Source organism: Leptinotarsa decemlineata, unplaced genomic scaffold, assembly GCF_025532065.1.
Source record: "Leptinotarsa decemlineata unplaced genomic scaffold, Ldec_3_MD MMD2_tig00026361_RagTag_RagTag, whole genome shotgun sequence".
Classification (NCBI taxonomy): Eukaryota; Metazoa; Arthropoda; class Insecta; order Coleoptera; family Chrysomelidae; genus Leptinotarsa; species Leptinotarsa decemlineata.
In genome coordinates this window covers 3798149-3860814 of record NW_027412704.1, presented here as the reverse complement: position 1 = coordinate 3860814, position 62666 = coordinate 3798149, and the positions used below count along the sequence as shown (strand labels likewise).

At 35.8% G+C, this 62666-nt stretch overlaps 1 protein-coding gene across 2 annotated transcripts; it reads left to right on the top strand.

Moving 5' to 3' along the window:
* Window positions 1-5522: 5522 nt before the first annotated feature.
* kairos lies at window positions 5523-62339 on the top strand. 2 transcript variants are annotated; one of them, XM_023157047.2, is made up of 2 exons: window positions 5523-5732; window positions 58854-62339. In XM_023157047.2, the coding sequence occupies exon 2, from the start codon at window positions 58870-58872 to the stop codon at window positions 60199-60201; it is 1332 nt and encodes a 443-aa protein (XP_023012815.2). In that variant the 5' UTR covers window positions 5523-5732; window positions 58854-58869; the 3' UTR covers window positions 60202-62339. The 2 variants fall into 2 exon arrangements, with proteins under 2 accessions (XP_023012815.2, XP_074041091.1); XM_074184990.1 differs by lacking the exon at window positions 5523-5732 and adding an exon at window positions 35207-35265.
* Window positions 62340-62666: the final 327 nt, after the last annotated feature.

Here is a 62666-nt window from a genome sequence, read left to right as displayed (position 1 = left end):
AGGAATTCTGTTGTAGAGTTTAGGCGCAAAGTAAATAAATGATCTTTGTGTAACGACCCTGACCATTAGGGGTGTAGTATACTGATCACTTTGGCGGGTGTGATACTGATGTGAAGGAAGCGATGCCGTATGTCTATTCGTATGATATTTAGTGCTAGAGCACAAAAAATACAATTGTCGTATGTCTAACAGACGAGTTTCGATGTATAATTTATCAGAGGGATACCTACCATTTTTAGAGAATATTAATTCAATTTGAGAAATATGACTATTTAATGCTCCTCCCCAGACTACTATTCCATAGCGGATATGCCTTTCCACAAGCGAGTAGTATAAAGTTTTGAGATATTTTAGAGGTAGGAGTTCTTGAAGTTTCCTGAATTTGAATAGAATGGTCCTCAATTTATTGACGGTATATTTAATATGGAGGTCCCATTTCAAATTGGTGTCTAGAATTATTCCCAGGTATTTTATTTTCTTTTCAGGAAAGATGTGGAAAGAAGTATCAGTTTTTATTGTTAATTGGTCGAACGGGAGTGCTACAGCTGCATTACAACAGAATGGTAGGTAATGCGTTTTGTCAATATTCACCGTCAGTAGTTTCTTATGCAGCCAATATTTTATGTGGGGGAATTCTGATTCAACTTTTATTTTCAAAGAATTCTAGTTATCTGCTTTGTAAAGATAGCGGTGTCATCTGCGAATCCAACTATGTTTCCGTTGCCTAATGCGAAAATTACGTTAATGTATATTTTAAATAGTATTGGTCCCAGCACGGAACCTTGAGGTACTCCACAGTCGATCACCTTTTCACTGCTCAGTATATCATCGATTCTTTCTGCTTGGCTCCTTCCTGTTAAATGACTTTCAAATAATTTCAATGAGTTACCCCGTATTCCGATATCTTCTAAAGACTGAAGGAGTAGATGGTGACTGACGGTGTCAAATGCTTTCGAAAGGTCAATGAAGGCACACAGACTGGTTTTGCTTTCATTCAAGGCCTCAGTTACCTTTGAGGTTAGAGTGAGTATAGCATCTTGGGTTGACATTTCTTCTTTGAATCCGAATTGATTGTTGGAAATTAGATTGTATTTATCAAGGAAAGATATGAGCCTTTTTTGATAATCTTTTCAAAAATTTTCGAGAGATAAGTGACTAATGAGATAGGACGATAATTTGTGATAATAGATGTGCCCCCTTCCTTAAACAGTGAAGGGGTAAACACCTTCCTCCACACATCGGTTGAGAATATAAGTAAGGAGATATAGAATGTAATCTGATATTGATTTTATATTTTCTGCTTTCAAATCATCACAACGCACTGCCTTATTATTTTTAAGCTCGAAAATTGTGTTTTTAAGTTCCGTCGGGCCAATTAGTTCAAAGAAGAAAGAATTTAAGATCGATATTCGTTTGATTTCGAAATTTGTGTTGCTCGGAATCTTGCTAGCAAGAACTCTACCCTTTTCTACAAATGCTGCATTGAATGTATTTGCAATTAGCGTTTTATCGGTTAAGATTTCATTGTTGTCTCGTCATTTCATTTGGATTCCAGGACATCGGCTACGGAGGCACAAATTAACCGGCTCCAGGAGGTTGCATATCTCAATGAGGATCTAGAAATGATTTCTAATTGGGGTGCAAGTAATCAGGTTCAATTCAATGCCACAAAAACCCAGGCACCGGTTTTCTCCAAGAATATAAATGTCTCCGGATCGGATATCATAATGTCAAGTATGACAGTTCCGCTTTCTGCTTCGATAAGTTTGTTGGGGGTTGAAATGGACACCGTTATGTCTTGGCACAATCACGTCGCTGGAATTACAATTGTGTACACACCTGAGCAACTTTTGGTGCTTCATGAAGCTCAGATTGGACTTTCTTTGGAGTAGTATTGTTCTCATGCTATGGAGCTCCGCCCCTAAGCATGTGAAGTGTGAATCTTCACTTTCGCACACCGCTCTAAGAGCGCCTTAAGATTTCTTATGTAGTGCTTGTGCTTTGTCTTTAAAAAAAATTAAAAACTTCTGAAACAACCTTGTATTTTTTCCGGTATTTTCACTTTCCGCCATAAGTATCTGTATAAATTCTCAGCTCTTGTTTTGATGGGGAAAATTATCAAATACGACAAATTGCTGATGAATTGATTTTTTTTGTGAAAAATAACTGTAATATACGTAGTAACTTATCCATATTTTCTCAGAAATAACTCTCAATGAATATTTTATTATTATCAGAGTTTGATGAGAGCGTTGAATCAGTTTCTCACCTAGCCAATATATTCCAAGCACTGTCTCAAACTGAATAACTTCCTTGGATAAACTTCTAACTCCCTCACAACTTTATCCTGGCGTAGGTATGGTACAAGCACATTCCATTACTGCGGCCACTTCTCACAGGATAAATTCTTCAGATAAGATTACACTTGAAATATGACGATCATATTGTCAGAAGTTATCCTCAAGATTTATATGAACGATACAAGAGCTGTAAGAATTCTTGTGGAAATCTTATTTGAGCCCAGAAGTTTTCAAAGACAAATAGGGGTTGGGGCAGCAGAGACATCGCCGTAAACAAAAGCCACGAGGGGTGGTAAAGATCTGTAACGGAATTATCTCAAATGGGAATTTCAGAGAGGAACAGCAATTGAATTTTATTTTCGTAGCAGTATTTGTTCATCGTATAATTTTTGAACAAAAGGTAATTGATAATTTTCTATTCATCAAAAATGAGAATTGAAATTTCTATGTTTTATATCACTTTTATTTGTAACTCGCGTTACTGCAGTTTCGTCCTACAAAGACATATTCAGACGTTTATTGTCCATATGTTCATCTTACAAGGACATATTCGAAGGAATATGTCCTTGTAAGATGAAACTGCAATAACGTTAGTTACAAATAAAAGTGGTATAAAAACATGGGGGTTTTGATTCTCATTTTTCATGATATAGTAGCGGCTGCATCCATCAATTTAATTTTATATTCATTAAAAATATTTTTAACGACACTATATATATATATATATATATATATATATATATATATATATATATATATATATATATATATATATATATATATTGAAGACAAAATGAGAAAAAACCAAGAAGTACTTGATAAAAATAGCTGCGTAAACGCAAGCGAAACATAAGTGGAACCACCTATTGGTGTGACACCCAAGTCAAATTATGTCAGTGTTGGTGGTTTGACCAATCAACCGACAACTGCGGTAGCAGAAATTTGGGAAGCTAACCTGAAATGCCATCGGAAAACGAATCCACATGTTTCTAGAAATGACATGAAATCTAGAAAGGTTAATGCAGTCAAGCTGTTGAAAAATAATTCCATGAAAATCAAAAAATTAATAGATAAGTACTTTTTGATCATTTCCATATTGATTTCAATTTGAGAGCCACCGCTAGACAGCTGTTTGAAACATTTTGTCTTCAATCGAGGACCGCCTGCCCAGTACCGACGATGCCCAATAGGCTGAAACAGCTATCTACCGGTGGCTCTTGAATTGAAATCAATATGGGAATTAACAAAGAGTACTTATCTATCTATTTTTTGATTTTCATGGAATTATTTTCCATGACTGCATTAGCCTTTCTAGATTTCATATCATTTCTAGAAACATGTGGATTCGTTTTCCGATGGCATTTCAGGTTAGTTTCCCAAATTTCTGCTTCTGCTTCTGGAATGCTTGGAAAACATCGGCATAAGGGGAGTGGCCTTGAAATTATTCGAAAGTTATCTTTCCAACAGATTTCAATGTGGTGAACTGAAAATAGTTAGGAGCAATTTTCAAAGAATAGAATATAGTGTACCCCAAGGAACTGTTTTGGGACCACTTCTGTTCAATATATATATTTGAATGATCTATTCAGAATAAACACAAGTGGTTCAATTATTACTTATGCGGATGATACTGCAATTTTCTACAGTCATGAAGACTGGCTATCACTTAAAATTCAAGCAGAAAGCGATATCCGTAATATTCAAGTCTTTTTCATCTATAGACTTTTAACAATTAACTTTAAAAAAACATTTTTTCTACCCATACATATTGATAAGAGAAGTGCTTCTTCTTATGATAGCCTGCAAATCACTGAAGACATCTCAATATGCAGCGACCGACACCGAAGTTTTGGTTTTAATAAATTTTCTTAGATTATTATTCGTTCTGTAAGCTACGTTTACGCCTTCTTTCTTTAAAAAACGGGCAATATTCTTGGTTGGTTCGCCCAAATATGCCAATGTCCTATAACTGACGTTATCGCATCTTGAATATGGGTAGACCAGGTCCATGGCTTGCTTTTGTAGTTTTTCGGAAAGTATGGAGTCTATAATATCTACCTTATACCCGTTATTAATCGCGATTTGTTCGATCAAACTCAGCTCTCTCTGGAAATCACTATCAGACAGTGGAATATTAAATAATGAAGTGAAATAGTGAAGCATACTATTGAATGCAGCAACTTTATGCTGATAAGGGTGTGTGAAGGAATTATGTATGATAATGCCGTGTACGATGGTTTGTGGAAAATTGCAAATTCATGTTTATTGTTATTTTTCGTAACGGTTAAGTTAAGGATCACTAGGAAGTCCTTCAATTTGTTTTTGAAACAATAGAGTGTTCCACACTTTTTTATTTCGTCGGATAATGAATTGTGATTCCGGGGAGCCATTGCTCCAGTAAAATTATAATGAATTTCTGTACAACTGAAAGGAATATAAAAATGGTCTTGTTGGCGTGTTCTGTATTCGTATCTGGAGTTGTTCGGTGTGAAGCTACAACAATTTTTTTACGTACATGCAGAATTCGAAAATCAACAGTGATGGAAGCGTAAGGATTTTTAGATTCTTGAAGTGATCTTTATAGGATGAGCGTTTTGAAACTCCAACTATAGCTTCTGCGCAATGAAAATATCTGATGATGAGGTGGATAGGCCCCAGAAGCGCACCCCGTATCTTAATCTGGAATCAATTTGAGCATAATATAATTTTAGGAGTTGTTCCTCATTAAGGACGAGTTTGAGATTTCTGAATTGATATGTGTAGGAGTTTAATTATAATTGATAATTATAGTTGATATTTCAGGTATTCATTCTAATTTTATTTGATCTTTCATATATTTCGAACCATATTAGAATCAGACAATGGCAGTCCAAAATAGTAAAGTAAACCATGAAGCAATGTCAGCCACTTTCAAATAATTAACAAGGACGTTTCTGTTGATATCTCTGATTGAAAGTCCTTCTTATTATGAGCGGCTGAACCTTCAGTATTGAACACCACACTTTCATCATATTTCTATTCATTTGTTGCAAACGGCATCTTCTTCAATCGTCCCTATGACGTCCTCTCCAGTAAATACATCTTCAGATTCCATCCAAACATCCAATTTTCCAGACGAGTTCAGATTATTGTAGTGTCAGCATCTCGACGCAATTGACATCAGACCAGTCCTCGACCGAGAATAGCATCAGCCACAAACCCAACCCTATTGCCTCTGGGACTATTCTCGTCCTCCGGTCCGGCGGGGAGGATCCTGCCATACTCCTGCTTTGATCCTGGCCAGTATTTTCCCGTCTTTCGTTCGGATCGGCGCGTGTTTCGTTCCTGCAGCGGAAATCTGCGATCGGTTTCGTCAGAATTTCTGAGGAACTCCTGGTGCTTGGATATCGAAACCGTTGCTTGTTTTTGGTTTTCTCGAAATGAAGTAGATCGGTGAGTGAGGGAGGGTTTATTGATTGGTGGTAACCTTCTAGGGGCTGGCCTATTTCGGTAGGAAAAGTGGAAGATTCGATATACAGGTGTATCAGTATATACAGGGTGAATTAAATATACTTGTCGATTTCAAATTGACCTGGAGTAAAACTTTTGAAGAATAATATTTTTTCACGAAAACTTATTACTCACAGGCTGTACGTTGAATGTTATGCTTTGTATGTCCCATATATCTCTATAGTTGGAACTAAGATTAGGATCAACTTTGGAGAGTGCTACTAAAAACTACTGGTTCTGCATTAGTGCCAAAATCCATTTCCTGTTAACAGTCTGTTAACATCAGTGGTCAATAAAAATTACAATAGATTCCATATTTAGATTTGGTATTGGTGAAAAGTCTTTAGTATAAAATACAATCGAAAAATTGTTGAAACCAATTATGAAGGAAAGTGTTAAAAATGGTGCTTTCACGTATGAAAATTCACTTGTTTGAAACTTTTTTGCAGAAGTTCATTTCTCAGTTTCGTTTTCAAATCGCCTCTTTTCATGTGGTATACGAGGTGTTGCCTATTACTGGACTTTATTGTTTCTGAAGAATAGAGAGCAGTTTGTTAGCTTGAAATATCAAAGTGAGTGTACCACTACTACCTTTGATTCTGTGCTAGGTCCGATATTATTCCTTCTTTATACAGTGCGACTGGGCGCCATCTGGAAAGTTTCATCTGTCAATTTCACTTCAAAATAACGTTGTACGCTGATGGCACATCCTTGTCCAATAAAGTGGATCATCTTCTGTTCGAGAAGTGTGAAAGTACTTTGAAGTCAGTTATGAATTGGTGCGGAAACAATTTATTGTACCTCAATGCTGAAAAAACTCAGTTGGTGAGATTCCACAACCGTCAAAGACAGTGCAAAAAGTTCAAATTCAATTTAATGATCAAACACTTAACAGTTCAGACGATACAGCATTGCTGGAAATAACCATGGATGCATGTCTGACTTGCATCCATGGTTGCAACATCCATGGTGATGAACAAATCAAATTCCTTTTTAGAAACCTCAGAAGCATTTTGACAGAACAAAAACTATTGTAATAATAATAAGTATTATTATTATTATCTAGTGGTGAAAAATGATGAGTTTTTCAGAAGCACACAAATATAACTAATCAGAAATAGTAACAATAATAACAGAGGCGTTGATGACAGATAGTAGACCGTGATCGAATGGAACTTGAAGTAGCAAACGTTTCGTCTGTAAGTATCATACGTACAAAAATGAATTACAACTTGTGAATAGAATACAATATAGTGCTATAATATAATAAAAATGAATCTTCGATGAGTTTTAAGGTGATTGACAATGTTACATGATGAATTTCACTAGACTTCCATTGTCTACTATATAAAATGATTTGAAATCCCTGAAACAACTAAAAAAGAAGAAATAACAATTATATTAAGCAAAATAAACCTGAAATGAAATAATAGTGAAATAAACTACAAGTAAAAATATAACAATTGAATAAATAATAATATTTGGCTGAAATGAAATAATAGTGAAATAAACTACGAATAAAAATATAACAATTGAATAAATATTATTATTCATTCAAGAAATGAAATAATAGTGAAATAAACTACAAATAAAAATATAACAATTGAATAAATATTATTATTATAGAAAAATTGGTGAAAAAACGAGTAATATCCTTACTCGAGAAAAACAATATAATAAATTTATTCCAGTTTGGCTTTCAGTCTTCAAAAGGTACACAAGACATCATATTTTCACTCCTGGAAAACCTGTACACCAATCTTAATGAAAGAAAATCTGCGGCGGCCATGTTTTGTTACCTAACCAAGATCTTCGATTGTGTAGGCCACATACTTCTTTTTCGCAAGCTAGAAGTTTACGGATTTAGAGGATCTGCATTACTTTATCATCGGCGGCAGAATGTTCTATTAGATGAAATTTCATCAGAGGAACGTTTCATTTGCAGTGGGGTCCCACAAGGTTCCGTTTTGGGACCGGTGTTGTTTCCATTTATGTCAATGACTTAATCCATGTTGACATAAGTGGTGAATTTACATGTTCTGCTGACCACACCACTATCCTTTGGCATAGCAATACCACCTTGGGAAATGTAAAAATAGAAAATTTGTAGAAAAACAAATTTTTAGGGCTCTTCATTGATGAAAATCTAAAATTTGAATTCCATTTCGACTACTTATGTAAAAAACTAGCAGCAGGATGTCATGCAGTGGTAGTTTTTGCAAGAGAGATAGACACTACTATTACAAGATCAGTTTATTTTGCACAAATTGAGTTCTATTTACGTTATGGAATTTGTTTCTGAGGAAAGTGTGCACAATTTCGTTTCAATATGGTATTATCTCTACAAAAAAGATCCATCAGATATTTATGCAAGGCTAGCTACAGAGATTCATGCCGCCCATTATTTGTGAAGCAAAAAATTCTGACCTTGGTAGGTCTTTTCATTTTGGAAACAGTGTGCCTTATCCACAAAAAATATAAAAATCAGTTTAATATCACTTCAACTTATAGTACACCTCAGTCTTACTTCATTTCCCTTCCAACACCTACTCTAGGTCTTACACAAAATTCTATTATTTTCAATAGCAAGAAGTTATTTAATCACCTTTCGGTGAATATATGATGAAAAGAAATTCAGAAAAAAAGTAAAAGAATTCCTTGTTGGGAGGCCCTATTGTAGTGTGGACAAATTCTACCAAGGTTTTATCGAGTAACTGGTATGAAGCTTTGTGTGAACAAGTTATTGAAATCAACACGAAATATCAATGTTCATTACGTAGCATTATATATTTACATCTACTCAATGTTCATATATTCATGTACTTATATTTGTATCTGTTCAGTTGGGCTCAATATTCTTTATTTTTGTCAATTCAATGTCCCATATACACGTTTTACTTTACTAGACTTTACCAATAAGATGTTCAAGTTTTAGGTAATAAAGCATATTTTGATTTGATAACCTTATACTCATCATTTGTCACCAGATATGACATTCAACAATTCCTGAGCGATGCTCATGCATCGGATTTTTTTATCAAAATTCAGAAATTGTGGATCGAACTTCGATGCCACACAACTTCATGCCCAAAACTGATCAAATCCAAATAATGAAATAAAGAGTCGATTCACTATTTGAAATTTATTTTTCAAAATTGTCCAAGTATTATTTTTATATAAAAGGCAGTATAAACTGCTGATCACACTTCATTCAGTTTTTACAGAACAAGTTGTTTAGGTACATATCAAACAACCAGGGGTCTATCACTGTTCCTAGTAGTACACCATTCCTTAAATTATCTAAAAGAACAATTCGTTCAGGCCAATCGCGAATTACCTACACTGTAGGTTAATGGACTGACACCTATCAGAAAACAACTACTCCCCTGGCTAATACCTTGCAGGGCGTTGGATTATATCCAACTGAGGGGGATTTTGAGACTTATATGCTGTACACTGTCCTGAAATCACCAGCTATATCTGTAGGTGAATTCTGAACTATGGATCTGGATTGAAACATGCTACTTGATCTATTCAACGAGTGCCATTTGAAATAGTTCTCAAATAATTCATAACCATCAAAGTCTGTTGAATTCACCGAGTAGTAATTCAAGTGCATGAGGAATATTCTGTTTGGGTTGTCAAATCTGGAGTAATTGAAAGACGTTCACTTACATTTCGTCAAAGATATAAGACATTTTGCTTCCCTCTGAAATTCTTGAATTCAGCTTTCGAGAAAATATTAAAGCTTCTCTCGAGTTTCTATCTCTTTGACGGCTCGAATTCGTTGATAGATGAAAATCCCTCAAGATGGAGAAAACGTACGTATAGACATAGGATTCGATGTAGCTTCTTTTTCGAAACTTGATTTTTCGAGGAACACATTGCGCTCTGTTTTATCTAATACGACACGTTATTACTGAAATTTGTGGTTGGCCAACTGTCCAACTGGTAATTATTTCTGTTTGGAGGTTGAAAGAGAATAACGAGAATCAATTTCGGGAATGGACGTTTATGGATAGTTTGTTTGGATGTCTTTGTTGAATATTGTCATTTCATAAACCTAATACAGCCAAATTGATTTCAACCATAACACAAAATTTGAAATGAAACGGGTTTCATCAAAAATGAAACAACCAAAAACTAAAAATAGAATCAACGAATAACCTTGACCATCAACACAACATCAACACGTCTACAACAACAAACACTTTATTTAAATGTGATATCTCAGTTGCAAGGTTTTTCTGAATAGGTTCTGAATTCAGTATCTGAATGACTTATGAAACTCTGACTCGAACAAAAACGTCAAGTGAGGAACAGAAAGTGAAAAATTATATTTTTCTATTCCCTCCATATTAAACTAATCATAGCGTGTTTGACACGTGTATTCTAAATTAATGGCGGCCACTTCCTTAAGAAATTTTGAAAAAAGATGAGGTATGTAACATTTACTCTGATAAATATGAGCCAAAGTCAATGAATTTTCTCTCCAAATTCTCTGTAAAATTGAAACAAAAATTATATTTTCAGTAAATTTATTGTTCAACAGTTTGTGGGTTGGTAATGAATCTAGTTATATCCGTGAATCAACGACCATTTGTTTCAATTATAAGCTGTCAATGAGTTTATTATCTAAAGCCTTAATCTCGAACGAATATATTGTAAAATTCCTTTCAACTGTCAGCCTCGGTAGATAATAACATTATCCTGAGGTGGGATAAAGGGCACGAAAGGAGTGTAGGTAATCGCATTGCCAACTCTTCAGCCAAGAAAGCGGCTGGACTAATAGTCCAGTCATTATAGTAAGTTCACCTCGGAATTCAAGATACCCAGCTGTAAGTCTGTAAATATTTGTATATTGACACCCTAAAAGTTGTCTCAAAACCTACATATGGTAGGGTGTAAGCAACTAATAAATTTCAAGGTCAAAGGTCACAAAAATCGGTTTTTTGCGCTTTTTTGGAAATATCTCATTTCCTATGGATTTTTTGCTATTTGTATTCATTATCAATATTGTAGAATACAAAATTCTCTACAAATTTTGTTTAAAAAAATTTTTTATACGGTGAACCGTTTTCGAGATAGAGGGCGGAGAGCACGCGGTCACAGCATCACTTCAGGTCAACCGGTGCCTCCGGTCGAAAACGCGCCATATATAGTTGATGAACTATCGATAAATCAATGATTATAAATATTTGTCAATTTTCATTAACTATTATATCATATTTTATCAATTTTTTCCTAACTTATCCACTTTTTATTCAGTATTAATTTATTTAACAACACTTACCTGACCATGTAATTGCAGAATTGTTAATGAAAATATAGGAATTATATTTGAATTTTAACCTAATTAATATTTATAACTTCTTACATGATGAAAAAAAAAAACAAATAAATTATGAATTAATCTTTTTATTAAAAAATATCATTGAATACATTTATTTTTATTGAAAGTAAAGAAATGGAATAAAGGGTACAAAAACTACAATTTATAATTTTAATCATCTTCTTCCTCTTCATCGTCGCCTTCTGGCTGCTGGTAAATTTCAAACTGGTCTTCATTATCGTCTTCAACGACATTTGTCTCAAGTTCTTCCATGATTTCGGGGTCAAAGGTTCCATCTTCGTTAATGTCGCTCTGATATGGTAGAGCATTGAGACAAGCTTGCCCATTACATTGGCCACAAGCTAAAGAGCATTGCAAGCCCGCTTTCCTGCATCCGCATCGCGAACCACAACCACTCTTGCAGTTGCAGAAAATTGTATTTAGCAAATCTTCTGGAGCAGGTGGTAAAATTGTCATGATAGGCTCCATAAAATCGTTTCGCATTGCCCAACCCCATACCTGGGGTTCCAAATCATGTCCTAACCAAGTTTGAACTTGATAATATACACGGTTGAAATGTTGATGAGCAGCTGCACTAGTTGGTGGAATATTTGAAAACTGCACAGGTTTATTGAGTTTTGTAGACTTGACGTAATGCATATAACGAAGATGATCGAGACTTTTCACAGATTTCGGAGCATTATGGACTGCCAATAAGGTTTGAGTTCCACTCTCTAATAATCTTTGGGCCGAACAATTTTCTTCCTCAAATGCTGCAGCTAGTTCATCCAAATTTGTCAGTTTCTCAAAAAGATATAGATTTAATGCATGAAGAAAATGATAAAATATAATATAATAGTTAATAAAAATTGACAAATATTTATAATCATTGATTTATCGATAGTTCATCAACTATATATGTCGCGTTTTCGACCGGAGGCACCGGTTGACCTGAAGTGATGGTGTGACCGGGTGCTCTCCGCCCTCTATCTCGAAAAGGGTTCACCGTATAAAAAATTTTTTCAAACAAAATTTGTAGAGAATTTTGTATTCTACAATATTGATAATGAATACAAATAGCAAAAAACCCATAGGAAATGAGATATTTCCAAAAAAAAGCGCAAAAAACCGATTTTTGTGACCTTTGACCTTGAAATTTAATAGTTGCTTACACCCTATCATATGTAGGTTTTGAGACAACTTTTAGGGTGTCAATATACAAGTATTTACAGACTTACAGCTGGGTATCTCGAATTCCGAGATTCTTACTTAATTTAAGCTTAAATGACTGGATTATAAGAATGTTAGGACCCAGTGACACCACCGATCACCGTGGGCGACCCTGGGAAGCTGGCACCGAAGAAATATCTGGCGGTGACCAGGAAAACCTACGCTTAACAGTAGGAGAGAACAGTGTGAGAAATTGTGGAATTATCGAAAGAAAAAAGAATCATTTCGAATCTCGACCTACATCTCTTACGTAAGTCATCATAACCATCTCCGTTTTCTCATTACCATTGAATGAAATACGCTTCAATGAAAATGCATATAGGATATATCTCATCTGCCCTTACTCCAATTCAAATCCATCGCTTCAATACTTAGTGACGCAATACTAAAATAAATTTATACCTCTCAGCTACTTTCAGTAGCTTTTACTACCCAAAAAGAAGCTCTTAAATCCACCCGCATTCCGCATATATAAACGAGCAACCAGAAAATTTGAATTTATATTGGTTATTGGCTGGAAACCGGCGAATGATGATAACGTGATCTTATTATTTTTTCCTGGGGTTGTTACGATGCAGCAACGATAAGTCTGAGTTTATAACAATATTTTGAGAGTACAATTACATTCGACGCCATCGCTGAAATAACAATGTTTTACTGGAAGGGTTAAACTTACGGAGAAGTTAATAATAATATATTTATTTGCCAATAATTATTCAACATATATTCATAAAGAAACAAAAATATATGCAAATAAATATGGAGCAGCCCATGTGGTAGTAGATGAATAATTTATGTTCTGTACCAAAATCCCGTGTATTTTGTTATAGCGCTAAATTTCATACAATTTTTATGACATCCGATCGGAACCTTGTGGAACACCCAACTCGAAGTAGGTGTGTTTCGGAGTGGGAGTGGGAGAGAGAAACGTGGAATGAGTATCGGAGAGATTCAAAGAGCGTAGCCCCCCTTGGGATTCCGCCTCACCCCTCAGGCCCCCTTGGCACATACCAGTTAGGTAGGCTTTGGTAGGCTTTATACTTAGCCTCGACACCAACGTGGGGTATTGGAACTAAATGCGAATTGTTAATATTTATAGCGGTTGTTTTGCCGGGACCGAAATTGAGTCATTTTCTATACTCAATCTCATTTTTTGATTTCCGTAGAATTTCAAGGGAATTGTGACGTCATTTTCATGTGGAAGACAGGGAAATATTCTTAGATTTGGGAAATAATTGATGTTTCATAAAAAGTTGTGTGTTTGTAAGAGTGACAGAGGCACGTGTGACGTAATTGATCCAAAGAGAGATGGAGATGATATCGAGGTGATACGTCGCCAGCGCAAGCTTGACAGGTTCGGTGTTGTCGGTTGTAAAATAAATCGTTATTTATGGGGCAATGTAGCGTTACCTGTTTCAAATCTAAGCATGAAGGGTTAGGAATACGACTCAATGAAAATTGTTCAAGTTACAATATTCTAATGTATCAGTCAAGTGTACATTTTGGGCTTCTGTGAGTATATCTTGAACATAGGGGAAAAATTTCGAACCCAAAATCACAGTGGATATAAGTAAAACTCCACAGGCTTAAAGGCAGGTACTTAAAGAAGAATACTGAAGATGTAGATTCGTTTCTATCAAGATAGGACCTTGTGCAGGAAAAAAACAACGCTCTTACTATTACACTATTATTGTTTTTCTAATTTGGATATTGAAACAACATAGTACAAAGTATTCTACAATGTCTTTTATATAACAATAGATAGTTACGAAGTTTAAATAAAAGACTGATTCTTATAAAACAAATTAATTTGGAAAAAACAGTCAAAATGCAATATTACTTGTAAGAAAATAAATAAATATGTTAATTTGGCATTTTATGCGAATAAGTTCAACTATAGTGAAAGAAAATTTGAATGATTGCGTTTATTGATTGATATTGTTCATATCCTATGAAAAAATCCACCGAACATAAACACTGAAAGGTAGCTTAGAGTTTCTTCGAAAAATTATCTCCAACAGTTGAACATAATCCCACTACATATTGAATGTTTTCACTGGACGTTCTAGAACATATGCCAGCTGCGTTGCTGCATTGAATTATCATCACCACATATAATGAACCCCGGCTTGATAGTCATTCACGTCACGAACATATTCAATATTGTTCCTAACCGAGTTATCGCTCGAAACGTAATATCCGGCTGAAAACCACGGCTTTGGTTCCGTATGAACTCTCTGCCCGTACACCCATATAACTCACCTTAATGGAATTGATCGTAGCAAAATAGGGATATGCAGACATCGTTTTTCACTGATTGTGCAATATCTTTTGGAAAATTGATCAACTGTGCAGGGGTCATAGTTAGGATAACTGGACGTTGTACGATGAGATACTTATAACTTTTCACAATGAGCTCAGTTTTTATAAAATCCATGTTTGTTCCTGTATTGATTTCACTGCAACGCTCTGATGACCAGTTTGATGCTGAAAGCAGGACGTCTGAAACACCTAATGGTAGTATTTAGTTATTGAGGGTGATGAAATGATTTTTGGAAAATGTTTGGAATTCAACTTCATTTTCCATTACTCTAAAGAGGTCTATTAAAATAAAGGGTCTTGCATTAGGCGCTTCCTATTTTTAAATTTGAATAAAACAAAGCGTCATATGTCCGCCCCGGTTTCTCTGGGTGGAGGGCATCCGAAACCCTCAATTTATCATTACTCTGGCACATAAATCAGGCATTTTACCGATGGCACAAGCAAAAGACTGACGGGGTCAAATGCTCGTGCAGAATATCCAATGTGACATGAGCTGTGTGGCACATAGCGCTGTCCTATTGAAATCACATGTTGTTGGTGTCTAGACCAATCAATTTAGGCCAAAAAAAGTTGGTTCTCACCGACCTATAGTGCTCGTCGTTGACAGTGATGGCCTGGCGAACGTCGTTCTCAAAGAAATATGAACTCATGACGCCCTCAGCACAAAATCCATAACAAACAGTGACTTTTTCGGGATGCATTGGACGCTCTTGGATCTCATGCGGATTGGTATCATCCAAAATTCGACAATTTTGTTTAGGGACTCTTGTAGGCCTCTTTTTGCCTCTAACAGAGTCCTGACTGTGGTCTCCTTATTTATATATGAGACAATCTGTTTTCTCTTTAAAAATATCAACTTGTTTAACAACTTGGACGAGCCAATGTATCAAACCAGACAAAGATTCAGTTTTAAATTGCCGCAGCCTTCTTCGACCCTAGTTATTCCTTTATTAACAACGGTCTCGAGCTATAAGAACCATAAATGACCTTAGCGCTTTTAAGAAAGAGGTGAAAGACTTGCTTTCTCTGAGACCTCATTAGAGCTTAGCAGAATCCTACGATGATAATTTTAATTGAGTATGACTAACTGTAATATCTACGGTATTTTATTGATTTGATTCAATTTAGTTTGAATTAATTCATTTAATTTTATTGACCATGTTCTTATATCTTGAACGTTTGTATTAGGTTATGTTATTTACATGTCTCTTTTCAGTTCATGTTATCACTTACTTTTAGTGATTTTACTTTTGTGATTTCATTTATATGTTATTTACATTTCGCACAAGGCTCTGTCAATAAGAATTTATTCTTCAGGCAATAATATATATTTGAATTGAAAAACAACATAATATAGCAAAACCTTTATATATTTTGATAAACCCTATTTTTGCCACTGGCATATGCCCTCGAACCTCAAAGTAACAATTGTTAAACCGTATTCAAGTCGGGCGCATAAAACAGAGTAGGAAATCTGGCGAAAATGTTCGAAAAAATCCTCAGAAAACATTTAATGACTTTAACAGATAGACATCATATAATTTCAGATTTCCAATTTGGTTTCCAAAATGGAAGATAAACCTCTGATATCATAGTTAACTTAGTCACACAAATCTATGAACATTAAGATAAAAAACGACCATGTCTGGGAGTATTTATCGATTTGGTCAAGGCCTTCGGTACCATTAGTCATGAGAAATTACTGTCGAAATTAAATAATCTTGGTATCAGAGGTCTGGTGAATGATCTAATCAGAAACTACCTCAATGAATGAGTACAAATGGTTGAAATAGACGGCGTACTGAACGGCCCATTAGAAACTAAACACGAAATTCCCCAGGGCACTGTTTTAGGGCCAATCCTGTTTTTATTATATTTGAATGATATGTTATCCATTGATATTTCTGGAAAAGTAGCCTCATATGCTGATGATACATTTCTAATAATTGATGGAACAACTTTAGAAGATGTTATACCCCATAAAAGAAACGATATTGACACTATAGTAAATTGGCTTGATGATAGTTTACCGACAATAAATATTGGTGAAACATGTTTCATTTCATTCTGTAGTAACAGTCATGATTTTCCCAAAGCACAAAACATCAATACTCATTCAACTAGTAGAAATAAGAACATAACTCTTCAAAAATCCAGTTCAGTAAAGTATCTTAAAATACACATTGGAAAATACATATATACTATCTTTGTAAAAGACTCAGAGCCCTCTTGTATGTTTTTCGAACACTTGAAAACATACTGAGTGTCAATGATTTGTGCAGTATATATTTTTCGTTAGTTCAGTCTCTCTTAATGTATGGAAATCTAGGATAAGGTGGTTTCTTTAGTACAACTGTACAACCGCTACAGAAACGATTCCTCAAAATTCTCTATAATTAAAATTTTCGTTTCTCTTCGGCACAAATATTCCAATATTGTGATATTGTGTGAGTAACCTAGATATACCGAAAATGAACAAAGCTGTTGGACAAAAATCAATTACATATGTTGGACACAAATTATTCAATCTTGCTCCAGATCATATGGAAACGGAATACCTATGTGTTGAAATTATTTCAGATTTCATTGATAAAATGGCCAACTGAAAATATTACTATGAACAAATTCTAGATCTCTCAATTTTCAAATATATTTTTCATCCCTACCTAGCATTTTGAATAATTAATTCAAAACGAGTTTGTATTTTATTGTAACATTCATATATTCATTTGTTTACATATTTACACGTATATAGATTTTATACTTTTAGATTTTATATTTACTGTGTCTTTATTGTAGTATACTACGAATATTATTCACTACTGTTCAGGAAAAAAAGTATCCATATCCTTCATACTATTTAGAAATATGAGCACTAAAATGTTTTGTCCAAATATCTCAAAATACTATGGAACAGCAATGAACAATTATTTTTATTCAACAGTCAATGGAATGTATTATTCGAGTAAATTCAACGAAAATTTCATTCCGCATATAATTTTGACCTTTGAATGAAATGTTAGTTATTTATATGACTGTTGTTATATTTCAATTTTATTGAAAGTGTTGAATATTTCCAACATTCACTTTAATGCATTTAATTTAAAATTTGATTACAACTTTTGTGCAAAACATTCTCAAGCAAGTATCATTTTATTTCATCAATCTTTTTGAAAAGGTAATTTCTGACAAAGAATTAAATTTTTTGATCATTTAAAAAGTTTGTTGTATTCGAAAGATACATTTAAAACGATTGTTGATAATTTTAATTCGGCGCTGGTATCGAGCGGATTTATCAAGAACTTCAACATATGGCAACATGCTAGTTCATTTATAGTACGACAAAATGCCGTTCAACTGTGGCGCCGAATAAAAATTATCAGCAATCAATTTAATTCATGTATTACTGAAATTCAACAAACAAAATAATTCAGCTCATTTCAAAGGAATAAGTATTAGTAAATGTTATTTTGCGAAAATTAATTGTTTTAACTGTTGCATTTAGGTGATACATGAATTAAATTGATTGTTGATAATTTTTGTTCGTCGCTGCGGTCGAACGGATTATTACCGTACTATGACCAACGCCATACATACATGCAGTTAAGTAGTTCCACAAAAATACGCCCGACGTCAGCGCCGAATAAAAATAATCAACAATCAATTTAATTCATGTATCACTGAAATTTAACAAACAAAATAATTCAGCTCATTTCAAATGAATATTAATGAAAAGCAAAAAAATACATTACATCTCGACTATATTCAACGGAAAGAATTTCAATATTGATGTTTCGCAGACAAGTTTTCCAAAAACTCAAGTGAATCATCAATACCTAAGTTCAGTAATAAGACTCGTTTTGACAAATCTTTCCTTCTATCTATATTAATGACCCATTTTTTGTATTGTATGCTTTCATAAATACATGTAATTTGGTGATTAATAAACTACTACTACCTACTACTGGACGTGGAATGAATAGAACGATTCACACGTGTCCTCAATTTCAACAAAATCACTTGTGACTGGGGAGAAAACCAAGTTGAACCTTTGAGGTGTTTTTTTTTTATGAAATAAATTAATTGAATTGATTTGTATTCCATTCTTATAAAAATAACTGATACTTTGTTATTGTGTCATTATTATCAGAAGCCAAAACTTTTATAATTTCGTTTAAAACGAGAGAAAAGGTGCTTTAATTTATTGAACGCCCATAGATATTTTTTCAAGCTCTTATCTGAAAAATGATGTTGAATATGACTATCACGACTGCAAAAAATATGAAATGTATGTTCACAGTTCCAGAACGGTTTTATCCGAGAAGTAACAGAACAAAACTTCTCTCTCGAGACCAATTTAAAATTTTATTGCGACAATAACAAAAAATAAACAACAGCTTGAACAGTCGTTCCATACACAATTTTCAATTTTCATTCCAATATCGGGCATTCTGCCTAAATGCTTCCTGTTGCTTTCGAGCTAATATTCTGCCGAACATGATTGCCAGAACCCCGAGGGACACTAAGTGATCATCATTTCGAATTTATGTGATTGTTTTTACGCTTGCAGAAGCGTACAAAAGGTTACTTTGAAAATTAGAATCCGTGAAAAATATTTTGAAAGCTGCTTTGAAGTTCTGATGTATAATTGTGTCAAGTTAGCGTCATCCCTGATTGTGTTAAATAATTCTAGAGTAAAATAAAAATAATTTTAGAGTAGAATAGTTGGGAAATGGGTTGAAAAATATCATTCAATATCTCTACAGCGCATTTCTTCAATGTTCCCCACTCTTTTATTATTTGAACGGGTCAACTCGAAAAATTGAAAGTTGGGATAATGAAAGTAATGCATGAATACTTTATTTTGAAGTGAAATTGACAGATGAAACTGTCAAGATGGCGACGAATATTTCACAACCCTAGAATATGAAGTCAATATCTTCACCTACTACAAAATGGCGGAACATTAAGTAATGTCCTGAAGACAAACACATTAATATCGGTATTTCTAGAAATATTCCTTTTTATCTGCCACATGGCAATTCCAACAAAAATTGCCTTCATAGGAGTGACACTAACCCTGACGTTTTCCGGGAAACACATACCCAATATCCAGAAAAAATTAACGTTTGGGCAGGATCAAAATTTAACAGGGAAACTGTAGTTGAATATGCTGGAAATTACTGTTGACTCTCTCATCACTGAAATCGTCGAAGCAAATCCTAATAAATTCGATATAGATATTGTATCCCAACAAGATGGAGCACCGCCACATCACTTCAGACAAGTAAGAAACTTTTTGGATACTACTTTTCCCGGTCGTTGGATTGGCCGTCGAAGTTCTACAGAATGGCCCGCCCGCTCGCCAGATTTGACATCTTTGGACTTTTTTTATGGAGCTAATTGAAGCAAAGGTGTACGAACCTGCTTCAATATTGGATATAAGCCAGAGAATAATAAATATTTGTAGAGATATTGACGTTACTGTGTTCGAAAATGTTCGGCGTGAAATATCGGATAGATTGTTCATATGTCAAGAAGTTCAAGGCAACGATTTCGAGCATCTTCTGAACTGACCTCAAGCTTATTACCTCATATTATGTAGTTGAATGTCAATGTATTTAGGCAATTATTAAAAGTTCCGCCATTTTGTAGTAGTTGAAGATATTGATATTATATTCCAAGGTTGTAAAGCATTTGTCAGGAACTTCAAAAAGATGACTCACAAGACCCCCCTTCTATTTATGTTTTTTTCCATATGGCGCCAGTTTCATCTGTCAATTTCACTTCAAAATGAAGTATTCATGCATTAATTTCATTATCCCAAATTTAAATTTTTTGAGTTGATCTATTCAAAAAAAATGAAAAGGCGGTACATTAAAGAAATGCACTGTATTATGAAACAATGACCCGGCAAAACGTCTGTCTGTCTGAGCGCGATAAACTCAAAAACTCTCTAACGAATTTTCATACGGTTCCCATCAATGTATTTCAAGACAAAAGTTAATATCTATAATTCGTCAATATTTCGGTCAAATTCTTTGAAATATGACGATGTTCTTCATACGAAGTCGAGGTGGCGTTGCATAATTAATTCGATGAATAACAAAACAATTCACTAAATGCCGTTCTTCTTTTATAGGTGTACAGAAAAGACCAGTATGGCATATATCTATCTTTTAAGGACAGCTCACTATGCCCATTTCAATGTTCAAATAATTGGCCTCATATAGGGTGCAAAGTTCGTAGGCTAACAAAAAACAAACATTTTTTGATGAAGTTCGATTATATTATTCAATACAATTGCTTTCGAATATAGTGGTAATACAATTCTTTCATACCATTTTCATAGTACTTCAACCCCAAAATAGGCCTCAATTTCGACGACAACCACTTCAACGGAGCTGAATTTCTTTTCAGCGTCTGAGAACAGAAAACAATCACTGAGGGCCAGATCTGGAGAATACGGTGGATGTGAAAGCAATTGGAAGCCCATTTCATGAAATTTTTCCATTGTGTTCATTGATTTGTGACACGGTGCATTATCTTCATGAAACAAAAGTGACCACAACAACAACGATGGCGAAGACCAGAGCACAAAGTGCAATTCCATACTGTTAAAGTCATCTTTCCAAAAACTTAATCATGCTATCTGGAACTTGATATCCAGCGGGATCGAATACCACCCTTCAGTTGAATTGGAGGAAAATGTGACATTCAGAAATGTACGGAGTGGAAGCCAGTTTCACATTCAACGAAGTCTAATATGAATCGGTAAGGAAAGAAACCCCTCTGGCACCGCCAGAGGTTTTGTATTCCAGTCTGTATTCCAAACATCCGTTATGCAATTGAATCAAATATCATTCACAGAATTGCTACACAATATACTTTATGAAAGAGATGAAATTTCACTTACATGGAACACTGTCATCCTCACTGGTAGACATCCGAAGTTTCGCCGTAAGACACTTGCCCTAAGGCTCTTCAGCAGCAAATCTAGATAACATAATAAGAAAAAAACACTCAATTCATTCTTAAAATCACGACTTTATGTCACGGAATGAATTTAATCCACTCATGGCATCGATGACAGTGCGTAATGACATTCATTCGGTTACTTGATTTAATCCCAGCCATAGGAATCTTGTTTAGTTCTGAAAGGGTATAATTTTAGGAGAGATTCCATTATTGGGAAAGAACGGTTTCGGCTTTCCACTTTTCCATCTTCGTACAAAAAAATGTGGGAATTTTCCAAAAGGAAGAAAGAAAGCAATAAATTTTCAAAGATTACGTATAGGTCATGCCCCTTCCGAAACAACATACAACATAATGGCTTGGGGATGTGCAAAGGAATTTTCTAGAGTTTTCATCTCGCAAAAACGACTGATAAGATTGATATTCAACCTGGGGTACCACGAAAGTTGTGGACCCGTTTTCAAAAGAGAACGCTTGTTGATTGCACCCGCAATTTATATAATGAAATGTGTCATTTTTGTGCACAGGAACCTTGACTTGTACATAACGAACTTGAGCACTCACGGTCGTGATACCCGCCATACTACTGCTCTGAGGGTCCCTTCACATAAGAGTGATCATTTCAAAAAATCTCCATTATTTAATGCCATACATTTTTATAACAGACTGTCACTTTCTATAAATAGGTTGAATTCTGCAAATTTGTTCAGTAAGAAAGTTGAAAACTTATTACTGGACAAATGTTACTACAGTCATAAGTAATATTCAGAGGATTCTTTCACAGAAGAATCATAAGATATATAATCGTTCTAATTTTTCACTTGCTGTTTTGCTTTAGTTTCAGTGTTCTGACTGGCGATTTTATCGTTTTTTTATATATGTGTGTACATGTTTGTAAATATATGTATATATTTGATTACGGCAAGCAAAATTGCCACATTTTTTATTTTTTTATTTTTTAATCAGCATTTTATATATCTATATGTACCTATACCTTTGTATATGCAGATATTAATTTTTATTTAAGCTTTGATTCCATAATTTTTTTCATAAGTGACGTACTGTTCTTTGTAATTAATCGTTGACCTACCATATATAAGCTATGTATCACAAATGGTGAATAAATATTATTATTATTGTATAACACTAGACTTATGAGTGAAAATAAGCGCAAGACAAATATGATTTCCAATATACTGAGAAATATTAGTCTGAAAAATACAAGGTTGTTTTTTATAATAAATCTTTCACATCATACCTGGAATAGTTTGAATTTAATATTTTTGATCCATAGCGACAGTTTATTATATAATTTAATTAACATGGCATTTGACACTTTTGACGTAATTGTTATATGTTATTGGGAAACGAATACGAAATACTGATAGAGAAAACAACATTTGTCTGATTTCTACTGAGTTTATTATTTGTTACGATCGGTTTCGGTTTGTGAGACAAATAATAAACTCAGTAGAAATAAGACAGAACTTATTTTCTCTATCCTATATTCAATATAAAATTTCACAAAATGAATAACAACAACAACTCATTTTTGGTATTCAATTTCCTCGCATATCCAAACCTATTTGAAGCTTTTGTGTTTTTTATCGTTTTATTTTCTCTGCGAATACCTCTGGCTCCCTGTTTGTCGTGGAATGTTCCAATTTGGGGGCTGGGAAAATTATCCCAATTCTGGCGTTTATTGCCGTCTACTCTACTTTTATGGCACTGTGATGTTATTGATCACAGCCACAAAAATAAAATCACCGAAACACAAATCAAACCAAGGATAGGTTTTCTTTCAGAGAGATAACAAAATAGAAAAATGAAAATAAAAACGTATTAATGAAAAATTTCCAAAGTCTCTACACTATTTTGCATTGCAACGGTTGAAAACAGCAATAGAACTGATGGAAGAGAAGGGATCGGATAATTTTCAGTGACCTTCGATTCAAGTATATACAGGGCGTCCATACCCTAAACGTCATACCCGAAACTTCACCCCCCTATTTTCTTAAATAGCATGGGGGGGTCGAGTAATATATCATTTGAAAGGTCTTTCGTCCCTCTATTATTTCTGTATTTTTTTTTCGAAATTGGTTCGTTTGTCATTGAGAAATTAAATGTTGAACGTTTTTTTAAGAAAAATCAGAAAATTTGCTGTCGCTCATTTTAGTGACGAAATCAACAAAAGTAAGTGTTTATTGTATAAATTTGAAAATGTCCGTATAGGATGAAACTGCAGTAGCGTTAGTTACAAATAAAAGTGATAAAAAACAAAGGAAGTTTCATTTCTCTTTTCTTCAAAAGAAATATCAATGGCAACACAATCAAATAACCTCCATCGAGTTACATACAACAATACAGTCTATTTTTCAAGCATTATGATCATTCCAAAACGTTTTAAACCAGGGGTCGTGTGGGAAAACTTTAATGAGGCCCAGAAAAAACAACTGATAATAATTAGGTGCCACCTATGTATTATTTTGGTTTCAAATAAAATTCTGAATTCTATAACACAATTCTAAAACAAATGACCTGAAATTAATGTGAGAAACTACACCGACGGTCTTGAACTAGTTTTTCATAGTTTGGTTCTCGCTAGGAACAGCAAATTCAGGTGTGTCTTCTAGGTGGGCCTCCGTTAATCTCGAACAATATATGTTCATCAAAAAATTCAATTATGAGAAAGATATTTCACATACGTATGTTGAGCCAAATATAGTGACCAAACTTATAGCTAGTTTCTTGCAATTTCCATGTTTGTCCCAAAATTCTTCAGTGAATACCGTTTTATACATTTGCAAAGACACATCTTCTTGCGAATCAGTTATCTCTATTTGAAGTGATGGCTTTGACAGATTCAACAACTTGGCAGGTACATCTGTCCATTCTGAAGTTTTTTTCACGGCATTTTATTTTTTTAAAACATCGAAATATTATTCAAAGCACATTTATATAATCATCAGACGTCCATTCTTTTTGAAATATTAACAGAACTTCCATTTGAAACACCAATGCCCGAGGTAATTGCTCTAATAGTCGTTTATCGAACAACTCAAAAATCGTTTTTTCCCTTTATGATTTTCACTACAGATTAAAAAGAATTCAATGAGATTTCCCATCATTTCAGGGAAAATTAAAGTTCTTCTGGGATGCCTTAATTCCGTTTGAAATTTCACCGTTAAATGGAAGTACAATAATGGTGGAAATTATTATCGAGATCACTTTTGATCTCCCACATTGTTAATAATGAAATGTTAATAACGTGACTAATAATGAACAATGTTTATGCATCAAAATCGAATTTACAAGCTGCTGTACCAATCGATGCCAAACAACTCTAATAATTCACGTCGAAAGCGTACAAAATAGAGAACTTTTTTTCAACTGAATACTGGTAGTTTTTGGTGCAGTATCTCATGATTTGACGAAGACTTTCATCTGTGTCAATCACAAAATACTTCTGGAGAAGTTTGTTATTTACGGATTTATGCGTAGTAACGATAGGTTGCCTTTTATGTTTCTGGCAACTGACAGCTCTATCGTAAAGTTGGACATTGTTGAGGTTATACGTACTCAGAACGTTTCGACATACGCGCGCTATTTGTGTTGTTAACTTGAAAGATTCATCTCGGCCCAAAAATGGAATTGAATCGTGAACATTTTCGTGCGATTATTTTCTACAACTTTCGACGTGGATGAACTCAGCAACAGTGCATGGATGAACTTAATTCAATTTTTAGCGATAAAGCTCCATCAAGGACCAGTGTTTATCAATGGTATGCTGAATTCAATCGTGGTCGTAGTTGACTCCAATACGAATTTTTTGAAGGTCGTCCAAAATCAGTTGTTGTTCCGGAAACCATTGATGTTGTACGCGAACTGATATTGCAAGATCGTCGTGTGACCTATCGGGAGATTGAGACAACCTTAGGCATTAGTAGGACCAGCATACATTCAATATTGCATAACTGTCAAAAAACTTCGTTCGCGTTGGACCCCACACAATTTGTCGATCGCTCAAAAAAAGACTCGTGTCGATTGGTCGAAGGAAATGCTCAAAAAATACGATCGCAGTGCTTCGAAACACGTCTATGACATCGTGACTGGTGATGAATCGTGTATTCATGCGTCATGTGTAATCCAATAAAAGTCGTTTGCGCCCAAAGCACTTCCAAGCAAATGGTCGCCTGTTTTTTGGAAAAACTGGACATGTCGCAACCGTACCACTAGAACAACGCAGAACAGTCAATTCTGAGTGGTACACAACCGCCGAAGACGGATCACTTTTCACCATTTTTGAGCACCGAAAACATCATTTTGATGAGTCATCCGCCATATAGTCCTGACTTGGCATCCAATGACTTCTTTTTATTCCCGCACGTAAAAAACAAACTGAGAGGTCAACGTTTTTCGACACCTGAAGAAGCTGTTGCTGTATTCAGAATGCATGTTTTAGAGATAACTCAATCAGAGTGGCATAATTTTTTTTTCTTAATGGTTTTCATGAAATTTATTTAATAATAAGTGTTTAATAATAATAATAACTATTCTCAGTACAAGACATACTAACCTATCCTAACAAGTGGCAGAATTCAACATCTATACACACACAAAGCATTTGTTTATAACAATTTTTCGAAGAATATCAGGTAAAAATTTCAAAAAATCATTTTCATGTAGCTTCTAGCCATAAAAAACCGATCTCAAGTTTTTCATTGAAGTCTCAAGTTTACTAACATAGGTCAGTTCAATTTTTTTTTTAATGACTCACTGAATTAGACTCACGCTACGCTATTATAGCCTGTTTTGTGATGTCTAAATCAGAATGTCATTCGTACAATTGTATGTCTTATGTAATTGTATTCAGATGGCATATGCAGTTCACTTACATTATTTTTGATTATACATATATATATATATATATATATATATATATATATATATATATATATATATATATATATATATATATATATGGTTTTCACGGATGGTAGAATATGATGTGTTGAACCAACAAACAGGGCAACAGAATTGGAGGAGACAACAAAGGCTCTGCGACAAAATGGCTACGGACCAAAGATCATTCAAAAGGCCATCGACAGACAAACAAGAACCAACAAAACATCCACTAGATCGACAGAAGACTCTCCACACGACAGACAATCTGTGACACTACCTTATATCAAAGGTGTGACCGACAAAATCGGAAGAATCCTAAAACGTAAAAACATTCGGACAACCTACAAACCACACAAAACGATATCCAGTTGGCTGCCCTGACCGAAAGGGAGAATTTCCCTAGAAAACCAAGGAGTATATAGCATCACATGCGAGGACTGTGGACAACAATATATCGGTCAGACCAACAGACGTATATCTGCCAGAACCCAGGAGCACAAAAACTCGATAAGAACTAAACAAACCTCCTCTGCCCTCTTTCAACACCATCTACAAACAGGTCACAAGAATAATTTTGAGTCCACAAAACAGATAGCACAGGTGCAAAACCCAAGAATACGACAAATCAGGGAAGCTATCGAAATCGAAAAGCAAGGCCTCATCAACAAAAGGGATGACTCACTAAACATCCCAAGGATTTGGAAAACAATAATTAAAAACAACCACCAAAGACAACCACAAATTGATAATGAACCATCGCAGGTAGGAGAAGCGGCCAGAAGCCATTAACAACCCTCAGGTAGAAAAACAGGTAACAAATCCATACAACTTACGCAAGCGAAACCATATAAAAACACCACAAGAAGAACCTGACATCAGTTACACCTCTCGAAGCGAAGCAGTAACTCGTCTTGATAATGCCATCTGAGATGATGGCGAAACGTCGACTATCGAATAGTACACAACGGATGAACACCCGGAAAAACAACACATCATATATATATATATATATATGTATATATATATATATATATATATATATATATATATATATATATATATATATATATATATATATATATATATATATATATATATATATATATATATATACATATCATTTTAAATTTCCAAAATTAGCATTCGAAAGAGACTGGATAATTTGAACATTTCGACAATTGGTTCAAATGCATGCAAAAGTGTATAGATCTTCATGGAGAATATTTTGAAAAACAATAAAGTGATTTTCGAAATATTGAAGGCAACCCTATGTATTGACAAAACGGTTGAGACTTTTGCAGCCGAGCTTTTCAGTGTAACTATTTTTCGGGTTTGACAGCTGTCGATTTATGGAATTTCTTCCTGACGTTTCGCTGGGGCGAGTGGCTAACTCCTTTAGAGGTTTGTACATTCTGAGTTATCTCTGATGATTGGATATTACCCCAGCGTACAGCTGTTGAAGCTTATGCAGATGATCTTGTCATCTTGGCAATGTCTACGTCGGAAAGGGTAGTTTGTAATATCCTTCAAAGCATTTATCTGGAGAGAGAGGCTGGATGGACTGCATACACTGCATTTATAGTGCACATTGCCAATTGCACAAATCAATCTAATGCAGAGTAAAATAGACTGCTGGTTGACAGCAGCATTCTGGTGCAGTTGTTTTCAGTCGCAGACCCAGGACAGAGATATTAACCTGCCTAGGAATCTATGCGACTATATTTCAACCTGAAATTTATGCTACTGAAGTGTGTCCGCAGAGATTGGAAGAATCCAACCTCATACACAAGTCAATAGAAATATTCTCAGACAGTCAAGCGGCGTTGACAGCTCTTAGCTCCTACCGAGCAACGTCTGAGTTCGGAGCAAATTGCCAGAAACGACTCTCCTCGATAGGAAGACTTAACAGATTGGAAGGCAATGATGCTCCCTTGCAAAGGAGGACAAGAACCTGTCATTGGCATTGCTTTAGGCTTTGCCGAACAAAGATTGAACACCTGGATGGCAAGAAGATTCATGGATTTCTGGCAGAATCTTCCAGGATTGGCTAACTCCAAGGCGTTTATTCACCCTTCACCAAATAGTTGTTGGATTACAGTAGGGATGAACTTCGATGTTTAACAGGCCTTCTCATTTGAATCATCATATGCAGAGACTCGGACTGTAGAAAGACAGTGTATGTCGCCTTTGTTTGGAAAATGATGGAACAGCAGAGCATTTACTTTGTGCCTGCCTCGCTGGGGACCAAAGTCAGATGGTGAGAGTACGACAGAGCCGTACTACCACCATCTGACCTGAAAGACCACTCATCATATAAACTAATCGGCTTGGTTAGGAAGCTCGGTTAATTTGTTCGAGTGTGTTAGCCACAATAAACCCTTGCGGCCTAACCTAGCATAACGCAAGCCAGGTAGTTTGGTGTGCTTATACCTGTACCCGGATTGGCGTGTTTATGTCGATTCAGGTAGTTTGTGGTACTGGATTAGGTAATTTGTCAGTAACATTTGTCGACCCTTTCCTCCCTGCCATCATGCTGTTTGCTATTCTTGAACTCGATGGAATGGGATTCCATATTCGGTTGAGGTTAACAGCTTCTTCTTTTCTGTTGAAGTTTGTAGATCTCTGTGGTCTATGGTATCCCTGGTTGGGGCAATTAGTTTCGCGAATTTAAAACACTCATTGTCCCACAGGATATGTCTACTGTGACTCATTAGCAACTATATATGATATTTTAATGATAAAGGAGTTTGTCCAATATATCTAGTTCATTATACCGTAATATTTCCCTGCATACTGTGACTTAATGAGGCGCTGTATGTCATCTGTACTGTTTTATACTGCGCAAAATTTAGATTTGAAATTTCGAACCTAGTTATTTATTTTCAACTCAGTTATTCACTTCTGAAGGTAATTTCTTTTCTTCCTAAATATAAAGCCTTCCGAGCAAACTTGTTCGCAGCCAGTCTTATGATTACACATTAAATTTCGTATTTTCCAGGCTTACTTTATGCCAAAGTATTTCATCTCGTAAGCTTGTTAATGTCACGAAGTTTTGATCAAAATGTACAAAGACGAATGAAATACGAACTAATTGAATGAAATCTTTTCGAGCTTTCTACTCGGCTAGAGTAAGAACACTGGGATTTTATTTATGAACCGCTCCCAGCTTTATGATTTTCAAATAAGGGAAGAAGTTTTAATAGAAATTCTTATCAGTATTTGGTTTGCCAATATCGAGATATTGTTGCTCTTCCATTCTCACATGGGAATCTACGGAGGTAATAAAAACTTTAGGAAAATGTAGCGGGCTTGATAAAAATCCATGAGAAACACAGAAACACTTCCACATATTATCTAATGTGGACATCGTCATATGCAGGGTGTAAGATAAAGTAAGTTGGAATATTCAAGTGACGTATTACGAGACAGTTTTTGAAAAGAAGTCTATATGAACTTGTGTCCAGAAATGCTTCGTTTCGGAGATAAAAGGGGTTGAAATTGTTTTTTTATGTTTTTTTAAAATAAATTTTGGAAAACAATTCTCACGAAAGTTGGTTGTTGAGGAGGTGTTCCTTTTTTACTTGGAAAACGTGTGGCAACTAGGTTTTTTCATGGAAAGTGTAAAAAGTTGACTGTCAAAAAAGTTAGAGCAATTTGAAATAACAAATGACATCGTACGCAACGCCCTCTAGACGTTACATAAAAATTAATACGAAATTATGATTTCCCTCGTCAAAAAACACCTGGTAAGAAATTTCGTGCAAACAACTTATTCTTTGTAAAAGTTATTTTAAAAAAACGAAAAAAAACTTCAAATTCAACACCCTGTATCTCCGAAATGAAGCATTCACGGATACAAGTTCACAATTTTTTTTCAAATACTTCATTTGCATATTTTAACGAATTTATGTTACACCCTGTATAATCGTCAACATATCAGCATTAAAAAAAAAAGTTAGAGCAATTTGAAATAACAAATGACATCGTACGCATCGCCCTCTAGACGTTACATAAAAATTAATACGAAATTATGATTTCCCTCGTCAAAAAACACCGGGTAAGAAATTTCGTGCAAACAACTTATTCTTTGTAAAAGTTATTTTTAAAAAACGAACAAAAAACTTCAAATTCAACACCCTGTTTCTCCGAAATTAAACATTCCCGGATACAAGTTCACAATTTTTTTTTTCAAATACGTCATTTGCATATTTTAACGAATTTATGTTACACCCTGTATAATCGTCAACATACCAGCATTAAGTGATAGCATTTAATAATATGCATCACGTACTATATCAACAACTTCCAAAGTAAATAATTGAGTTCCATTAAACAAGCTTCTTTTAGCATAAACATAACAAGGTGAAAATAATAGTCTCAGTTCTCTCCAAAAAATCACAAACAAGCTATAGATCAAGTTCATATCCTACTCAAAAAACAAGGATCAGCGTCTAAGGACCTACTTTGAGGAACCCACTATTGAAATCGCTGTTTTTTGAATAAGAAAAGTATAAACGTAGGTTACAGAACGAATGATAATTTCAGCAAATGTATTGGAAACATCAAAAGCAAACCTTCAGTTTCAGCTAAGTCAGGAGTAGATAGGTTATGTAACACCTGAGCTGACAGGTACCAGGCGTGAGAAAGAAAACGCTTTTTTCTGTTCAAAATTGGCTCTGTTCATATCCTCATATCCCACATCACTTAGGCCACATGTGACCCATTGTTCATCCTCCCGAGGAGTTGTCCTTCTAGGTCACCGTCCATCATGTCCTTTCCAGGAAGGTGGACAGGTCACTGGGAGACATCTCCTTTATATCGGCAGGTCAAGACTCGCCGAACACACACTCTCGTATTGTCGATAACTTCGGACACTCGCATAGGACATGCCTGACAGTTCAATCTTCATGTTCACACATCCTGCATAGAGGTGTGTCCACAAGCCCCATATAATGGAGTTGTTTCCTTAGTCGACAGTGGCCAGTTAGAAATCCTACTGTTGAGCGTATATTTTTCCTGGTCCTCGCCAGATATTTCTTCGGCGCCAGCTTCCCGGGGTCGTCCAAGGTGATCCTGGCAAGATTGCATCCCATCTCTTTAGGGATTGAGCATGAGTGTGACGTTTCGCTAGTTCCGCATTTGTCGAAGTCATCAGGCTATTGGCTCCTGAAGTTCTTAGTCCAGCTGCTTCCTTGGCTAAAGAGTCGGCAATGCGATTACCTTTACTCCTGCCGTGTCCTTCAACCCACCTCAGGATAATGTTATTATCTACCGAGGCTTTGGCTAAATCTTGGTGGCACTCTAGTACTAGCCCTGAGGTTATACGTTGTCTGTTCAAGGCTAATAGGGCGTGTCTGCTATCAGTGCAGATTGTTATGTAGTAGCTGAGGAATTTTGTTGTGTATTACTAAATTAATAGGTATAAGTGAAACCTTTGAAGAGTTGACATTATGTGAAGTTCAAATTGCGTCTTACTGCTGTCTGCTTGTTAAGTCAAAAACAAAAACAATATTATTGCGTATCACGATTCCCGTCTACGTATTTCAATGACGCCTTTCACAGTCGATTACACCTGTTCTAACTACACCGTCGTAGACGCTCAATTTTGCTCAATCTTCCAACCTCCTCTCTCACATTATTTAAAGTTTAATTGGAATCCGCGTTCATCATTAATTGGTATGAACTTAATGAAGGAAAACAGTTTAGAAATTGTTAGGACGTGCTGAATGAATCCTTGTTCGAATGTCTTTTGGTCGATTTGCTGCGAATACGTGATAATTACATGATAACATACAGAGTTGAACGCAACACGGTTCTAGTTATGTGTTTGTTGAAATGGAACTCCTTTCACATCCTGAAAATTTGATATTATTAGGGATGGGACACGTGACTATTCTGATACTAGTTTTTACTGTTTTTACTGTTCTACATCCTTTCTGTTTGAGCTTACTATGCGCTAGATTGACATAAAGAGAGTTACAGAAAGCCTGCAAGAGCTCTAGTTTTGAGGCTCCTAACAAAATAATACTATGTGGGCTATAAAGTCTGGGGCCTAACATATACAGGGTGGGTCATCGAAAACTTGACATGGAGGTTTTGGGTACTAATCTTGCAAATTTTTATTGGGAGGGGGACAGTTTTTCCCCATTTACAGCGTCGTCACTTCAACCCCGGAGCAGAGGGGTTTACAACCCTTGGAATTTTAAAAGGAAACTGGGGCAATTCGCAGCTCGTTTGAAAGATCTTGGAATTCTCTAAACAACGGTTTACATTTTTTTTTAATTTGGACGAACCATATTAAATTTAGAGTTGAAGTTACTTACTTTATTATCATGTTAGCATATGCTTAAAATGGGCACCTCCAGCTTCAATGCAATAATAGAGATTTTGCTGGAAACGTTCTCGAACATTGTGGAGCATTTCTGGAGTGATTTAGCGACATTTATCTGTGAGTTGTTGCCGTAAATCTTCGAGTGATGCAGGAGGAGTACAGTAAATTCTGCTTTTCAAATGACCCCACAGAAAGAAATATAACAGCGAAAGGTCTGGTGATCGTTGGGGCCATTCGATAGTGTCCCGCCTCCCAATACAGTGATCCGGAAAATTCTGATCTATATACTGCCGGAAAGGCAGAGTATAGTGCGGAGGAGCCCCATCTTGTTGAAATATTAACAGATCCTCCCGATAATTGTGGTCATTTTCAATAATATTAGTGAGAAGGGGATTGATAGTATCTTCCAGAAGCTCCAGATGCATGTGTTCGGTTAAATTGCCTTCCAAAAACAATGGGGAAACAAAACGGTAACAAAAAATTCCAGCCCATGCATTTAATTTTTGTGGACGTTGAGTATGTCCTTCATGAAAAATGTGAGGATTCAAATCAGCTCAATGGCGACATTATGGCAATTAACTGTGCTTTTCAAAAAAAAGAACATTAATCACTGAAGCAAATGTTGAAACAAAATGTGGATTTTCCACCGCTCGTTAACTAACCAACTCGCAAAATTGCAAGTGCCGATCGAAATCATCTTCATTTAGTTCTTGCGTTAATTTAATTTTGTAAGGATGCATTTTGTGGGTTTTTAAAATACGCCGAATGCTAGTTCTTGACACCCCGGAAACAAATGCTAACTTTCTTGTGCTCAAAGTATGGTCAAGCTCAACTTGGCCCAGAATTGCCACTTATGTTGCCTCATTTGTTATTGGTGGTTCGATTTGCTATTTTGATTTGCTACAGATCCAGTTGTATGAACCATTGTTTCTCCAGCAATACTTTACGGCACTCACTACTAGTAATAATGTAGATATCACTTTTAACATAAAAATGAGAAATAGAAACAACATTTTCAACCATTTTTCAATTGTAATAATCCTATTATCAGAGAAGAACTAAAAAATTAACAAAAAAGTAGCGTAAGAAACAAATGAAAGAGTTCCAAATACATTCCAACTGAGCAGTGGCGTACAACAATATTGAAAAAGTTAATTATCGGAAAGAACTCTTTTAAACACGTCCAAGTTTTAAAAAAGTACACCATTGTTTAGATAATTCCAAGATCTTTCAAACGATGTGCGACGGGCCCCCTATTCCCTATTAAAATTCCAAGGGTTGTTCACTCCTCTGCTCCGGGGTTGAAGTGACGACGCTGTAAATGGGAAAAAATGTCCCCCACCCAATAAAAATCGACCTGTCTGAGCGTTTTTTTGGATTTGCCAGATTAGTACCCAAAACCTCCATGTCAAGTTTTCGATGGCTCACCCTGTATATGGCGCTAGTCTTATTGCATTCCCCACTTTTTCAGTTAGTACTAACCTTTAGAAGAAAGCTGTTGGAATATCATGATATTCTACTCAGAAATTTGTGAGTTATTGTGCTACGAGTGACACTACTTATGTTATTTTCAAAACAATGGATCAAAAACAATTTTGCGTTTTGATTTTACACTGTTTCTTGATGGGAAAAATAATGTTCAAGCAAAGCAATGGCTTGAAAAGTGTTATAAGGACTCCGCTCCATCAGAAACAACAAATAAACGTTGGTTTACGGACTTGAAACGTGGAAGTACCAACAACACCCTCACAATACGACTGGCAATCTGGCTCTGAGGATGGACTACACCTTACCAAAAGCACTCCGACCAATTAGTCTCACATCGTTCTTTTTGAAAACTATGGAGAGACTATGTGAGCGGTACATAGTTCTTCTCTGGAACATAGTTCTGAAATGTAGAACGCAGTGGACGTCCAAATGAGGCGGTCACATCCACGGTATTCACCAGATTTGGCTCCCAGCGACTACTGACTGTTCAAAAACCTAAAGAAAATGCTCACCGGTGAGAAATTTCGCTGAATGGGGAGCTTATTACTGAAACTGAGGCCTTCTTTTAGGAAAAAGACAAATCGTTCTACAAAGGGAGTATTGAGATGTTAGAGCTGTGCTGGAATGATTGTGTGGCTCTTGATGGATTTAACGTTGATGAATGAAGCCAGTTTTGAACAAAACAGACGGGTTTTTTTTCCTTACGCCCCCCGAGACTTCTCAGAAAATGTGTTAATATGCTTCCAATGTTTCTTTGAAAAGCTTGAAGGACAACATTAAGGCCGGAACTAATTATATTCTCTCTTTTCAGAATATATCTGTTGAACGTGATCAAAATGGACATGTGAGTTCATCGGTGTCCTAACCGCAAACAATTCCTCGAACAAGGGCTGGTAAGAAACACAATACTTCCTAACTTCGAGTAAAGATAAGAACGTTGAAGTTACGTCGTTATTCCAAAGTTGAAATTTGCGTTTCCGACAATGATCGGAACAGAATAACTTTCTCAACTCCATTTGTTCAAAGGATATTTAAACAGATGATAGGGTAGCAAAGAATAAGAACTCAATGTCGTCCCCATAATTTATTATCATCCTCAGATGTTAGAACGGTAAAACCATCAATCATAGTCTAAGATCCGAACCTAAATCGACTTTCACCGAGCTGATAATAGAATGAAATATATTTTATAATGAATTCAGTATATTAGAAAATCTGTTAAAAATGGCTTCGCTAAAAAAATCCTGGACATACTATTTTTAATTATTTTTTGAAAAATGATTTTCAGTTAAATTTTGCAACATCAAGATAATAAGAAAATTTTTGTCCTTACTTGAAGTATAAAACGTATAGAATGTGCAGCCGTTGGTTTGTCTATTATTTACCTGAGCGAACTACCGGTTTGTCAGGTATAAACAGGTATATCGATGCCAGTTACTTTCACTAGATTAGATAATAAAAAAAAATATATATCATTATAAGCGCTGTTTCATTGCGAACACGTTGATATAGGGTTGTTTCCAGAAAATTACGTCCTATTAGGGGTTTGCGAATTTTAAAGATTTGAATTTCAATGCGCGTGGAAATGTGTGACAGAGAGATCCGAGGTAAGTATACTGTGTAATAATGAAGGACCCAACATCGTAGTCGCCTCGAATGGGACCTTGAATATTAAAAAGTGCGCATGCTCGGTATGTAAACTATAGAGGGTAGAGGTACCTCTACCACCCTCCAAATAGTAAAAAGTGCGTTATTACATCTATAAAAGATTTAACTATTGGAGGCTTGGAGCCTTTATAGCCATTCAATAAAATCAAAATCGTCAAACGGTACATAAAATCGACTTATAAAAGATATCCGAACTCGGCTCACTGCGCTTGCTCAGGGCTCAGAATTCTTGGACCTAGTGATCACTAACTCCACGGTGTAGGAAGTGGTCATTGGTTGATAATGCTGAATGGTCTTTGGAGTCTGGCCAGCTTTAGCTTCGGGAAAAAAGTATTTACCATATGATGGAATTTGAACAGTAATCAATCTCACAAGCATTTCTCGCAGATGATTTTGACTTTAGCCCAACGGAAGAGACAAATTCATGATGACAGTGATTGAAAATAGTCAACCGATTATTTGATTCAATGGAAGTTATAGTACAGTCAATCTGTCAAATAATGGCTGAACAATTACCCGATGGATGAAACTTGGTGAGTCGGTAGAGAATGATGAAAGAAAGATTACCTAGCGATGGCCACCTGCTACCTGTGACCTTTTTGGAAAAAAAACTCAAAACTATTTTGAAATGCACTTTTCTCGAAAACTATACATTTTATAGAAAAATGCATTCAACAAAAAATGTAGAGGGCATCGTTATCTACAATTAATGTCATTGGTGCTATGTTGTACAACAAAAAATGTGCGCAGTATGTTTTATAAACAACTTTTATTTCAAATTTTTTTTATACAACTTACAGTTTCAAAGATATAGTGTAATATATCGCTGCGTGAACAGCGCAGTGGTGCTAACAGTAAGTTTGTCGGTCCCATTGTCACTTCCTCGGGCAACCTTGGCTTTTGTTTGTTTCAAGAAATGCACATTTTTCAGTTGCTAGGTGAGTTTCGGAGAGTAGAGACAGCAAAACTTTGCTCTGTGAAAATGACTGAAAACGGTTTGCTTCATTTGTGACAAGTATGTTGTGGATGATGTGCGGCAGTCGTCAATACGAGAAGTAATAATTAGAGGTTATTCTAAAATTCAAGAATTACTGGAATTAGACCCAACAATAACGCGCTGCAAAAAACTAATTAGCATAGGTGTCAGCGTAACCCATTTCCTGCTGCTGATAGGTTTTTGCAACCCTTGAAAAATTGTTTTTTATTGTAATCGAGTGAAACCTCAGTGTTACTCAATTGTTATAAAATGAAAACATGTACATTATAAAAGAAGTATTGGTGTATTCAGCAATAAAACCCAAACAAGTCTGACTACATTCTCAATATAAATGTTCTAAACTGATACAGCAACGGACAACAAAGCACAAGCCTATCCTCTCAATGAAATCACTGTCTTCAAATTCCTCCCACCCATTCCAACCCAACAGAACAAACGGATCAAACTAACTTGTAACAATGAAATGCCATGCGAAAAAACGTATCGGGAGATAGATTTTAATCAAGAGATACAAAAGGATTCCACAGTCACGCCAAATTCCACCGATATAATATCAAGAAGGAACAATGGGGAAGTTGAATGGGCTCTTTGGATTTCGTCGAAACGACAGATCATAATCCTCTATTTTGTGAAGCTCGTTCTTCGAAGAGGGGCTGGTGGTGTTCTTTCATCAAATTATATCGTATAAACCCCGGATTTTACAGATTTTATCGTATAACTTTATGCTGGTTTTGAACGGAGTGGAAAATGTTATTTCACTGCTGCGTAAAAGAGTGAGTTCATACTATATCTTATTATTTAATCTCATAACTTGGGTCTCGTGTCTTCTGCTTCTTTTTATTCGACTTACTTGTCTAACGTCGTATATTCGCCTGATTAGTATTTTAGTATTCTATATTTACATCTTAGTCATCCAAGATGTCACTGTGAAGCATTTCAATGTACTTCTATTGCCCATTAATTATTTGACTTCATTTGGCCATTCAGTGAATTTTCAGTATTCCCAAACAGTGTGACCCATTTTTAATGGAAACACCCCCTTAAAATTTGAAGTTGTAAACCGATTTCAAACATTTTTTTTAAATGTCAAGTACTGAAAGGTCTACCTTGGGACAAAATTTGAAATGTTTATTAAAGTTTCAGGGCATACTACGATATTTTTTCTTAGTCGAAAATCGGGATTTTTTATTAGCGATTTTTTTATTGAAAAAATCACTACGCCACTGGATTCAGAGTGCCTCTAAATAGGTGTGACCAAAATTTCATGGAAAAATATTCATTATTAACAAAGTTATGACAACTCAAAAATTTGAAAACTCACACAGCTAACAGTCACAATATATCTTTTTTTATGATTTCAACAATAAAGTGCCGCCAGATGAAAAAAAAACAAATAGCGTAAATATTTTTAATGAAAATAATGGAATTACATACTGGTGCAGTATAAAAAATTATGTTAAAAAGTAATCCTGTACAAAGACGAAACAGGAATGACAGGAATGATCAAATCATTTTAGATTGTTTCGGAAATAATCCTAATGTCAATAAGGAATGCCACTTTAGATTTGAATATTCCACGAGAAACTATTCGGAGATGTCTCGAGGGGAAGAATATTAAACCTTTCAAGCCAACATTTTTACACACACTTCAAGAAGGCGACGAAGCAAGACGCCTGGAATATTGTTTATGGGCCCAAGGGAAATATTTAAACAATAGAAATTTACTAAAAAATATTTTATATACCGACGAAGCCACTTTTACTACAAATGGAGTAGTGTCATCACAGAATTGTCGCTATTGGGCAGCGGATAATCCTAACTGGGTAATAAACTGTAAAAGCCAGTATTCCCAAAAAATCAACATCTGGTGTGGGATATTGAACGAACGAATTATTGGTCCTTTCTTTTTTGAGCAGAGGTTTCTAGAATTTATAAACACAGAGTTTTGGCGTGCTATTCACGAGCTGCCAATCAATGAACGATCAAATTTAATTGTCCAGTTAGATGAGTGTTCAGTTCATTATGCCAGAGCTGTGAGGCAATGGCTTAACGATCATTTTCCAAACCGATGGATAGGCCGTGGTAGTACGTTTATAGAGTGGCCACCCAGATCTCCAGACCTCACAGTTTTGGACTTTTTTCTCTGAGGACTTCTCACACAAAAGGTTTACAAAAACCGTTCAAGAGATAGAAATGAACTTTGTGCAAGAATTCGACAGGTATGTGCAGATATTAGCCCTCAAGAACTAAAGAACGTAATCAGAAACATTCGTAAGCGCTACGACACATGTATCGATATACGTGGTGGATTAGTAGAGGCTACTAGAATATGAGTTAGGATTAATTGTTGCACTGAATCGAAACATTTCAATAATTAGTTATTAGTTACGTTTATTAAATTTTTTTGCCTCATTGTTAGTTGAATTGTGTGAATGTAATTCCGTTATTTTCATTAAAAATATTTACGCTATTTGTTTTTTTATCTGGCGGCACTTTATTGTTGAAATCATAAAAAAATGATATATTGTGACTGTTAGCTGTGTGAGTTTTCGAATTTTCGAGTTGTCATAACTTTGTTAATAATGAATATTTTTTCATGAAATTTTGGTCACACCTATTTAGAGGCACTCTGAATCCAGTGGCGTAGTGATTTTTTCAATAAAAAAATCGCTAATAAAAAATCCCGAGTTTCGATTAAGAAAAAATATCGTAGTATGCCCTGAAACTTTCATAAACATTTCAAATTTTGTCCCAAGGTAGACCTTTTAGTACTTGACATTAAAAAAAATTATTGAAATCGATTTACAACTTCAAATTTTAGGGGGGTGTTTCCATTAAAAATAGGTCACACTGAATATTTTACGAGAATTTCGAAAGATTGAGTTTCAAGCCTTTCTCTTCCAAATGTAATGGCGGGAGTCATATTAAACTCTCATAAGGATAGAATATGGTAACTGTCAATCACAACCATACGGTAACGACTATGGAGTCCCTCAGGAATCTATCTTGGGACCTCTGCTTTTCATCAATGATATGCCAGAACATGTAAATACAAACCAAATAATTCTATATGCATACGACACAACACTGCGGATGCTGATAGCCCGGAGGAGCTCCAAGTTGAACCCAATGAATTCAAATCTGTCGAATATATAGATTGGTATCGCAAAGAATCACAACACAACAAAGTTTTTGTTTCGGGGTTGAAATTAGATGATTTTAATGTATTTCCACGTGTTAAAACCGAAAGTGACCATAAAAATTATATCTTAGCTCTTGTTTTCAAGATATAGTATCATTATATTATATATATATGTATATTGAGTTTTCAACAAATGAAATATTTGATCAACAACAGTTGGTACACATGTTTGTTTACATAACACCCCTCTCATCAGCTGTTCTTAAGTAGTAAACATAACCTATGTGAGTTTGTCAATTGTACGCACGTGGTTGCTATTGAAATTATCGTGTGAAGTTGATTTTTAAATTAATTTAAGTGCTGATCTGAAATGTCTCGAAAGTGTGTGAATTCTGTCAATAGCTTTTGCTATATATATGGTGAAATAACATTTAAGGCTCAGAAACGTAAAATGACACCTATCGTTAAGACAGCCAATGAATATTATTTTGGTGTGAAAGTTGGGGACCAAGATAAATCATGGGCTCCTCATATATGTTGCAATTCTTGTTCCGTCATATTGCGAGAGTGGCTGAAAAATAAAAACCGGGCAATGGCTTTTGCAGTACCTATGGTTTGGCGTGAGCCTACCAATCATACAGACGACTGTTATTTCTGCTTAACTCCTCCCATTAAGCAAGGTTTATCTATGAAGAAAAGAGGAACGGTTAAATACCCTAATCTCCCATCTGCTCTTCGGCCTGTACCATACTCAGACAATTTGCCAGTCCCTTCTCCACCCCAAAACTATGAAATTTTAGAGGAAGGTGATGAAGACTGTTTAGAAGGAGCAACCCATCCTTCTACATCCTATGACCCTGATTTTGAGGTAAGCGATAGGTCTAGTGATCCGCACAGAATTAGTCAAGCAGAGTTGAGTGACCTTATAAGAGATCTTCGCTTGTCTAAGGAAAAGGCTGAGCTGTTAGGGTCAAGACTACAACAGTGGAATCTTCTAAAACATGATGTGAAAATATCTCAGTACAGACAGCGTCAAAAAGATTTGCTTCCTTTTTTTGAGAAAAAAAAAACGTCGTAGTTTGTTCTGATGCTAATGGTTTGATGGACTGCTTGAATTTGGATCACACTCCATCTGAATGGAGACTGTTTATAGACTCTTCAAAACTAAGCTTAAAAGCTGTACTTCTGCATAATGGAAATCAGCTACCCTCTATTCCTATAGGTCATGCAGTTCACATGAAGGAAACGTATATAAATATGAAAACACTTCTCCAATCAATCAAATATGAACAACACAAGTGGCACATCTGTGGTGATCTGAAAGTCATTGCTATACTCCTAGGAATGCAATTAGGGTTCACCAAGTACTGTGTCTGTGGGACAGTCGGGATAGAAAATCTCACTATAAAAAAATGAACTGGCCTACACGAGACCTAAACCCTAATGAGAAAAATGTAGTTTACGAGCCTCTTGTAGATCCTGAGGATGTTCTCCTTCCCCCATTACATATTAAGTTGGAACTAATGAAAAACTTTGTGAAAGCCATGGACCAGGAAGGACAAGCTTTTAAGTACTTGAGAGCAAAGTTTCCCAGGTTGAGTGATGCTAAAGTCAAGGAAGGCATCTTTATTGGGCCTCAAATCCGTGAAATCGTAAATGATCCTGCTTTTGACATGATTTTAACAGGAAATGAAAAAAGAGCCTGGGAAGCCTTTAAGGGGGTTGTACATGGGTTTTTAGGTAACAAAAGAGATGATAACTTCACAGCATTGGTTAAAGAGCTTCTTCAAGCTTACCACCAACTTGGATGCAACATGTCCTTAAAAATTCATTTTCTTCACTCTCATCTTAATTTCTTTCCACAAAACTGTGGAGCTGTGAGTGACGAACATGGAGAAAGATTCCATCAAGACATTGCCTTAATGGAACAGAGATATCAGGGCCGTTGGAATGAAGCAATGCTTGCAGACTACTGCTGGTCTGTGTGTAGGGATGCTCCAGAAGTGTTTTATAAAAGACAAGCTAAACGACAGCGATCTTACAATGAATCGGATGGACTTAATTGAAATTTGGTGGTACAAACTTCTTTTATTTGTCAAAACACTAAGAATAATGTTTTTTTTTATTAATTTTGTACTTAAAATATTCTAAAAGAAACATAACAATATTGTTTTATGTACTTTCACTTTTCACGTATAGTATAACTACTCTTTAAGATTAAGTACTGTGTATCTCAAAAACCAGAGCTAATAAAAATTTTTCATTGTTATTTTCGTTTTTATCACCCCAAAATTAGTAGAAATTGACTAATTTAGTGTAGGAAACATTCAAAAAAAATTTTTTTGTTGTGTTATGGAATAGTCACTTGTGAATCCTAATAAGACCATTTTGATGCAGTTAGAACGAGGAAAATTGACGATTTCCGAGTCAGAGTAAGCAGTCATGATATGATTTCTTCAGACAGTACTAAATTCCTTGGTACCTATGTTGATAGCAACATGGGAGTCAGTTGTGAGTCAGCTCAGAAAAAAGTGAACTGTGGTTATTATGCTGTAAGGCAACTTTCATCCTCTTTCGTGTTGGGGGGTGAGCATTGGGAAATTAGGGGTTTCCAGGCAGTTGGAAGTCTCTGACCGTCATCACGTTCATAAAGGCAGAAAGGTCGCTTTTCGATTTCCATGGCCTCGTGAAATATCCGAGCTTGAAGTGTTTTCGCTATGGCGATGGTCTTAGTGTTCGCAAAGTCTTTATTGTGTTCTGTCTCTTGATGATGTTTGGACAGGGCCGAGGATGGGTCTGACTTTCCGGCAGGAAGTTGATGTTCTTACACTCTACTTGTCACACGCCTGTTGGTCTGGCCTACATATGTTCTATCGCAATCAGAGCATGGAATTTCATATATACCCTGGGATTCATTGACAATTTTATCCTTGGGAAAATGGAGGAATGTGTAAATTTGAAGGGTAGTGTAATAAATGACCGTCGGGTCTGAATTGGCGATCCCTATATAAGTACTACTAATGAATATATAATAATCATCTCAGTTTACTCGCACCAGAAGAATTCACCCCCCTGTATATGGGATCGTTCAGCCAAAGGTATTTATTTTCTTAATTTAGTTTGGTAGCGTGAGAGTTGCTGTCACCAGATCAGAAAAAGTTTGAAGTCCGTCCTGATCACACGGATTGAGAATTAGTAGGCAACTTGGTCAACAGCTGAATTTTTCCTACCTTCTAATCTTCGTGGAGAAATGGCTTGGTTATGCCACCAATTATATCCTCAGAGACTGGATTCGGCCACGGCTTAAATGCTTTTAGGGGTTTGAGGGAATGAAATAATACTAGCAAAGTTTTCACAAACCAACTTTATTGATGAGTAAAGTTGTCATAATAATAAGATTACCATTAAAAAAAATTAAATGAACGAAAATCAATACTGAACGTTATTTACACTATATTGAAGAAAAAGAAATATATAATTATAAACATGAACAAACTATGGATCAACTACTAAAACAAAATGACAGGAGTATTCCTTTGAAACTTGAAACTTCATTAAGGACATATATGCCTTGCCTGAATTCTACTAGCTATGCTATAAAACCAACTAAAATACAACTCTGAGAAACTATCAAGAGACCCACTTAATCGCTCTTCCCTGTATACCGTAGGACATTACTATGACCTATAATAATCTAATAAAATGAAAAGGGAACCCGATTCGTAGCTATATTATTATGGTAAATGTTCACTAATACTCTAGGTGCCAAGTCGAAAATATAATCCACATACGCATGCAATTACATCTACACTATAGGTATATCAGAATTGTTTAAAATACTCTCACCAAAATTATCGTAGACGGACTCCCCTGAAAACTCCAACAAAAGCCACTATTTCCCCAAAAACTCTTACCAGGGACTCGAAAAAATCTCTAAATCACTAAATTGAATAAACCCGCGAATATCTCAATATTTCAATTCACTCAAAATTTCCAACTACCGTAGGAAATTCAACTGGATTCACCAAATCTCCGCGCACCACCGACTTTACCTCAAATCAACGAAACCTCGATTATTTATCAAACGCAAAACGGTGACCTGAACTACCTCGTATTTCAGTACCTCCAGAAGTCACTCAGAACTTCGTAGAAAGTCCAACCGACCTACTTCTGAGTTCGTAAACTCCTGACTTGTGACCTCAAGTCAGCTAGCCAAATAAAACGCGAATAACTCCCAAATATCGAGATCTCTTCTCGAAACCGTATTTCCCTCTATTCGAGTATTTCCCAAAACTCTGGAGGAAATTCAACCGGCCTATTTCTGACTTCGTACGCTCCTGACATTTTACTTCAAGTCAGCTAGTCAAATAAACCGCGAATATTCATCGCACTACTGAAATCCCCTCGCGACCCAGTATCTTAAAACACCTAGCACCTCAGTCCCTTCAATAGCTTTCCCAGCAACCTCCCCAAAGGGGCGAACTGCCCCGGGCAAGAGCCCCTAAACGATCCTGGGGTCCGCGCACGACTGCCTCAAATCTTTTCAAAAAACCTCACCACCTTAACTATGTTAGGGGATGTGAGTAATGCTATCTCAGAAAATTCTAACCAATCGGAAAGTCTGAAATTGTTTTTAAGACTGGTACTCTTTTCGTCCTCTACATGTCCAGCGGATAAGTCCGCAAGAATTACCGTCTAGTTCCCGACATTTCTAATGTCGTGAGTCTGCTACTGATATATAGATGTCACTGCAAGGATCAGTTTGATATTTTTGCTGTTTCGAATAGTGGTATGTAGACTATGCTAGACATTAATTTCATCATGTCGTTAAAATTAAGGGTGACACTCTAACCCCTCGGAACATAAATTTTAATATTTATTATACGTTAAATTGTTTTTTGGACTTTTATTCTAAATGGGGTATACAGAATAGATGACATATTTTCGACCCTTAACGAAAGATAATGAAATGAATTATGAGGTTGAATGTTTCAAAATATCGAATTTCTTAGCATCAAGCAGTTAATTTTAACGACTTTTCCTTCAAATGGCTTGGCTCTGTTGGCCTTAAGGTTATTTCTGAAAGATGATAAGGTTCCCCTTTCACACGAAAACACATGTGTTTTGGTATCTAAAATTCAACGAAAAATATAATATATCCACTTATTACAGTAGTACTGTCTGAAAAGACGGTGAAGGCAATAAGACCAGCGCCATTTATATGTTAGGCCAAGATTTTTCATCCCATGTAGTAATTGAACAGGTGGATCTTGAGAATTGAAAATCCATAGTAAATCGGTGAAGGTTTCTCTCTCAAAAGGTGTTCGCAATTCCAACCTCTGCTACACCGTGAACAATATAGATATAGACTGCAATGCTTCCATTTCAACCATGCAACCAACTTTGTTTCGAACAACCAATTCAGAATTGCACTCTCATTATCAGACTTTCGTGATTCGAAAAGAACTAAAAGAATTTCGCTGTAATATCTTGAAATACACTTTTCTATATGGTACAGAAATGTAGTTTCTCAGTGAGTTTCTGATTAAATTTAAGTTCTTTTCCGTGTAGACTGCAAAGATCAACGGTTCGTTTTGTCCTCCTTTGTTTCAGTTTGTCCGTTCTTCAGAGAGAGTTCTCAGCTTCGAAAAGTTTGTTTTTGTATAGGCATGTTGTTTGATTGAATTGAATTAAATGAGGGTGAACTAGATCACAACGGTTATTGAAAGTTAATTTTGAGGGTTTCAGTTTGACGAACTAACTTCAAAAGGCTGATGATGGAACAAAATCGCACCTTTAAGATAACCGAGGGAAAGTTTCTTTGTGCAATTATTATGTATTTTTTGTTAATTTCTTACAGACTGAAATAAAATATTGCTTTAGGATATCTATTTCAAATAAAAAATGAATCTATTTTTATATGTCACATAAAAAAAATATAGGTGAAGAAATAACAAAAAACAAAAAACACTATGGGCACAAAAATCATTTCTTGTCAACAGCAAGAAGAGTTTGGAAGAGGCACTGGAAATTCAGTAAATTTATTCCAGTCGTATAGAAAAAAAACAATATTTCTGCAAATGCAAAAATTTGGAATATATACATTCGTTTTATGACATAGAAGGGATATTCCATCAATATCTAGTGCTGTGTGGGTGAAGGGGTCAGTGTCAAGGCTATGGAGTCCCACCAAAGAAACTAAGCTAGACAATGAGCTCTACGAGTGGCGCTATCTTCATGTTGAGGTCGAAAACTTTTCAGCCCACCTACGTATTCTCTTGTAGTTTCCTATGTTTATTCGTCATTGGATTAAGTTATATATTATTTCCACCTCGGTATATATACATATGATAATTAAGAACGATATTATTGCTCATTTCCAAAGTTTTCTTCGTTTTTATTTTGTTGACACTTGACACTTTAAAAATTATAATAATTCAAAATATATCTTACGTTTCAATCCTCTCTGTAAATCCCATCAGTTCACTCATGTAGTGGAATGTTTCCAAGTATCGGTAGAGTTTTGAAATAAATACCAATCAACAGGATTTGATCGAGTTATTCCAACACAATAACTTTAATTATTACGTTACAATTGGAATTCAATGTGATACTGATATTTCAATGATGACTAAAGAAAATTCCCTCTAGAATCTATTGTTTTCGGAATTGAGATAGAAGATGGAATTGATGAAAACCCTCAAAATGGAATTATATTACTCATAATTAAAAAATAGTGATATTGGTTGTTTCAAAAGTTTCGTCCGTTTATGGGATACATAAAATTTGTATAAACATTTTTTTCACAAGCACTGAAAAAGTTACAATATTGAAATTAACCTGACGTTTTGTACTACCAAAAAGACACTTAGCCCAGTAATTTATTTGGTTTAGGCCATAGTTGTAAGGGGTGGAAAACGCAACCCCTAAAATTCATTTCCAATGTAACTTTTTGTCTTATCATTTGTTTACCATTTAAAAATTCATAGCCTGTTTCAAATAAACCAGTTCGCAGCAAAAAATTATTTTAGGAACAACTACAGAGATACATCGTTATAAATAATGCAGAAATACTAAACTAATATATCTAGTAGGTCGCTATTAGCGATAGTGACAATTAAATTGGTATGACGCTGTCAGTTTGTGAATTTTCGAAATTGAATTATTACTAATTGTGTGTTGGTGTTCTGTTCTTAATTTGTTACTTTAATAATTCACTTGTTATTAAAATGGCATACACAAATGAGGAAATGGCTGATATGCATTACGTTTACGGTATGTCGGAGGGGAATGGGTTAGAAGCTTTTAGAAGATATGCTGAAATGTATCCTCAACGGCAGCATCCTTCACATAGAATATTTGCTCGACTTCATCAACGATTACGAGAATATGGTTCATTCGACAAAAGAACACAGGATTGTAGTCGCTATCGAGAAGTACGAACACCACAGCTTGAGGAAGCAGTACTTAATTTGATTGAAGAACAACCTACTACCAGTACTAGAAAGATTGCTTTCCAGCTAAATGTTGATCATATGACGGTATTTCGAATTTTAAAGGAACAACTCTTATACCCTTACCATCTGCAACGAGTACAGGCACTGTTACCGCGAGACTTTCCGAACCGTCTTGAATTTTGCAATTGGATGCTGGAAATGATTAGAAGAAATTGTGACTTTCTGAAGACGATATAATTCACAGATGAATGTAGTTTTGCTCGAAAAAAGATTATTAATTTTCATAATTACCACATATGGGCTGATCAAAACCCTCATGCTATTGTCGAAACTAACCATCAAGTTTTCTCTTAACGTGTGGCTCGGAGTTATTGGGTATGATTTATTTGGGCCTTATTTTCTACTTCCTCGATTAAATGGTGAGGCATACACTCAATTTTTAAGAGAAGTGCATCCAGTGCTGGTGGAGGAAGTTTCTTTGGGCGTCAGAAGGGATATGTTTTTAATGCATGATGGGGCCCCCGCCAATTTTAGTCAAGTAGCATGCGTAATGTCTGAAGGTAGACATATTGAACATTTACTATGATTTCTACGTGTTGTGTGTGTTGTTATTAATAAATACGTTTTGTTTATTACCCTTTAATCGTTTAATGCAGTTACTAACTACAAAATAACAATAAATCCAGTTCGCATTTATGACGATGTATCTCTGTAGTTGTTCGTAAAATAATTTTTTGCTGCGAACTGGTTTATTTTGGGCAAAAAACTCAGGAGACATTTTTTGTTTACAATGAAACAGGCTATCGGAAATGAATCTTCAAATGGTTGAGAAATAATAAGATAAAAAGTTACATTGGAAATACATTTTAGGGGTTGCGTTTTCCACCCCTTACAACCATGGGATAAACCAAATAAATCACTGGCTAAGTGTCTTTTTGGTAGTACAAAACGTTAGGTCGATTTCAGTATTGTAACTTTTTGAGTGCTTGTGAAAATAATTGTTGTACCCCCTTCAAGGGGCTGTATCTTAACAAGGGATGCTCCAATGAAAATTCTTTACATGGAAGATCTTATCTTTTTTTCGATGAGGAATCACCTCCCCAAATGTTCTACACTTATTCAGTTACACCCTGTTTAGTAGTAGTAATGCCTATCGACCATGTGGTTGGCAGACTCGAAAGATCATTGGACAACAAAGAATCCACCCTAGGTATATTTATAGATATCCAGGGAGCGTTTGATGAAACAACCTTTCCAACAATTACCCAGCAACTCAACTTAAGGAATGTACCTCTGGTAGTGGAGAATGGTCGCTCAAAATTTTCTCTAGTAGAGCAATAAGTATCAATGTAGGAGACATCACAGTGAAAGGACTGGTCATGGGTGATGTCCACATGGAGAGGTCTTATCACTCCTTCTTTGGAACATTGTTCTAGATACCCTGATTAATCACCTCAACAATAATGAAGTCTACACAACTGCATATGTAGATGATATAGTTATCTTGCAGACCGGCAAATTTGTGAACACACTGTGTGATAGAGCGCAGGATAGGCTCAAATTAATAAAAACATGGTGTGAGGAACACTCACTCTCGATGAAATGAAAACATAAGAACTGCTTAAAGGATTGGCAAAAACGATGGCACAAGTACATTATATCTGAGGGGGACTACTTTGAACGGTACAAAATAGAAATTGACCAATAAATAAATAGCTTTTGAGGAAAATTAAAATCCATCTTGTTTTTCGAACAGAGTAGTATGTTTTGTAAATGATAATTGATAGGGATATTGTTCTCCCATAAGAAAATTGATAATGTCGATTGATATGAATGAAGTGGAAGCAGGAATATTCAAATATACTAACTATATGAATTTGATAATTGATAGAAACAAAAAAGGAATGAAAACTTGAAGATTATCTCGAGGCCTTAACATCTTCGACATAAATTAATGATAGTTCAATAGTGAAGATTGATTAACTTCAAAACAGGCGTTTAAATTGAGCAAAAACTTCTGAGAGATTTCTGTAAATGCTAAATAATTACACTTTTTTGAATTGAAGGGGTTATATTTCATACTTTGTATTATACATCTCTTCAGTTGCTCAGAAAAACTTCCCACCCCAAGCCGAAACAAAAAGACTGTCTTTTTGGATGAAGGTCAAACCATCATCCCTACGCACTCCGTATATACCCCTACGCACTCGATCAGGTTTCTCAATTAGGCAGCTTGTAGGAAATCCGGTTTGGTTGCAGAGCTCTCATAACAGAATTAGCTTAATGGCTTGTCCAAAATCAAAAGTGGACAAGGGTTCGTAGACTGTTTGTACGTTGGAAATGATTCAATTTGATGGGAATTATGCGTGTGGAAAGTTTCTACACAATAGAAAATGATGCAGTAACTTCCGTCGGGTTGTTTTATGGAATACCAAGGTTTGTAAAGTAACCCCACATACAAATGAAAACTCCTTTTTTGAAATATATTTCACCTTGTTACCAAAAGAAAGTAAAAACGTGTGCGTCTGGGATTGTCAAACAGACGTGATGACTTACACTAATCTAAGTTGAACTGTTTAATATTGAAATTGTTTAACTTGAGACAAGCTAAGAAAAGGTTATTCATTAATAAAATATTTTTTTGATTATTTTGTGTATGTAGGTACATACAGTGCTTTTCAGATAAAAGTATCCACCTTTAATAACTTTTGTAATACTGGTATTTAGGAAAAATCCAAAAACACGTCAATTTATGTTGGAAGGGGCAAGCATTATGGCTTATTTAAACTTACTGGAAAAGCCACCCCCTCACCCCTAGCATCATCCCTTTTTTAAAATTACTTCTCATATTTTTTATGTAAAATTTGGATACTTCTCTTTGAGCTGATTTCAAAAATGTATAATACTTGTAGGTTAAAGTGGTTAGTTTATGAGATAAACAATTTTTCTTTTAATAGCACAAATTTTACTCATTTTTTACTTTCACCTTATTTGCCTGTAATAAAATGGGTTGTATAACAGTTCAAACTCTTTAATCTTTTTAACTGTGCTATTTATTATGAAGTTACAATAAGTGTTCAAAATGAGTACCATTCACTTCCATACAATGGTATAATCTATTTTGAAATGCCTCTCTGACATTGCTTAATACGGCTGGATTTAATTGTCGACATTCATTTTCTATCCTCTCTCGTAAATCATCCAGAGATTCTGGTTGGGTAGCATAAACTTTTGTTTTTAAATACCCCCATAAAAAGAAGTCTAGGGGTGTTAAATCCGGTGACCTAGGTGGCCACTCCATCATCTGCCCTCTTCTACCTATCCAACGAGCGGGGAATATTTCGTTTAAAAATTGTCGGACAGGCATAGCATAGTGTGTGGGAGCTCCGTCTTGTTGAAATACCAGTGAATCTTCGGAAAGGTTATCATCATTTTCTATTATTGTTATAATACGTGGGTCAACCCCTTCCCTGAGTAACTCAAGATATGATTCACCATTTAAATTTCCGTTAATGAAGAAAGGTCCGACAATGTGGTCACCTAGGATACCACACCAAACGTTTAACTTTTGGGGATGTTGTGTATGGAATTCACGCATAATATGTGGATAACTTTCAGCCCAATATCTACAATTATGCCTATTTAGTAAGCCATTTAATGAAAATGAACATTCATCAGAAAAGCAAATATTGTTTAACAATTGTGGATTGTTATTGATAAATTGCGTCATTGATTCGCAAAACTCTAGACGACGATCAACATCATCTTCATTCAACTCGTGCACCAACTTAACTTTGTATGGGTGGTACTTGAATTTATGTAGAACTCGGAAAACTGTAGAAGATGAAACACCGATCGCTCTACTTATTGTTGACAACGATTGGGGTTGTTGAGCCTCTAAGCTGACTTGCAAACAGACCCTGTTGTGGTAAATTTCTCCATCAGTTGAATTACATACTTATGAGTTGCATGTCTTCCGTCATGTAATTCGTTAAATATTCTAGCAGCAGCTCTTGCACAATTATTATTTTGGTAGTATAAACCTACAATTTCAATTCTTTCTTGCAAAAAGTAAACCGAAACAAAATAAATAATGTATCAAAGTACACTATCAATAGTGACTACAAATTCTAGTTGACAATGTCAAACTTTAATAAAAAGTAGAGTTTTTTGTTGTTTGGATTTTTGAAGTAGAATAAATAGCACAGTTAAACAGATTAAAGAGTTTGAACTGTTGTATAACCCATTTTAGTGCAGGCAAATAAGGTGAAAGTAAAAAATAAGTAAAATTTGTGCTATTAAAAGAAAAATTGTTTATCTCATAAACTAACCACTTTAACCTACAAGTATTATACATTTTTGAAATCAGCTCAAAGAGAAGTATCCAAATTTTACATAAAAAATATGAGAAGTAATTTAAAAAAAAAGGGATGATGCTAGGGGTGAGGGGGTGGCTTTTCCAGTAAGTTTAAATAAGCCATAATGCTTGCCCCTTCCAACATAAATTGACGTGTTTTTGGATTTTTCCTAAATACCAGTATTACAAAAGTTATTAAAGGTGGATACTTTTATCTGAAACGCACTGTATATTATAGCTACCATTTGTTACTTCTGTAGGAATATGGGAGAACATAAAATCTCAACTTCTCAGTAGGAATAGAGGAGTAGAATAATATGATTCTCAAAACTACTTTGATTGGTTTGGCAACTGACTGAGCCAAAAACTCACTGATGAAGATGGCTTCGCCATGGTAATATTTTTGGCCCAAAAATAACCTACTGATTATTTATCGACAATAAGGCGGCGTAACCTAATTATATTCTGGGGTTTTGTGCCCGTTGTATCAGAAATTGATTAGATTTCTCCCGAATTTTCAACTTCACGAACTCCGCATCAATCAAGGAGATCAAAGAGTAATGTAATAACAAAGAAAGCATTATATCAAGGGCTACAGGAACTGAGGAAACTTCTATTGTTTAGGTACCAAGCGTCGTTTTTTTATTTATTTCTAATTCTAATCATTCCCAATAGAGTGGAAAGGATCGGACTGAGTATTTAAGAAAGAAAAGGGGATGTGGAAAATTCCAGAATATGCTTGAAACGCTTAGACGTAAAAAATGTTTCACTGGGCCATAGTTGAATAAGAACAAGTATTTAATTTCCGATCTTGATATATTGCTGTTATACAGGGTGATTCAAAAATACTTTGACAAACTTCAGGAGGTGATTCCTCGCAATATTCTAATATGAATTGTCCAAATAAATAAATGTCCGGAAACGCTTCGTTTCCGAAATACAAGATGTTGAAGTTTAATTTTTATTTTCGTTTTTTTCAAATAACTTTTGAAATACTGAACTTAATCAAACGAAACTTGGTAATAGGAGGTTTTTGAGGTGTCGAATTGGAACCTGATGTTCTTATTGCTCTTACTCGTAGGGGGCGCCACCTACACGTCTTTTTCTTTTTTAAAGATTCAGTACGCCCAACTTTTTTGGGCGTACTTCTAGCAAATTTTTAGTTAAAAAATCGATTCCTCTATCATATCTACGTAAATAAGCTAACCTTGTTACTAGTCGCTGTAAGCAACCGTTTTCTAAATATTTGGACTTGAAAACTTCAAGTCGATTATTTGATAATCGATGCATGTTGAAGTTATTACGAATATTTTTCTTTTTTCACAAGAATGCTTTGGAAATGAATTTGACGTTTTACTCGTTTGAAGAGGTCATTACTGTTGGGTACGTTCCTTTATGACATCCTCAAGCAAAATAGTTGTTTTTGTATCAAGGGTGCATAATCAGTATTTGTTTTAATAAAATTTGCAAGAAATGTCAACATTTTATTTCAGGAAATTTTGAATATGTAGAATAAACTAAAATAAACGAAACTAAATTGTATTCAAATAAATTGTTGGAAGTGTTCACCTTCAGCGAAGATACAGGCAGTCAGTCGTCTAGTCATTGAATCTCGTACCCGCTCAAAAATTATTGGTGTGTTTCTAATTGTTTCACAGGCGTCTACTATTCGGTTTCTTAGATCTTTCTCGTTTACTACTGGAGTCTTATAAACTAGTGACTTCAAATGTCCCCAAAAATAAAAATCTATCGGGTTTAGATCTGGGGACCTTGGTGCCCACGCCTGGTTCGGTTCTTTTACACCCCTACCGATCCATCGATTTGGATAGACTGTGTTAAGGAATCCTTGGCTACAACGCTAAAATGGGCCGGAGCCCCATCATGCATAAACCACATGCGGATACGAATTTCTAATGATACATTCTGAAGTAGTCCCGGCAATTCATTTTCTAAAAAGTGTCTGTAAGTTGTGCCATTCGGTCGGAGCGGAAGAAAGAAAGGACCTATCAAGTAATTATCAATTATTGCCGCCCATACATTTACAGAAAATTGATACTGATAATGCCTTTCACTAACTGCGTGCGGATTTTCGAGAGCCCAAACATGGTTGTTATGAAAGTTTGTGATAGCATTTCGGGAGAAGTTTGCCTCGTCCGTGAAGAGTACATATCTTAAATATTGAGGATTTCCAGCCAATTTTCTCAAAAACCATTGACACATAGTAATGAGTTGGGGAAAGTCTCGTGGCAAAAGAGCTTGTACCCTTTGAATATGGTATGGATAAAACTGTTGGTCGTGGATAATTCTCCAAACTGTGGACTGAGTAGAATTGACAGCTTCAGCAATTACTCTTGTGCTTGTTTCTGGATTCTCCTCGAGGGCGTTCAAAACAGCTTCTTCCAATTCTGGGGTTCGGACTGCTCGTGGTCTTCCAATAATATCAGCTACCTGTTTCTGCCAAACGACGGTGGAGACCAGCAAATGTTGGAGCTGAAGGCAGTACTCGATTAGGAAATCGCTCCTGGTAAATACGTCTTGCTTTGCGCGCATTGCCATCCACAAGGCCATAATAGAAATGCATATCGGCTAAATGAACATTATTGTTTAAATAATAAATTTTTTCAAAATAAGTATTTTCTACTCCTACTTATGGAAACTTCAACAAAACGTATAACTGTCACAAAATATGTAATTATCAAAACTACTCATAAACGTCAAATTGATTTCCAAAGCATTCTTTTGAAAAATGTTAAATATTCATAATAACTTCAACATGCATCGATTATCAAATAATCGACTTGAAGTTTTCAAGTCCAAATATTTAGAAAACGGTTGCTTACAGCGACTAGTAACAAGGGTAGCTTATTTACGTAGATATGATAGAGGAATCGATTTTTTTACTGAAAAATGAGCTAGAAGTATGCCTAAAAAAGTTATGAATCTTTAAAAAAGAAAAAGACGTGTAGGTGGCGCCCCCTACGAGTAAGAGCAATAAGAGCATCAGGTTCGAATTCGACACTTCAAAAACCTCCTATTACCAAGTTTCGTTTAATTGAGTTCAGTATTTCAAAAGTTATTTGAAAAAAAACGAAAATAAAAATAAAACTTCAACATCCTGTATCTTGGAAACGAAGCGTTTCCGGACGTTTTTTTATTGGGACAATTCACATAGGATATTGTGAGGAATCACCTCCTGAAGTTTGTCAAAGTACTTTCGAATCATCCTGTATAGTGTGTAAAAGCCAAATAAATTCATTATTTCGGTTACTGTACATAATTAAACAAAATCCCGAAACAATTCAAATTTAAAATATAATTTGACATTCTTCAAAGTAAAAATGCCACCCCTATCTCAAACCACCTCCGAATGACAGGTACAACCCCAATTTTTTAATAGGAAGTATAGGTTAGTGGTATATCGTTTGAAAGGTATCTTCATTCTCTATTCAATAATGTTATCGCTTGGAAGTTTATTGCAACAATTAGGATAAAATAAATTGAAATCATGTGGTAAGCGAAATTCGATAAAATACCCTCAAAAACTGAAATGTGATGTAAAACGTAACGAAATGTAGAATACGAAAAAGAACTATGGATGTTAAAGAAGTAGATGTTCAAAATGTTCACCGCGAACATCTTGGCAGCATCCTAATCTCAAATAAAACTGTCTTCTGACATTATTTAACATATCAGGTATGACCAACCTAATCGCAAGCGTTATTCGTTCTTTTAGGTCATTCAAATCTGAAGGTTTGATTTTGTACACATTGCTTTTTACATATCCCCTTGAAAAGAAATCTAAGGATGAAAGATCAGGTGATCGCGCTGGCCATTCAATCGATCCTCGTCTCCCTGTCCACCGATTTGGAAATGTTGTATCGAGGTATTGCCGGACATTAACTTGGTAATGTGGTGGTGCTCCATCCTGCTGAAACCATATCATATTCACTCGAACTTGAGGGTTTCCTGGATCAGTCCTACATGACCAAGCTCGCGAAACTGCATCTCTATTTTGCTTATTGCTCCTTGAGATATGGGCGGTGAATTAGGAAATTTCTCGTGAAATAGGCGAGCTACTTTCTGTTGTGGTCGGGTTTTATCACCTCAACCAATCACTTGTAAAACTGTTATTTTATGCATTTCCGTTAACCATTTGTCAGACTTGAAGTTAACGAACTTTAAACTTAAATTAAAATACTGACAACTAATGTTGAAACATACAAAACACGTTAACAAGGCATCTTAAACTAACGTTGCCACGGAAATTATTTGTTGCCACGGAAATTATTTACAGTTTTTTGAAGGATACCATCTATAAAGAACATTGCTATGGTTTTTGCTTACTTTCTTATTATCAATACCTCAACATGAAATAAGTTTTGTGTATATTGCAATAAGTTTCGGGTGTTGAAAGTGATAACATTTTTGAATAGAGAATGAAGATACCTTTCAAACGATATATCACAAGCCTATACTTCTGATTGACAGGGGTTGAAGGTAGGGGTAGCATTTTTCCGTTAAAGTATGTAAAATCATAATTTCGGAATTTTGTTGAAGTATGTAACGTAACCGAAATAACGAATTTATTCCGTTTGGCTTTTACACACTGTATGTGGCAACTCTGGTTTGAATTTTTGACGTTAAACTCCATACCGAGACTTCTAATAAGTTATTGTTAATCAAAATTGTAACGCAATATTTTGTTCATCTTTGCACGATGAAAAAATCGATTAGTATTCACCTCTGTGAGCTCTAGTGGTCTATACTATTATTACTATTCCTATTCAACGAGTATACTTACATTATAACGTTAGCAAATGATTCAGTTGGTTGTGTTTGATGTCAGGTGCTTCAACACAAAGCTCTCTAGTTCCAGCGTAATTCTGAGCTGACTACTGAAAAATTCATGGAGAGTTGTGGTTTTTCTGTAAGTGAGAGTTAGCGAGTTGTTCCTGTGAAATACCTGACTTTTGGTGTTTTCACCTTGTTGGAAGTTCGCCTCCACTTAGAAAAGTGAATAATTGAGAAGCTCCCGAGTTTTGGGTTATGAATGTTTAATATCAAAAGACGACTGCAGTTCGGAGTGTTATGAATTTTGTTTGACAGAGGTAATCATAGATGGCCATTTCAGAAAAATTAGAATTATGAAATATTACTGGAGTTTTTTCCCAACACCAAATCGTTATTTTTAACACCTCGACACGTGTTTTGATATCCAAATGATTATCTTCAAAGAGGAAGATTAATCTTCAAAGAGGAAGATTAATCATCCTCTTTAAAGATGATCACTTGGTGATCGAAACAGGTGTCGAGGTGTTAAAAATAACGATTTGGTGTTGGGAAAAAACTCCAGTAATATTCATTACTACACCAAAGGTTCCAAACAGTGCATCATAAATAGAATTATGGAAATGAATTACTTCATTATTTGAATAGAAATACTTCTAGATGAAAACCGAGGCAGATCACTAACGAAGAAGAAATAATCGTAAACTAAAATCAAATAGAAACGAAAATAATAATAACCAGTTTGGTAATGAGACATATCTGATCAGTGGCGGATCTAATGGTGAAATCAACTATGATTGGGAAAGAAAAGTCAGGCCGATATAGATTGATAAAACCTAATATATAATGAAGCTACACCAGCGTCTTTCCGAGGTCCGAAAGTGTGAAGGTACCCCTACACGCCGATGATACGGCTCTCCTTGCCTCTTCCATGGGTCGTGAGCTCAGGATCGTCTATATGCAACGCACATATAGACACGTTGCATATAGACGCTGGTATCGCAAGCGCTGGTACCACCTCGATTGGTAGATACGAGTGAAGAACATCTTTTCCAGTCATGGAAGTGGAAGTCTCTGGAAGGGAAATCGACTGGCAAGCGCCAGTCGATCTCCCTAATAGACTGTAGGCTCACTTCGTCTAAGATTGAGGGACGGATAGTAAATCTGTACCCGTTCATCAACAGAAAATCAAAGTTGAATCTTAGAAAAATAAGATTTTGATCTATAACACGATGTTAAAGCCTGACATCATGTATGCTTCAGGCGTCTGGGAACAAGCGGCTCGGAGAAATCTCTCCAGTTTGAAGATATCAAAAAAAAGTTACTACTGATGATAGTGAATGAATGCTGCGTGGTTCGTACGGAATGAAGCCATCCTCAGAGATTTGCAACTGCATTCCAAAAATCGGCTAGTTCTAGATAGTGCGGAAACTCACGATAATCTGTTAGTTGGGGAAGCCATAGATACTGCTGTAGACGATCCCTCCCGATATAGAAGTCTCCGACACTGAGTCAAATGAGGCCCTCATATCGTTGTTAACGGATGAATAACTTTTTCGTTCAACACACCAGCCAAGTAGGGGGACCAGCGCCCGATCCAGCTATTTCGCTGCTCCAGGAAAAATAATATTTGCCGCCTTTTACCCATGCGTTATTCCATAGATGGTCTAATTTTAACCTATTTCTGCCGCCCCGGGCAATTGCCCGGTTTGTTCCCCCCTAGATCGGGCGCTGCGACCGTGAAGGGCGTTACGGATGTCTGAGGACCTTCCTACCGTCATGAATTTCCAGTCAGTTGTGTATCGTTTATCCTCCTGACGAACACACGCCCAAAGGTCCAACCTATACCAACCTAAATGAAACGAAGACGAGCAAACGCGAGTCAGTCACTGTTTTTCGAGATATACTTCATCAACCACCGTTTGGCATCAACCACCGTTTTAAATGTCGCTCAATTGAATGAGTAGTACGAACCACTCGCACACTGCTCAATAACATCATTATTATCACTTATTATAACCTATAAAATTCATTTATTCTCTAAACATCGTTAATATGGTTATTTGTTCCAGATTCTCTCCCGACACCATGAGAAGATCTTCTATTCTGCGGACCCAAACCTCAGAACCTCTAATAGTAGTTGAAGATGAAGAACATGAAGAAGAAAAAAATGAAAGCTCCTCCAGACAAAGTTCAGAAGATGAGTCTACGTCTATGAACCCCTACCTCCTTTCTCCATACGCTCGCGAAATACGGAAACATTCACTCCCCACCCCACAATGCAGCGGCATAACGGCCAGCCAGGTGAGGCGTCTTTCTGAAAGGGCTGAAACTGCCGGACCAGGTCCGAGACAAGCAGAGTTCCTCGCTACCCTTTCCTCTGCTCCTCAAGCTTCTCCTAGCGGACGAAGGCACTCCGTTGTCACCATCTCCAGAGTTCCTCCAGCCTTCTTCGGAAGGAACAGAAGGGAGTCCGTCGCTGCGTTTGCTTCCTCGGCTTTCCCGAATCGAATACTCCCCAACAGAAGGGAATCAATAGCTTGCCCGCCATCTACCGAACCCAGAGGCAGCGTCCATAACCTTCAGTTGGATATCATGGACGACATCGTGCAAGCACGGAAGGTGCGCATGAAGATGTGGAACACCAGCAGCGAGAAGGTGTGCGAGGTTCAACCCCTGGACGAAACCGGCAGCGTACAGCGCTACACCAACTCAGGGCGTCGTTTTTCCGACTTCGTCGGGACCACCCTAGCTCCGATTCCCAGTATGAGCAAGCGAAGAGCGTCTGAGCTACCCCCACCCACTCCCAGCACTTCATCTGGGACAAGTAAGAAACAATCCACAGGCATAGTTTGCTCTAATACTGACCTTATTTCTATTCTGTCTTCCCTTTCTACTTCTGCCACTGAAATCAACCGTTGCCAGGAGGATCAGCCCTTGGAGAAGGGGATGAAGAATAATGTACCGCGAAAGCGTGGGCAGCTCAAGAATGCGAGATCCAACAGTTTTGATATATCCATCCTGCATGAGACCGACAACCCACATCAGTCCCCTAGTTGGTTTGTGAAGAGGCATCAGCCCATTGCTAAGACTGAAGAGTACAAGGAGAAGAAGCCAGCTCTTTTCACTAATATTAAGGAAGCAAAGAAGGTAGTGGAGAAAGAACCCGGAAAAGTTGTTTGGGATGAGAGAAGCGGCTCCATAGTTGACCCCCAAGCTCTCGGGAGTGCCATTGAGGTCTTTCTGCGAAAATCCTCCCCAGAAGCTGCCAGCAGCCAGACCTCCAACGTTGCCCCGATGAAGAACGAAAAGAGCACCGCAGGTCGGTCTAAGAACTGGTTTTCTAAGGGGGATGAAGAATCCACTGAAACATGCGAATCTTCCATCTGTTCAACGCTAAAAGACTTATTCGTGAAGTAGAAGTTTTTTCCTAGCATTCGGGTAGATCCATCAAATCAATGTTAACAATATTAAATGTGTCTTATCTCTTTATGGAGTACAATCAACAAATTTTATCTCTGAAGTCGACCTTTAGTGGTGACTCCATAAGTAAGTCGTCAACATTTCAAAGGGGAGTTGGGCCTGTTGAAGGACGGTGATATGCGCTTCATTGCTATTTCAATTTCTGGGAAAAATGAGGACCTTGCAGTCTTCCTTACTCTAGTATACAATGAGTTGAATTGAAACTTTTGTGGAATCTTCAGAGGATTTTTTTTCGAATTCCAACTTCCACATATTATGTCCATTCAGGAAATATCAATATTACACAGGCTGGAGTTATTATCTCATCTCATTAACCGGATCTGGTTGTCAACTGAACAGTTTTTTTTTTCGTGAAATGATACTAAAATATTGCCACGAAGAAGCACATATCATTGGTTCTTTCAATGAACCATCACTCTAAACATAATTCTTTATTACCATATCTGAAAATAATAATAATTGAATATATTCTAGAATATTCCAAGGTATTACAGTGACGATATGAACTGAGGGGAATTGCTCTACATTCAAATAAATGCTATGGTGGGAGAATGTAAGAGAACTGATTCAAAATTGATTTCGGTCTGCTGTACAATATCATTATTCATGAATTATACTAAGAGATTTCCTTTGGAACCGGTGGTGTTTTGAAACTGAAGAGCATTCTTTTATACTTTACTGTTCCGTTTAGAACATAACTATGCTGTTACAACTGAAGTACATTAAGTATAAAATGGGTTGAATCAATAATAATTTTATTGTCCAAAAATGAGTACGATTTTTATTCCATACCCAATCATAAAGAGAGTAATCCAATGTATTTAATTCATGTGGCGGCCTTGGTTTGTTGATGTAATTTGTGAACAAATTTGCTATGCAGAGACAAATAGCGAAATTGCTCAAAAGTTATTCTGAAGATAGATCCTTCAGCTGTAGAACAGAATTACTGATTTTAACAAGCGTTTGGATAAAGGATGACCTCAAGCCTCAATTCTAGAGCTCGTCTCATGAAATACCATCATACATATTGTATGATGGTATTCAGTTATCAACTCCCCAATTGTCGCAAGCCAAAAGAACGGGTGGATATACAAATTTAGGAATAATTTCAACAACAAACTATATCGGTTGGCAGGCAATCGAGAAATCTCATAGCCTCAAACATTAGAATATTAATCGAAGCCCAAAAAGAAAGTCTTCGTGAAACCGTTAAGGTACTTGGTGAAATTACTCCAACTCTGGAGTTGGAAAAAATAGCTGCAATGATGGAAATAAACAGTATCGGACTTATTGTATTGGACTTGATTGGCGTTGAACTAAGAGTTAGAAGAGTTTTGATTTTGGGTTGCCTTGAGACTCAACATTACTTTGCTGGTGTGATTAGCCTGGCAGGGAGACTGGATTGAAAATACCAAAGAAAGAAAAGCATATGAACGAGTGCCAAATTTGTAGCAGTAAATTACGGCGCCCCCTTATCAAATCATGTAGAAATGATAGGATGGGAAAAATAGTAGATCAGAACTGCATTAGATAACTATCTAAATTTACTTATTTTGTAACAGTAATATTACCCCTCGCTGTCACTTTAATACCACTGCAATATAATGACGTTTTAGAGGTAGATGTTTACAATGTGATCCTTCGCTGGTCGAAGTTTAATGTAGTTAATTGTAAATAAATATGTTTGGACCATACCATTATGCCAAATAGACGTCTTATAATATATGGACAATCCAAGTAGTTCGTCATAAAGTGAGGTATATTTTTTCTCTCGCGGCATTTTTAGAGGGTTATAGGAGGCTCAAACCATTCGAAACATACGTTGATGAAAAATCATGTTCACAAGCATATTTTTCACATTGACTGACTGTAACCGTTTTCAAATAAGCCGTAAGTTGTTTTACATCTAAAGCTGCATTCTAAAAATGTGTATATTTTCAGAACTGTTACGAATTAGGAAACTTCCAGATATTGGCATTTCCAGTCACTTGATGTATTTCCTGGTGTAATGATGAGATGTTTTCATTCGTTGTATATATATAAATGTTCCAATAATGAATGTTGAAATTACAAAGTGCTGATAATTTTGTTTTATTTCGGTCCCCGCTGCTACAATATGTTTTTGTTTTGAATTCCCTCGAACTCAAATTTCAAAATTTACAAGGAAGTGCATCACACACTTCACTATCAACTATGTATATACTAAAAAATATCAATATACCCGAGGAATTCATATTAGATCATACAAATGTTGAGGAAATCAGAGAAACTTTAAAATATATCAAAAATAAAAAAACACACGGGATTGACGAGGTATCCATCAAACTTTTTGAAAATCTTTCCGATCAGGTTCTTCATATTCTGGCGGATTCAATTAATGTGTCTTTAACAACTGGAACATT

Coding starts and splice junctions, on each gene's coding strand:
- kairos (XM_023157047.2), top strand. CDS start 58,870: ATGAGAAGATCTTCTATTCTGCGGACCCAAACCTCAGAACCTCTAATA.